Below are 69,140 nucleotides of genomic sequence, written 5' to 3'. Positions count from 1 at the left end.
GGTTTCGCCTGCCAGTCATACATTTTAACGTTTTTAGAAGGTCTCTTTCTCTAAGTCTATAATATAGAACTAAACTATTGTTGTTTGTAAAGTAAATAAGGCTTTAAAAATGTTCAAGAAGCTTCATTTAAAATTAAATTAAAATGCAGAGCCCCCCGGACCGGTGACCAGGACCCGGGCAGTGTGAGTGCCACTGAAAATCAGCTGGCGTTGCCGCCTTCGGCATGCGTGCCATAGGTTGCCTACCCCTGGTTTAAGTATTTGATGTATTGTAATAGGTTTATAAACGTATATTAAAAGTAAATATTAAAAATTTGGCTGTAATGCAAGAGACCTACAGGCCACACCCTGTATGTTAAGCTAAGGCAAAGTTAGCATCTCTAGATCTGAGACCTTTTAGCCAGAAAGGAAAGTTGATCTTCATCTGGTTACCATAATATTAATATTATTTATTATTAATATTATTAATTTAATTAAATTACTAAATTACATTCCCATATTATCCAGATTAATATTATCAATACACCCTAAATCAGGCTACAGGCTGGCGAGCCAGGCAGGAGCTTCGAGGAGCGTGTGACAGGAATTGTCAGGGATTCCAGGCACCCTTAGACCCTGAGAATCTCACCCGAGACATAAGTAAATGGTTAAAGTTACAGAGATTGTGTCTTACTCACTCCTAAAAACACAGAAACCTGATTTCCTGTGGCTACGGCTTGGCAGCGGTCCCAGTATTTCTAGCTCTGTATTGTGGTTTTGACTTTAAGTTTTAACTTATAGGTTTTGAATGTAATCTTGCATGATAAAAAGTAATATTCTAAAGTAATAGTGTTATTATTTAAAGAGCATTGTTATTTAATGTGATACGCGCGTGTAAGGGGCTTTGTTGGAGGTGGAAGTTGTAACGAATGGCACCGATAAGATATTTGCAGTAGCATCGGGCCCGATGACCCACATTAGTGGTGGCGGGGGAGTTGATAAATATATGTATTAATTGTCGCCAAGAGGCCACAATAACTTGTATAATTCTTCAGTCCTCACTACTCTCCCGGGCTGCACCTCTGATCCATCTGCCTCAGTATCCCCAGCTGTTTGGCAGTCCTGACAGAGGGAAAAGACCTCTCGATCAGCTACGAGCCATAGAGGGAAGAGAGGGGAACGTGCCCCCACCCTTCAATCATTTATTTGGGACTTATTGACCTAAGTGTAAAACCGGTTTGGGGTATTATTTCCTGTCGTTTCTGGGAAGGGACGCCTTCAGTTCAGGGCCGGATCTAGGTTTTTTGCCACCCCAAGCTCCAAGAATGGAACCGTCCAAGCAAAAACAAACAAAAAAAGTTCTGAGAGCGGAACTGCCCGGAATGCCGCCCCTGGAATTGTGCTTTGCTGGTGCCTAGAGCCGGTCCCGCTTCAGTTTCAGAGTTCATTATAGTTTATTACATAATCTAGTGAAGTTGTAGAATTGAAATGAGTTCTATGTTACGTGTTAAGGTAAGTGGAGTAAGGGCAAGAGTGGAGTCTGTTGGAGTTGCCCGCAGTCTGGCTTTAGAAAACTTTGCCAGAAAATACATTCAGGAACATGGAGGAGGTTTAGAACAGCTGAGAAATAGCGAGATGATTTCTGAGCATGGTAACCCATGGGGTTTTGTAAGTGAGGTATTTGATGTAGAAACAGAGCCGAAAAAGATCAGGACTAAACTGGTAAAAGGAATAGCTGTTGAATGCCTGCTCGTGGCTTGTAGTTCGCTGGCAAAGAAATTGAATAAAAAATTAGAGTTACTCAGGGAAGCCCAGCAAACTTTGGATGCCAGCTTAAAATCACTGGAGGGCTATAGATCAGACCGTGGTCAGCTGTTGGAAAGAATTAGAGAATTAGAAAAGAGAGAAGATGTGTCAGAGGAGGATAAAGAATCGGTTCCCGTCCCTATTGGCGCGGTGGAACCAACGGAGACAAAAAACTCTGCAGGGCCAGTGACTAGAAGCAGGGCGAGAGAATTAGCTCAGGCTGACACGGTACCTTTAGGAGCGGAGTTGGAGATTGAGTCTGAGGAGGCACGGGGAGACTCAGGACCGGAAGCTGGCGGTGCAGGAGATACCGGCCGTCTGCAGATAGAAAGGAAGTCTCAGGGTGGCACCACCGGAGGGGTTCATCATCGAGGAGGTGACTAGTGATGTAAAGGGTGAGGTGAGCAGAGCAAAGGGGGAGGAAATATCCTCTCCTCTGTTAGTGTCCGCCCCTGACAGTGAAGAGGGAGTGCCTTTAGAGACCGTGATTGTTCAAGGACTAGAACAGGGGTAGGCAACCTATGGCACGCATGCCAAAGGCTGATTTTCAGTGGCACTCACACTGCCAGGGTCCTGGCCACCGGTCCGGGGGGCTCTGCATTTTAATTTAATTTTAAATGAAGCTTCTTAAAGATTTTAAAAACCTTATTTACTTTACATACAATAGGTTAGTTCTATATTATAGACTTTTATAGAAAGAGACCTTCTAAAAACATTAAAATGTATTACTGGCACGTGAAACCTTAAATTAGCGTGAATAAATGAAGACTCGGCACAGCGCTTCTGAAAGGTTGCCGACCCCTGGACTAGAAGATGCGGTGTCACAAGTGACACAAGTAGCTAGTGCTTGTGATGTAGTCATCTCTAGGTTACAACAGAGAGAGCTACAACAACCAAGGAATACAATTCATAGATTCTAGGACTGGAAGGGACCTCGAGAGGTCATCGAGTCCAGTCCCCTGACCTCATGGCAGGTCCAAATACTGTCTAGACCATCCCTGACAGACATTTATCTAACCTAGAAAACAAGAAAAACCCCCACTTCGTCACAAACCTACTCGTAAATATCTCCAGAGATGGAGATTCCACAACCTCCCTAGGCAATTTATTCCAGTGTTTAACCACCCTGACAGTTAGGAACTTTTTCCTAATGTCCAACCTAGACCTCCCTTGCTGCAGTTTAAGCCCATTGCTTCTTGTTCTATCCTCAGAGGCTAAGGTGAACAAGTTTTCTCCCTCCTCCTTATGACACCCTTTTAGATACCTGAAAACTGCTATCATGTCCCCTCTCAGTCTTCTCTTTTCCAAACTAAACAAACCCAATTCTTTCAGCCTTCCTTCATAGGTCATGTTCTCAAGACCTTTAATCATTCTTGTTGCTCTTCTCTGGACCCTCTCCAATTTCTCCACATCTTTCTTGAAATGTGGTGCCCAGATTTTCTGCTCCTCCACCCAATGTTACATTGGCACCATATAGATCAAGAGATCCAGTCCCTTTTGGGTCGACATTTATTAGCATTTGGGCAATCATCCACATTGCCTAGGTCCCTAGAATTCCGTGGACCTTCTACACCCCCTTGGTGTATGCTGGTATCACCTGGTGGACCGGATTAAGGAACCCCAGGGTTAGGCCGAGGTGTCCCTAGGTACCCGCGTTGGCAAAATAACCCTAACCCACGTAGTAACCCTGGACCTTCGAGTGGGCAGGCCCCTCGACAGGGTTATGCGTTTGAATCCCATATACGGGCCCGGGACCGTGTTCCTTTCTTTTCAGATGCCGCACAGAACAATTCACGCCTGCAGAGACCCAAGTCAAAGATGAGGACTCAATTGTAAGGATGTTTAAGCAGACGCGTGAGGCTCAACGACGGGATATCCGGAAACTCTGAGTCCATGTGATTGAGCTGGTGATGGAAGGCCAGGGCCCGGCACCCTCAAACCGTCCGGTGGCCTCCGTTAACTCATTTTCTTCTCTCCGGTGGACAGCCTCCGGAGAGAGAGAAGGAAAACCCGTAGACTATGTGTCTGCATACTTTACAAATTCCTCGGCATGATGCCAACCGGCCCCGAGCGTAGTCATAGCCCCGTTAGGCAGGGATGCCAGCGGGAGACCCACAGTATCTGCAGTGATGGGGGGCTGCCACAGGAATTGTATTATAGATACTGGGGCAGCAATTAGCATTTTCCATGTCAAGGATCCTAAATCCTCTTCTCTGTCATCAGGGCGTACAAAGACACTTGCAACTTTGGCAAGTAATCAGGTTGTTACCACACTTTCTATACCCATTGAAGTACAGATAGGTCACCTAAGAAAGGTTCATACCTTTGCGTTGATGAAATTAGCAGATCCAGAGAATTGTCCATTGGGAACTGCAAACAGGGATGTGTTCTTGATCTGGGTAACCAATTATTGTGTCTTACTGTAGAACAGGCAAAGGATGACTCACCAGTAGTCATACCTGAGTGTGGCCTGGTGTCATAGACTCATAGAATATCAGGGTGGGAAGGGACCTCATGAGGTATCTAGTCCCACCCCCTGCTCAAAGCAGGACCAATCCCCAACTAAATCATCCCAGCCAGGGCTTTGTCAAGCCGGGCCTTAAAAACCTCCAAGGAAGGAGATTCCACCACCTCCCTTGGTAACCCATTCCAGTGCTTCACCACCCTCCTAGTGAAATAGTGTTTCCTAATATCCAACCTAGACCTCCCCCACTGCAACTTGAGACCATTGCTCCTTGTTCTGTCATCTACCACCACTGAGAACAGCCGAGCTCCATCCTCTTTGGATCCCCCCTTCAGGTAGTTGAAAGCAGCTATCAAATCCCCCCTCATTCTTCTCTTCTGGAGACTAAACAATCCCAGTTCCCTCAGCCTCTCCTCGTAAGTCATGTGCTCCAGACCCCTAATCATTTTTGTTGCCCTCCGCTGGACTCTTTCCAATTTTTCCACATCCTTCTTGTAGTGTGGGGCCCAAAACTGGACACAGTACTCCAGATGAGGCCTCACCAATGTGGAATAGAGGGGAACGATCAAGTCCCTCGATCTGCTGGCAATGCCCCTACTTATACAGCCCAAAATCCCATTAGCCTTCTTGGCAACAAGGGCACACTGTTGACTCATATCCAGCTTCTCGTCCACTGTAGCCCCTAGGTCCTTTTCTGCAGAACTGCTGCCTAGCCATTCGGTCCCTAGTCTGTAACAGTGAATGGGATTCTTCCGTCCTAAGTGCAAGACTCTGCACTTGTCCTTCTTGAACCTCATCAGGTTTCTTTTGGCCCAATCCTCTAATTTGTCTCGGTCCCTCTGTATCCGATCCCTACCCTCTAGTGTATCTACCACGCCTCCCAGTTTAGTGTCATCTGCAAACTTGCTGAGAGTGCAGTCCACGCCATCCTCCAGATCATTAATGAAGATATTGAACAAAACCGGCCCCAGGACCGACCCTTGGGGCACTCCGCTTGAAACCGGCTGCCAACTAGACATGGAGCCATTGATCACTACCCGCTGAGCCCGATGATCTAGCCAGCTTTCTATCCACCTTATAGTCCATTCATCCAGCCCATACTTCTTTAACTTGCTGGCAAGAATACTGTGGGAGACCGTATCAAAAGCTTTGCTAAAGTCAAGGAATAACACATCCACTGCTTTCTCCTCATCCACAGACCCAGTTATCTCCTCACAGAAGGCAATCAGGTTAGTCAGGCATGACTTGCCCTTGGTGAGTCCATGCTGACTGTTCCTGATCACTTTCCTCTCCTCCAAATGCTTCAAAATTGATTCCTTGAGGACCTGCTCCATGATTTTTCCAGGGACTGAGGTGAGGCTGACTGGCCTGTAGTTCCCCGGATCCAGTGGAGGACTCTGAACCTGAGGGGTATGATTTGAACAAAACTGTGGCTAATCATGCAGACCAACCTGAGTTACAGGCATTACTTCGCAAGCATGCGAATGCCTTTGCTAAACAGAAGCATGATTGTGGATGCATGGCAGTCACTATTGTTGTGGAAGGAGGAGAGATTTCAGCCCAGAGACAGTATCCTGTCCCAGAACAGGCAAACCCGTACCTAGGAAAGACTATCAAGTCTTTACTGACACAGGGAGTACTACGTAGATGTACTTCCACTGCCAATTCCCCCATTTGGCCTGTGAAGAAACCAGATGGTTCTTGGCGTCTCACAATAGATTACAGACGCCTGAATCAGGTCACACCCACTTGTGTCCCCACAGGGGCCAAAATGCCAAATCTAATCAAGTCCTTTGATCCAGAGGCTGTGTGGTTTAAATGACCTGTGTTTAGTTACACAGACTAAAAAGGAGCATTTAGAAAGACTTGACGAGCTCCTGCAGACCCTAAAGGAAGCAGGGTTAAAGTGCAGTCCGGCCAAGGCCCAGCGAATGGCCAATTGTCTCTCTTTCTTGGGCCTCACCCTGACAATGGGGTGGAACCCCGGCACAACAGAAAGTAGATGCAATCCAAACATTGCCTTTACCACAGGACCCAACGGCTTTAAGATCGTTTCGGGGTTTAACGGGGGACCACAGGGATTTCATCCCCAAGTTTGCTTCTGTTGCAGGTCCCTTGGACCAACGACTAAAGAAAGGTGCCCAGTGAAAATGGTCTGAGCAGACACAGACCAAGTGTCCCAGCTAAAACAGGCCATTGTCAAGGCTCCAGTGTTGATCGCTCCAAATCCCGAGATACCCGATCGTCCAGAGATAGCAGTGAGTGTTAATGCGTCAGCGGCTCTGGCCTCACAAGAAAGGCATGGGGGAAATCAGACCTGTGGCTTATGCCTCACATTTAATGTCATCAGTTGAACTTAAATATGACAATTGTGAAAAGTACCTATTGGCCACCAGTTGGGCCATCCAACCCTTTTCTTGTCTAATTGGCCTCAGCCCGATCATATTATGCTCATCGCACACTCCCCTTCATTCTTACTGTCCAATGGGGTAAAAGACGGGCAAGTCTCAAATACTCACCTAGCCCACTCGGCATTACAGCTGCAAGGGAAGGATATTGCAGTCACACCTATTCGGACACCATCCTTGTTACCAACTGCTCTACTGTATCAAGGGGAGCCACATGTGTGTCCCGATCTTGATCAATTGGATCTAAGGGGGAAGGAAAAACAAAAGCTTTTCCAACCATTGATCCAGGAGACAGATCCGTTAAGAGGTCTCCTTTCTTTGTTGACGGTTCTGGTTATTACCATCAAGGTAAACCTCGTACCGGGTTTAAAACAAATGTGAAGATAATACCATAGTGAAAGTAATCGGAGAGCTTTCCAAACAGAAAGGGAAGGGTCGCTAACAATAGATCCTTTGTACAAAAGAAATGCGCCATTAAAATCTCAGGTGTATGAAGGTCCTTGGACGGCTTTGCAGATTGACTTTGTGGGTCCTCACAGAGGTAACCAATACCTATGAGTGGTTATCGATGCTTTTTCAAAGTGGGGAGAGGCATTTCCTCTTAAAGGCAATACTGCAAAAGCCACTGCCAAGGTCCTAGTAGAGCAAGTCTTCTCTCGCTGGGGGATCCCTGCAAAGGTAGAGTCGGACCAGGGATCATGGGACACTTCTTTAGGGACTGTCTTAAATTAATGGGAGTCCCGCAGAGACTCCACATCCCATACAGACCACAGTCGTCTGGGATGGGGGAACGAACCAATCGGACTATAAAAGTGATGTTGAGGAAACTGGTTGCTGCCAATGGACGTAACTGGGACACTCTCGTGCCTGTCATTTTAATGGCATTGAGAGCGACATCGGCTGCATCTACTGATAAAACACCCTTTGAAGTGCTGACAGGCGGAACGGTGCGATTACCAGAACATTTAATTTGGCACCAGTGGCGCTCAATTAGAGGGAATAAAAATGGATCCCTACCTGCAGAATCTGCCCAAACATTTAAATCAGATCCACTTGCAGGTAGCTGCCAAATTGGGAAAATCCAGACATAAGGCCAAGGCTTACTTTGACAAAAACCAGAGAGAGACTACTTGGGTGGTTGGAGACCAAGTAATGTTGTTATCGTATAAATCACCAGAACAAGGGTTGTGTAACGATGGATCGGACCTTTCTGAATCATCCCTAAACTCAGTTCAGCCGGGTATAAGCTTAGAATAACAGGAGGCAAGCGTAATAAAGACAAAATCTACCATGCTAATCAGTTAAAGCTGTATCGCTCGTTCAAGTCGCAGGAGCAACTTCCTCCTCAGCAGGGCCGGCTCTAGCGTTTTTGCCACCCCAAGCGTGCGCACGCGCGCGCACACACACACACAAGCCGCGATCGCAATCGGTGGCAGCTCTACCACCGCTTCATTCTACGGCGGCAAGTCCTTCGCTCCCACAGGGAGCGACGGCCCTGCCGCCAAATTGCCACCGAACAGCTGGACGTGTCGCCTCCCTCTTCATTGGCCGCCCCAGGCGCCTGCTTGCTACGCTGGTGCCTGGAGCCGGCCCTGCTCCTCAGGACGTAAGTGAACAGCATCCGATGGAATCGCGACAACTGGAGCCCAGCAGATTGCACCCATGAAATGGACATTGAGATTTCTGATTTGCTACACCCTTATCGTTGCTCTAAGGGTAAGACTGAGCCAAAATCGGGACTGAACTGTTACAACTCCATGAAACCAGACAACACAGTCGTGCTCAATTGCCGGAGCAGAATGGGGCACGGGACCTATCCCCTCGGTGTCAGTGACCTGCGCAGAGCCAGGGCAGCATACAGAGGGAACACGCGCACGCTGCCGACTGGTATCAACACGTCAGGGTCACCAATGTCAGACGCTACTGGGGTGGTGCTCTGCTCTGGTCAATGTTGGTATCAGTCGGCTGCGTGCGTGTTCCCTCTGTGTGCTGCCCCGGCTCTGCGCAGATCGCTGGCACAGCAAACCCCGAGAGAACGTCCAATGACCACAGGCTCCGATAAGGTACGAAGGCAGGTTTGTCAAATGAAGCACAGTAATAGTTCCCCACAGACTCTACAAGACATACTACGAATATGTGCCCCGACAATGGACCGGCTCAGTCAGTGGCGGGACTTTCCACTGCCCCCTAGGCCAAAGACGTCCACTGAGGGATGCGTTCTTATACACAGGTACAAACAAGTTACACATCACCCCTGATGTATTGAGGTACAGCCCCTCTACGCATTAGGGTGTTGCCTCTGCCCTGGTACAGGTTGGTTCAAACAAACATGTCCTCTGTCTTTAGGCTGGGTCTGCCTGTTCCTTTTTATCTCTATGGGATGTGTCCGTACCGGGATGTTCTGGTGACATCCTGGGACACGTTCATCTTAGTAGTGCTTATATGTGTGTACGTGCTTTTAGCAGCCTTCCTCTTGGCAACTTCTGGGAGCAGGGCAGGCCTCTGGCTCACAGCTGAACTTTTGCTTTATGTTAGCAAAGTCTTCACCATTTCTTCAGTTCAGGCCTCAGACCGGGCCTCTGATACAAGGGTTTATGTTTCAGGGCCTCATCTTAGTACACCCTAAATCAGGCTACAGCGCTCAACAGCGCTGCTAACAGCTGGGTGAGTCTCTGAAATGCAGCCACCTCTGGGGCGGGGCGGCTGGTTACCCAGGGACCCCTCGCCCGGCGCTGAGATGCAGCCACCTCTGGGGCGGGGCGGCTGGTTACACAGGGACCCCTCGCCCGGTGCTGAGATGCAGGGAGAGGAAGTGAAGATTAATTTTGTGTCCAAGTGAGGTTTGATGGGGGACACGCTGGGGTGGGGAGTGATGGGAAGCTGGGTAAGTGTCGTCAGCCACAGCTCTCCCTGCTGTCCCAGCCCTGGGGGTCCCCCCAGCTCTGCCAGTGCCCCTCACTCCCGACCCGCAGCCCCCTGCTAGCCCAGCCCTGCTCCCCCCAGCTCTGCCGGTGCCCCTCACTCCCGACCCGCAGCCCCCTGCTAGCCCAGCCCTGCTCCCCCCAGCTCTGCCGGTGCCCTCACTCCCAACCCGCAGCCCCTGCCAGCCCAGCCCTGCCCCCCCCCAGCTCTGCCAGTGCCCCTCACTCCCGACCCGCAGCCCCCTGCTAGCCCAGCCCTGGGCTCCCCCCACTTGGAGCAGGCGTCTCCCCTGAGCGGACGCTGCCTGGCCAGGTTGGGGTGTCTCTGGTTTCACCGTGCCAGGAGCTGGTCATTAATATTAAAGGGAACCCAAGGCGGCCTGCGGGGGCGGGGGGAGGGGGGTTTACAGCTAGGCCATGCGAGACGGAAACGTCTGACCCGGGAACTCAACCCGCTGCCCCCCTGAAATATTCATCCCGGCCTCCTAAGGAGGTACAGAGTCTTGGGGGGGGGGCAGGGCCCACGTCCATTCTGGTGCACCCCCCTCCAGCCAGCCCCCCCGTCTCCATCCGTCCCCACCCGTCTCTGTTCTGCCTGGGCGTGGCTGGGGCCCAGCGCCGGTCCCTGCCCTGCCCTACCCCGGGGTTCGAGCCCGGTCACGGTGGGGCAGTTGTGCCTACAATGCCCAGGGGCAGCTGCAGACCTGGGGGCAGGGGGCGGTGGCCTAACATGGGTGGGGCAGCTGTGGGGCAGAGGCGGCTGCCTTGTCCCATTTCTGGGACCTCCCTCCCCCAGCTGCAAGCTGTCCCATCCCCAGGGCTGGGGGGGACGGATGGGGGGGCTCCCCCCTCCCCCCCAGGCTGGAACCGCCCACCCCATTGGTCCCCTTATCATGGACAGACAGGTCAGGCCGGTTCTCCTCCCCCACCCCAGCCCGGGCCCATCCCCCGGCATCTGGCGCCTGCGATCTGACGGAAAAAACTCCTTCCCACCCAGCTCCCCTCACCCTCCCTACCCCCCCACTGAACCCCTGTGCGCCCACCCGCCCCATAGACACCCCTGGATCTGGGCCCGCCCGTCTGGGGTGGGCTGGGGGGGGATACAGATGTGGCCAGACCCATGGGTCTGGACTGGGGGCAGGGAAGGGGTACCAGGCTGGTGGCAAAGGAATGGGGGTACCCCAATCTGTGCCCCTATTCTCCTGGCCTTCCCCTTAGGGTGACACAGCAGGAGAGGGGGCTGGGAAGATGCTGTGACCCCCAATCCCTGCCACCACCCCCCCCCAGTTCGGTTTTGGAGGAGTTGGCGTTTGGCATCTGTCAGCTCCGTCTGCGTCACGTTCTCAGCGCCCGGCTAAAAACAGATCGTGTTAATCTGCTGGGGGGGCGGAGATGGGGGGAGAGTTGCGGGGGGGGGGGCAGGCATGGGGAGGAGGGGGATGCATCAGGTCTTATTAATGTGGGGGGCCAGCCCCCCAGCTAGAAAATCCCGCTGGGGCACATCCGCAGGGGGTGGGGGGTGTACGGAGCTGCCGGGCGTGGGGCATCACATTGCGTTTGACTGGCGTCCGGGCTGGGGCGCATTTATCCCCAGGCATCCTTCGGCCCGGGCTGTCACTGCCCCGGGGCCAGGCATGTTCTGCCTTTTGCCGGACCCTTCTCTTGCCTTCGGTTAAGGGCCGAGCTGGGGGCCCGCGGCTGCTCGACCGGCTTTGTAGCCTCGCGTTTGGGCTTATCTGCAGAACTGGAGACGTTTTCAGATGCGCTGACGCCGGAGCCCCCTGCTGCCGGGCACAGCTGGTGACGAGGGGGAATCGGACCCCCACGGCCCGGCCGTGCGAGGGAGAGCGGAGAACGCACTGACCCCCGAGCCAGGGGCTGTCCCGCATGGCCCCCACGTGGCGTTTATTCCTGGGGGTCGGGGTACCCGCCTGTGACGGGGGGTCCCTGGGGCAGCGCCCTTAACCTGGCCCGACAACACTGGTCCACTTGCATTCGATATTAACGGGGCCAGAGCCCCTGGGAGAAGCCGTCTGCAGCCCAGCAGGGGGGTCCCTCCTGCTCCCCTTTAATTCACTGTTCCTGGGGCCAGACTCCCCCCGCTCCAGAGCCCCCCCAGGCCAGGGGCTCAGTGCTCGTGCTGGAGGTTGGAGATCCCGGGTCAGATCCCAGCTCTGCTCTTAAACAGGGTTTGAATGGGCACCCCCCCGCCTACCCCCGTGACCCCGCTGAGGGGTGGGGGGCCCCCAGTTAGCTCCCCACTCTGTCCTAGGGTGACCAGATGTCCTGATTTTATAGGGACAGTCCCGATTTTTGGGTCTTTTTCTTATAAAGGCTCCTATTACCCCCCACCCCCTGTCCTGATTTTTCACACTTGCTGTCTGGTCACCCTACGTCTGTCCCCTCTGTTGGGGGGGGCGTTAACGCTGCAATGTGTCAGGTCAGAGAAAAGCTACCTGCAGGGGAGAGGGATGGGTGTGGGGCAGGGCAGGAGGATGGCTGTGGGGTGGGGGTGGGGGAGGGTATGGGTGTGGGGGAGGGGAACTCTGCCTGCAGGGGAGGGGGATGGGTGTGGGGCAGGGGACACTCAGATTGTATCAGGTCCCTCTGCCTAGCCCCCTTCCCTGCCCAATTTGGGGGGAAAGTGGAGGGTCACCCTGGGGCCCTAGAAGCAGCTAGATGGAGCAGGAATGGGGGGGAGGCTGAAATTGGGGAGGGACGAGGCCAGCCCCCCCCCCCAAGAAAAGCCCCCGGGGTTTTCCTTAGCAAGGGGTTACATCCTGAAGGTGGGGGGAGGCAACGGGGGGCACAGCCATAGGGGGACAGGCAGAGCGCAGGGACCCGGGGACAGGTGGGGGGCAGCTCCGTCCCTGTGCCCCTCCCCGTGGCACCTGCCTTGCGCCCCCCCCCATGGCAGGGGCTCGGGGGGTGACAATTTCCCCTCCCCCCAGCCTTTGTTCCCAGGGGAAAGCGACGGGGGGGGGGGGAGGGAAGAGGGAGGATCGGGCCCCGCCCGCCCCCTCCCCCCCCACGGGCCCGGGCGCGGGCGCATCCTCAGGGACCCAGGTGTCCGGGTAATGGCGACGGCTCCCTGGTAACAATGGGGGAGGGGCCAGCGGCATCCCCCCACGCCCCCGGGGAAGCGGGGAAGGGGGCAGCAGCCTGCGGGGGCGGGGGGGGGTCTTAGCACGAAGTGGGGATGTGCTAATAGAGCCGAAGACACCCCCTCCCCCAGCAGCCCCCCCAGAGACCTCCTCCCCTTCAGAGACACCCCCCCAGCAGCCCCCCTCCCCTTCAGAGACACCCCCTCCCCCAGCAGCCCCCCCAGAGACCTCCTCCCCTTCAGAGACACCCCCCCAGCAGCCCCCCTCCCCTTCAGAGACACCCCCTCCCCCAGCAGCCCCCCAGAGACCCCCTCCCCTTCAGAAACACCCCCTCCCGCCCAGCCCCCCAGAGACCCCCCTCCCCTTCAGAGATCCCCCTCCCCCAGCAGCCCCCCCAGAGACCCCCTCCCCTTCAGAGATCCCCCTCCCCCAGCAGCCCCCCCAGAAACCCCCCTCCCTTTCAGAGATCCCCCTCCCCCAGCAGCCCCACCAGAGACCCCTCCCCTTCAGAGACACCCCCTCCCCCAGCAGCCCCCCTCTAATCCCCCCATTGACCCCTGTTCCCCCAGGAACCCCCTCCCCACCCATCCTCTCCATCAAACATCCCCCAATACCCCCTCCCCCCACACACACTCTTCCCCTGAGCCGCCCCTCCCCAATCAATCCCCCCCCCCGCCCTGACCCCTAGAGGTCGCGGTGCCCCCCAGGTGGGGGGCGGGGTCCCTACCGGGAGCGGCCGGCGGTGAGTGGCTGGATCCGGGGTCAGGCTCCGCTGCTCGGGCCGGGCTGGGACGGTCCCTCTCCCCGCCCGGCCGCGGCGGCTATAAAGCGGGGCGCTAAGCCCCGCCCCCGCCCCCCCCCCCAGCTGGAGGGGACACGGTGGGGGGGGCGCTGGCATCACATGAGCCCGGCTAATCCCCCCCCCCCCCCGCCCCTCGCGCCTGTGCGTCACCAGCGGGAGAAAGTGACCTGAGAGGTGGGGGGGGGGGGGGAAGGGAGCCCGCAGCCGGCCCACCCCCACACACCTGCGGGGCTGGGCCCCATGAACCACCCCCATAGCGCAGGGTTACAGACACCCCCCCCCGCACCTCAATCTCCCTGCACCCCCCATCACAGCATCCTCCCTGCCCACCCCCACACACCTGGGGGGCTGGGCCCCATGGCCACTCCCCCATAGCACAGGGTTACAGACCCCCCCCTGCACCTCAATCTCCCTGCACCCCCCGTCACAGCAGCCTCCATGCCCACCCCCACACACCTGGGGGGATGGGCCCCATAGACCCCCCATAGCGCAGGGCTACAGACCCCCCCGCACCTCAATCTCCCTGCACCCCCACCATCACAGCATCCTCCCTGCCCACCTCCACACACCTGGGGGGCTGGGCCCCATAGACCCCCCCATAGCACAGGGTTACAGACCACCCCCCTGCACTCCAGTTGGCAACCTGGCCCCTCACAAGGGGGGTTGAGTCAGTGGGACCAGGCCCTTCCCCCTAAATACTCCCCACCCATAACTGTCACCCCCAGACCCCCCCCTGCTCAGACCTGGGCCTGCCCCCCCCCCAGCCTCCCACTCACAAGCCCCAAGTCCTGAGCTTGTCCACCCCCCCCCCACTTCCCCCCAACCTCCATCGCCTGCCTCCCTCCCTCCCCAGACCTGGGCCACTGATAAACCCCTTCCCCCATAACCTCCCTGCCCCATAACCCCCTGCCCCTCCCCTTCCCCCATAACCTCCCTGCCCCATAACCCCCTGCCCCTCCCCTTCCTCCCATAACCTCCCTGCCCCATAACCCCCTGCCCCTCCGCTTCCCCCCATAACGTCCTGCCTCTCCCCTTCCCCCCATAACCTCCCTGCCCCATCACCCCCTGTCCCTCCCCTTCCCCCTATAACTTCCCTGCTCCATAACCCCCTGCCCCTCCCCTTCCCCCATAACCTCCCTGCCCCATAACCCCCGCCTCTCCCCTTCCCCCATAACCTCCCTGCCCCATAACCCCCTGTCCCTCCCCTTCTCCTCATAACCTCCCTGCTCCATAACCCCTTGACCCTCCCCTTCCCCCCCATAACCTCCCTGCCCCATAACCCCCTTCCCCCCTTCCCCCATAACCTCCCTGCCCCATAACCCCCTGCCCCTCCCCTTCCCCCATAACCCTCAGCCCCATAACTCCCATCCCCTCCCCTTCCCCCATAATCTCCCCCCCTAACTCCCACCCGCACTCCTGACAGGCCCCGCCCCCTCCTCCCCGGGACGGGGGGGCGGCGGCGAAGCCTGGACTAGCCCCGGCTCCGGCCCCAACCGCAGCTGACCTCGTGGCGCAACGGTAGCGCGTCTGACTCCAGATCAGAAGGGTGCGTGTTCGAATCACGTCGGGGTCACACCGGCCCTTTTTATTGGGACCCACTTCCCTCCAGACACGCTGCGACAGCCGGTCCTGTGCACTGCTGCGCAACACACACTGCAACACAACACCCCGTGCTACACCCCGATACACTGCAACACAACACCCCATCCTACACACTGCTGCACAACACACACTGCTACACCCCGATACACTGCAACACAACATACGCGGCAACACAACACCCCATCCTACACACTGCTGCACAACACACACTGCTACACCCCGATACACTGCAACACAACATACGCGGCAACACAACACCCCATCCTACACACTGCTGCACAACACACACTGCTACACCCCGATACACTGCAACACAACACACGCTGCAACACCCGGTCCTTTACACTGCTACACAACACACCCACTGCAACACAACACCCCATCCTACACACTGCTGCACAACACACACTGCTACACCCCGATACACTGCAACACAACACACGCTGCAACACCCGGTCCTTTACACTGCTACACAACACACCCACTGCAACACAACACCCCATCCTACACACTGCTGCACAACACACACTGCTACACCCCGATACACTGCAACACAACACACGCTGCAACACCCGGTCCTATACACTGCTACACAATACACACACTGCAATACAACACCCCATCCTACACACTGCTGCACAACACACACTGCTACACCCCGATACACTGCAACACAACACACGCTGCAACACCCGGTCCTATACACTGCTACACAATACACACACTGCAATACAACACCCCATCCTACACACTGCTGCACAACACACACTGCTACACCCCGATACACTGCAACACAACACACGCTGCAACACCCGGTCCTGTACACTGCTACACAACACACACTGCAACACAACACCCTGTCCTACACACTGCAACATACTATCCTACACACTGCAACACAACACCCCGTGCTACACAACACACACTGCTACACAACACCCCGACCTACACACTGCTACACCCCTATACACTGCAACACCCGGTCCTGTACACTGCTACACAACACACACTGCAACACAACACCCCGTCCTACACACTGCTACACAACACACACTGCAACACCCCTATACACTGCAACACAACACCCCATCCTACACACTGCAACACACCATCCTACACACTGCTACACAACACACACTGGCGTAAATACTGCAACACAACACCCACTCCAACACACACACTGCAACTGCAATACACTGTCCTACATACTACAACACATACCACAACACAACACACACACACTGCGTCCTACATACTGCAACACAACGCATGCACACAGTGCAACACTACAGCACAATCCAACACACACCCTGCAACACAACACATACACTGCAACACCCCAACCTACACGCTGCAACACAACACACACTGCAACACTACAGCACAATCCAACACACTGTCTTACATACTGCAGCACAGTCCAACACAACAGTATCCTACACATTGCAACACAAACACTTCAGCACAACAGTGGCCTACATTCTGCAACTTAATCCAACACACACACACTGCAGCACTACAACACAATGCCCTACACATTGCAACACAATCCAACACACACACACACACACACACCAGTGTCCTACTCAATGCAAAAGTCCAACACTCCACAGCACAACTTCCCCCTCCTCCCAAACACACACAAAATGCTGTGCACACTGCAATACAACACACTGCAATATCATTCAACACACCATCACACATGACAACCTTTGGCTCCCATACACACTGCGACACAGTGTACCACAGCACAATATTGTGATATACAAGACAACATTCTAGAGTACAACATCAGGCTGTTGTGTTGCCGTGAATTGCGGTATAGCCTGGTGTGTTGCGTACCAAGATACTGTGCGGTGGCGTTGAATGCACCACCCACTGTGTCTGTGAAATGCAACACAACGCACAACGCGATGCAATGCCCCAGGACAGCGCAATGCACAACAGATGGGGACTGTGAAATGCAACACAATGCCTCACAGCACAACACAATGCAACGCCCCTAGGGCCCAGCAATGCACTACACACATCGGGACTGTGAAATGCAACAACGCAACACACCGGACCTGGTGCTCTGGGGTCAGTGGCTGTCCTACCCATCCCCCACCCCCATTCTCCTGTTGTGTGGGGGGTCCTAACCCCCCCACTCCCCTCCCTTATCTCTGCCTTCCCCATCACGCACCCAGCCCTGGCACCACCACCCCCCACATCACCAGGCCAGGCATGTGCGGCCCCTTAATGAGTGTTTTGTCCCGAGGCCTAATTACCCAGCAACAGGGTCATTAGTGGAGCTGCCAGGGAAGGGGGGGGGGGGCGTGCGGGGACTTCTGGTGCCAGCAGTGGGATTCCTGTGCCCAGCCCCCCCTGGGCTGAGACAAATGCCCCATTCAAAGCCTGGGGGCCCTGAGGGGGGGGTGTGTGAGGTGTGCGGGCTTCCAAGGACAACACACACAGGGTGATCCCACCGGGGCCAAGACCCCCCCCCCCCACCCCTCCTGCCAGCCACATGTAAACACTGCCTGCCTTGGGGGTCCCAGACGGGGACAGGGGGCTGGGTTAGGCAAAGAGCCCACTCCCAGCCTCCCCATCCTAACTCCATAACTCCCCCCGAGCTAGGCCAGGCTCTGGGCCTCCTCCACACGTGGTGGGAGAGGGGGGAATCCGGAGCAAGGCCAGAGGCTGCTGCTGGCGTTTCCTGGGGTGTCAATCCGGATTGACTCCCAATTCAACTCGCAGGGACACCGGTTTGGAGGGGGGCGGTAGAGCCAGAGAGAGCTGCTCCCCCCCCCCCCCACACACACTTATTCCGGCCCCCCCGCGTAGCCAGCAGGCAGCTGGGGCGCCCGGCGCCCAGCCCAGCAGCCCGGCGCCGTGGCTTAGTTGGTTAAAGCGCCTGTCTAGTAAACAGGAGATCCTGGGTTCGAATCCCAGCGGTGCCTGCGGTGGGGGGAGGGGCGCTCCCTTTTCCTGGGGGCGGGGGTCCCCCCCCCAAACCACAGCCCCCTCTCTCCCGCCCACCCCCACCCTTTTGCTGCGGGAGGGAATCCCGGAGGTCACGTAGCTGCAAAGCAAAAGGCCTGTCGCGAGCACACGCAGGTGCGAAGGGGGAGGGAGAGCCCGGTGCATGAAGGGGAAGGGTCCCAGGCGTCCGGTGCATGGGGGGCGGGAGCCCGGTGCATGAAGGGAGAAGGGACCCAGGCGTCCGGTGCATGGTGAGCAGGAAGCCTGGGCTTAGGGTGACCAGACAGCAACTGTGAAATAACAGGAGGGGGGGGTAATAGGCGCCGAGATAAGAAAAAGTCCCCCCAAAACCGGGACTGTCCCTTTAAAAACGGGACATCTGGTCGCCTTAGCTGGGCCATGAAGGGGAAGGGACCCAGGCGTCCGGTGCATGGTAAGATGAACAGGAGTGAGAGAAGGTGCCCCCCCCCAGCACCTAATCTCCCCTGGCACAGCCCCCTCCCCGCTTTCCCAGGGCTCAGGCACTCAGAGGAAATTTCCATGTTAGTCACCGAGCAGCAGCGCCCGCCCCCCCCCCGCCCAGCCCCTTTGGGGGAGGAGCAGGTGTCTGTGCGCACAGGAATCCCCCCCCTCTTTGTCACTCCCAAATCCTTCATCCCAGCCTGACCTTGGGGGGGGGGGGCTGGGCAGCGCCCGGCACAACAGGACCCATATCACAGCTGGGGGGTTTGGGCAGGGCCCCCCGCTCTCGGTCCGTGGAGGGGAGGGAGTGGGGGGGGGTGGGCAGGGCCCCCCGCTCTCGGTCCGTGGAGGGGAGGGAGTGGGGGGGGGGGCTGGGCAGGGCCTCCCGCTCTCGGTCCGTGGAGGGGAGGGAGTGGGGGGGGGCTGGGCAGGGCCCCCCGCTCTCGGTCCGTGGAGGGGAGGGAGTGGGGGGGGGCTGGGCAGGGCCCCCCGCTCTCGGTCCGTGGAGGGGAGGGAGTGGGGGGGGGCTGGGCAGGGCCTCCCGCTCTCGGTCCGTGGAGGGGAGGGAGTGGGAGGGGGGCTGGGCAGGGCCCCCCGCTCTCGGTCCGTGGAGGGGAGGGAGTGGGGGGGGGGGCTGGGCAGGGCCTCCCGCTCTCGGTCCGTGGAGGGGAGGGAGTGGGGGGGGGGGCTGGTTTGCAGCCCTGGGGCTGCGGAGGTATAAAAAGTCCCTGGAGCCGGGAGGTGCCCAATAAACTCTCCGAGCTTTTATTGAGAGCAGGACCCGGCCCCCCCTCACCCCCCGGCGGGGGCTGCTACAGGCCACGCAGCAGCGGGACAAGGTGGGGGCCCGGCCGGGGGGGTGCAGCCCGAGCCAGGTGACCCCGAGCCAGCCGGACAGGGGGAGGGGCCTGCGTGGGGGGCGCAGGACCCCGAGACGAGGCTGAACTGGCAGAACCCTGTGGACTGGGCACAGGGGGGTCCCCTGCTGATGCTAAACTGGCAGGGGGTGTAGTGGAGAAGGGGACCTAGACCGCGCTGAGCCGGCAGGAGGCCGGGGGGGTCCGGCGGGGGGGCCCGGCCGGGGGTCCCGGCCGGGGGTCCCTAGGCCACGCTGAGCCGGCAGGAGGCCGGGGGGGGGGGGCCGGCGGGGGGGCCCGGCCGGGGGTCCCTAGGCCACGCTGAGCCGGCAGGAGGCCGGGGGGGGGCCGGCGGGGGGGCCCGGCCGGGGATCCCTAGGCCACGCTGAGCCGGCAGGAGGCCGGGGGGGGGCCGGCGGGGGGGCCCGGCCGGGGATCCCTAGGCCACGCTGAGCCGGCAGGAGGTCGGGGTGGGGCCGGCGGGGGGGCCGGCGGGGGGGCCCGGCCGGGGGTCCCTAGGCCACGCTGAGCCGGCAGGAGGCCGGGGGGGGGCCGGCGGGGGGGCCCGGCCGGGGGTCCCTGGACCACGCTGAGCCGGCAGGAGGCCGGGGGGGGGCCGGCGGGGGGGCCCGGCCGGGGGGCCCGGCCGGGGGTCCCTGGACCACGCTGAGCCGGCAGGAGGCCGGGGGGGGGCCGGCGGGGGGGCCCGGCCGGGGGTCCCTAGGCCACGCTGAGCCGGCAGGAGGCTGGCACCCCACAGCTGACTTTGTGGCGGTCGAAGAGCTGGCACAGCTGCTCCACGTAGAGCCCGTGGTAGTGAGCGACCTCGGCCTGGGTGGGGTGGGGGCGGCGCGGCACCAGGATGGGGCTCCCCACTGTGGAGAGAGAGAGAGAGGAGGGGAGGTTAGCGGGGGGCTGGGATCCCCCCCCCCGCCCGGCTCAGGGCCCGGGACCGCCCCCTCCCCGGTCTCCTCACCCACGACGGTGACGGGCGAGGGCGAGGGCAGCGGCCCACGCCCCCAGAAGAGGCAGGGCGCGAAGCCCGTCAGGTCCTTGAAGCGGAGCTGCAGGCGCCGCAGCCGGCTGCCCGGCGGGAAGACGAGCTGCCGGAAGAGCTCGTTCTCCCCGAAGGAATAGACGGGCACCAGGGCGGACCTGCCACAAGATGGGGGAGGGGTTAGAGCCGGGGAGCAGCTCCGGCCTGGCGCCCGACCCGGTGCCCCCCCAGCAACGCAGCACCCGGCCCCTGCCCCAGCTCCCCCGCCCCGGGCACCAGTGTCTGCCCACCCAGTGCCCCCACCCAGCCCTTCTCAACGCACCCACCCAACGCACCGGCCTGGACCCGGACACTGTGCCCTCCCAGCAACGCAGCACCCGTCCCCTGCCCCAGCTCCCCCGCCCCGGGCACCAGTGTCTGCCCACCCAGTGCCCCCACCCAGCCCTTCTCAACGCACCCACCCAACGCACCGGCCTGGACCCGGACACTGTGCCCTCCCAGCAACGTAGCACCCGTCCCCTGCCCCAGCTCCCCCGCCCCGGGCACCAGTGTCTGCCCACCCAGTGCCCCCACCCAGCCCTTCTCAACGCACCCACCCAATGCACCGGCCTGGCCCCCGACCCGGTGCCCCCCCAGCAACGCAGCACCCGTCCCATGCCCCAGCTCCCCCGCCCCGGGCACCAGTGTCTGCCCACCCAGCCCTTCTCAACGCACCCACCCCATGCACCGGCCTGGAGCCCGACACGGTGTCTCCCAGCAACGCAGCACCCGTCCCATGCCCCAGCTCACCACCCCAGTGCCCCCCGCACCCAATGCACCGGCCTGGCTTCCGACCCTAATGCACCAGCCCCATATCTCCGGGTGCCCAACCAGGACCCACCCAGCGCCCGTCCCCTACCCCAGTTCCCCCACCCCCACCGCTCCAGCCTGCCCCCCCGGTACCCACCCGTGCTGCAGCGCCAGGCGCACGAAGCCGGTGCGGCGTCGCAGGGTGACGCGGTGCTGCCCGGGGGCGCAGTCCAGCGACTCGGCCGCGCCCCCCACCACGATCACCACCGCGTTGCCAGGCCGGGCAAGCAGGAAATCCAGGCTGGGGCGGCTCACGGGGCACATCCCTGTGTGTGTGTGGGAAGATAGTGAGCTGGGGGGGGGGGGGGGGGGCTGAAACAGCAACCTCCCCCCATCCTGGGTCAAACACCCCCTTTGCCCCAGGGAACAAGCCGGCAGCTCCCCCAGGTCCACCCCAGGGAGCAATTAACCCCTCCCAGAGCATGGGGAACCAAAGGGGAGTGGGACACGTACCACCCCCCGGGCACAGCAGTGCCCCCCAAATAAAATCTTTATAGCTGGGAGGGGCAGAGCCCAGAAGGCCAACTGCCCCCCCCGGGATGAGAGACCCCCCTATAGGGATGGGAGACACACACACACACACCCCCTATACACATGGCCGTGGAGGGGGGGCAGCTACAAGCTTCTCCCCCCAGGTCCTCCTCCCCAGAGCCCATGTCCCAGGGTGGGGGGATGCCATGTTCACCCCCTTTGTCCCTGCCCCCCCCCAGAGCGCACCATGTGCCGGGGGCTGTCCCTTCCTCCCCCCCCCCCCCCAAGCCCACCATGCCCCATGGGGAGGGGAGTGTCTCTGTGACCCGCATCCCTGCCGCCCCCCCCAGAGCCCACCATGTCCCGGGGGTGGGGTGTCTGTGCCCCCCATCCCTGCCGCCCCCCCAGAACCCCCCCAGGGTGGTGGTGTCTGTGCCCCCCATCCCTGCCCGACCCAGAGCCCCCCATGCCCGGGGGTCCCGGCCCCTCACCGAAGCCCATCATGTACTCGCGGTAGAGGGGCAGGCGGAAGAGTCCAGCCAGCAGCGCCAGGCTGGGCCGTAGGCCGGGGAAGAGCTGGGAGAAGCCGGGGCCCTCGGTGCAGAAGGCGGCCGCGGCCCCCGCGCACATGATGCCGTGGGGGTGGGAGCCCAGCACGTAGCTCCGGTCGGGGGGCAGAGCCACCGTCTTCACCAGCTGCAGGGGGCAGAGGGGGCAGAATCAGTGGGGGGCAGGCAGAGGGGGGGAAAGGTCAGAGAGGGACATGGGGGTCAGGAAGGGGCCAGGGGTCATTGTGGGGCAGCGGTCAGTGGGGGGCAGGCAGAGATTGGGGACAGCAGAGGTCAGAGGGGGGCAGGGGGTCATTGTGGGGCAGAGGTTGGGGCAGCGGCAGAGGTCAGTGGGGGGTAGGGGGTTAGGAAGGGGCCGGGGGTCATTGTGGGGCAGAGGTCGGGGAGCGGCGGCAGAGGTCAGTGGGGAGGGGGCAGAGGTTAGAGAGGGACATGGGGGTCTGGAAGGGGCTGGGGGTCATTGTGGGGCAGAGGTCGGGGGTGGCGGCAGAAGTCAGTGGGGAGGGGGCAGAGGTTAGAGAGGGACATGGGGGTCTGGAAGGGGCCAGGGGTCATTGTGGGGCAGAGGTCGGGGGTGGCGGCAGAAGTCAGTGGGGAGGGGGCAGAGGTTAGAGAGGGACATGGGGGTCTGGAAGGGGCCAGGGGTCATTGTGGGGCAGAGGGATCAGCGGAGTCAGCGTGGGGGCCGGAGGGGATAAAAGGGGGTGCTGAGGGGGGCAAAGGAGTCACTGTGGGAGCAGGGGCTCATGAAGCGGTTGGTGTGGGACAGAGGGGGGGAGCAGGGGGGCAGCCCCGGGAGCAGGGAATGGGTGGAGAGAGAGACAGACAATTTGGACAGACAAACATAAGCCGGAAGGGGCAGGGGAGGGTCGGACAGACAGGCAGTCAGGGGGGGTTGAATATTCAGACTCTGGTATGACCCCCCCCAAACATACCCACCCTGTCCCGGCCCCACTGCTCCAACCCCCCTTCCTATCTCCACTGCCCCCCACTTCCCCCACCCCCCTGCCCCATTCCTCATCCCCCTGAGCTGGGCAGATGCCCTCTTGACCCCTCTGACCCTCCCCGTTACCTTGACAGGGTAATAATCAGTCAAATGCTGCCAGACTCGCCAGCGTCGCATCCAGTCTGAGCGCCGTCCGCCTGCGGGGAGAGATATGGGGGGTGGGGAATGGGGCCTGTCCCCTCTAGGGGGCGGCGGCTCCCACCCGGCCCCAGAGCGGGGGCTGGCTGGCTCAGGGGGGCGGGGAATGGGGCAGGGACCTGTCCCCTCTAGGGGGCGGCGGCTCCCACCCGGCCCCAGAGCGGGGGCTGGCTGGCTCAGGGGGGCGGGGAATGGGGCAGGGACCTGTCCCCTCTAGGGGGCGCCGGCTCCCACCCGGCCCCAGGGCAGGGACTGGCTGGCTCAGGGGGGCGGGGAATGGGGCAGGGGCCTGTCCCCTCTAGGGGGCGCCGGCTCCCACCCGGCCCCAGGGCAGGGGCTAGCTGGCTCAGGGGGGCGGGGAATGGGGCAGGGGCCTGTCCCCTCTAGGGGGCGCCGGCTCCCACCCGGCCCCAGGGCGGGGGCTAGCTGGCTCAGGGGGGCAGGGAATGGGGCTGGGGCCTGTCCCCTCTAGGGGGCGCCGGCTCCCACCCAGCCCCAGGGCAGGGACTGGCTGGCTCAGGGGGGTGGGGAATGGGGCAGGGGCCTGTCCCCTCTAGGGGGCGCCGGCTCCCACCCGGCCCCAGGGCAGGGACTGGCTGGCTCAGGGGGGCGGGGAATGGGGCAGGGGCCTGTCCCCTCTAGGGGGCGCCGGCTCCCACCCGGCCCCAGGGCAGGGACTGGCTGGCTCAGGGGGGCGGGGAATGGGGCAGGGACCTGTCCCCTCTAGGGGGCGCCGGCTCCCACCCGGCCGCAGGGCAGGGACTGGCTGGCTCAGGGGGGCAGGGAATGGGGCTGGGGCCTGTCCCCTCTAGGGGGCGCCGGCTCCCACCCAGCCCCAGGGCAGGGACTGGCTGGCTCAGGGGGGCGGGGAATGGGGCAGGGGCCTGTCCCCTCTAGGGGGCGCCGGCTCCCACCCGGCCCCAGGGCAGGGACTGGCTGGCTCAGGGGGGCGGGGAATGGGGCAGGGGCCTGTCCCCTCTAGGGGGCGCCGGCTCCCACCCGGCCCCAGGGCAGGGGCTAGCTGGCTCAGGGGGGCAGGGAATGGGGCAGGGGCCTGTCCCCTCTAGGGGGCGCCGGCTCCCACCCGGCCCCAGGGCGGGGACTGGCTGGTTCGGGGGGGGCGGGGAATGGGGCAGGGGCCTGTCCCCTCTAGGGGGCGCCGGCTCCCACCCGGCCCCAGGGCGGGGACTGGCTGGCTCAGGGGGGCGGGGAATGGGGCAGGGACCTGTCCCCTCTAGGGGGCGGCGGCTCCCACCCGGCCCCAGGACAGGGACTGGCTGGCTCAGGGGGGCGGGGAATGGGGCAGGGACCTGTCCCCTCTAGGGGGCGCCGGCTCCCACCCGGCCCCAGGGCAGGGACTGGCTGGTTCGGGGGGGGCGGGGAATGGGGCAGGGACCTGTCCCCTCTAGGGGGCGCCGGCTCCCGCCCGGCCCCAGGGCAGGGACTGGCTGGCTCAGGGGGGCGGGGAATGGGGCAGGGGCCTGTCCCCTCTAGGGGGCGCCGGCTCCCGCCCGGCCCCAGGGCAGGGACTGGCTGGCTCAGGGGGGATGGGGGGCACGGGGTCGGGGGTCAGGGACACTCACCTCTCTCTGGGGTGTCGCGGTCGAGCACCCACCACACGAAGTACAGCACAGAGACGGCCCAGAGGCGGGTGAAGAGCAGGTAGAACAGCAGGGACGTGAAGAAGGCACCTGTCGGGGGAGGACAGAGCTGAGGGCCGGCGCCACACTGAGGTGTCCAGCGAAGAGATGGTAGAACAAATGGATCAATTACACAGCGATCCGTCGCCAGGCCCAGATGGGATCAGCCCAGATCTGCAGGAACTCAGGACATTGCAGAGTATGTCACCTGTCCCCTAACTCAGCCGCTGGGCCAGATGACTGGAGGAGAGCTAACCTGACGCCAATTTTTAAAGAGGGCTCTAGAGGTGATCCCGGCAATTACAGGCTGGTAAGTCTGACGTCAGTACCGGCAAACTGGTTGAAACTCTAGTAAAGAACAGAATTGTCAGACACAGAGATGAACATAATTTGTTGGGGAAGAGTCAACATGGATTTTGTAAAGGGAAATCATGCCTCACCAATCTACTAGAATTCTTGGAGAGGGTCAACAGGCATGTGGACAAGGGGGATTCAGTGGATATGGTGCACTTAGATTTTCAGAAAGCCTTTGACAAGGTCCCCCACCAAAGGCACTTAAGCAAAGTCAACTGCCATGGGATAAGAGGGAAAGTCCCCTCCTGGATCAGTTAGTGGGTAACGGATAGGAAAAACAGGGTAGGAATAAATGGTCAGTTTTCAGAATGGAGAGAGGTAAATCGTGGTGTCCCCCAGGGGTCTGTACTGGGCCCAGTTCTATTCAATTTATTCATAAACGATCTGGAAAAAGGGGTAAACAGTGAGGTGGCAAAATTTGCAGATGATACAAAACTACTCAAGATAGTTAAGTCCCAGGCAGACTGCGAAGAGCTACAAAAGGATCTCACAAACCTGGGTGACTGGGCAACAAAATGGCAGATGAAATTCAATGTTAATAAATGCAAAGCAATGCACATGGGAAAATATAATCCCAACTAGACATATAAAATGATGGGGCCTAAATTAGCTGTTACATCTCACGAAAGATCTTGGAGTCACTGTGGAGAGTTCTCTGCAAACATCCACTCAGTGTGCAGCGGCAGCCAAAAAAGTGAACAGAACGTTGGGAATCATTAAGAAAGGGATAGATAATAGGACAGAAAATATTATCCCTGGTACGCCCACATCTTGAATACTGTGTGCAGATGCGGTCGCCCCATTGCAAAAAGGATCTAGTGGGACTGGCAAAGGTTCAGAGAAAGGCAGCACAGGTGATCCAGGGTACAGAACGGCTCCCGTACGAGGAGAGACTAAAAAGACAGGGGCTGTTCAGCTTGGAAAAGAGACGCCTAAGGGGGGATACGATCGAGGTCTATAAAACGAGGGCTGGGGTGTGGAAAGCAAACAGGGAAGTGTTATTTACCCCTTCACACAACACAAGATCCCAGGGGTTGCCCGACGAAATTAACAGGCAGCAGGTTTAATACCAACAAGAGGAACTGCTTTGTTAACCTGCGGAACTCCTTGCCAGGGGATGGTGTAAAGGCCTATCTGGCAGCATCCACCTCCCCCAATGCAGGAGTCAGCCCCCCCCCCCTCCCCTGGCCCTCTCGGCCTCACTTACCGAAGAAGAGGAAGGTCATAACCCACTGAAAAACGCTCAGCAGCTCAAGGTGCTTCTTCAGGGCACCTGTCATCCTGCTGGGGGGAGCCCGGCTCCACGAAGCCCCCGGCTGCGAGGAGAGAACAGAGTCCGGGCCCGGCCGGCCACCTCTTCATCCAGGGACCCCTCGCCCGGTTCTGAAATGCTGCCACCTGCGGGGTGGGAGAGCTGGTTATACAGGGACCCCTCTCCCAGTGCCGAGATGCGCCCACCTCTGGGGCAGGGTGGCCGGTGACCCGGGGACCCCTGGCCCGGCGCTGAGATGCGGCCACCTCTGGGGCGGGGTGACCGGGGACCCCTCGCCCGGCACTGAGATGCAGCCACCTCTGGGGCGGGGCGACCAGTGACCCAGGGACCCCTCTCCCGGCGCTGAGATGTGGCCACCTCTGGGGTGGGGCACGGGGCTGGTTATATGGTCCTGGCTCTGAGACAGGGCATGGGGGCTGTTTACCTTACAAACACCCCACCCCAATGCATGAGGACACGTGAGCCCCGGGGGAAGGGGGGGGGGAGGGAGACATACACATGGGGAGGTGTGGGAGATGGATGGACGGATGGGAGGGCTGACCAAGCTGGGGGGGGGGGGGGGGGAGGGGGGATGTGTAGGGACACAGGAGTTCTGGCTCCCACAACACCCTGTGGAGGGGAGAGGAACTGACCCCCGACCCCGCACAGATTCACCCCAGCCCCTGCCCTCCCCCCGAGCCTGGCCCCTGCCCCCAGCAGCAGGGGGGCTCTCACCACCAGCTCCACGCCCTGGGGGCCTGCTCCCTGCTCCGGATCCTCGATCCCACTCACGACGATGCACTTTGGCCCCAGGAGCGACATGAGACTCCGGCGGGGCAGGAGAGTAAGCAAGGGCGGGGGGCAGGGAGAGACTCAGAGCCAGGGCCTGGCGCGGATCGGACGCCTGGGTTCTCTCCCGGGCTCCGGGAGAGGAGTGAGGGCTGGTGGGTTAGAGCAGGGGGGGCTGGGAGCCAGGACTCCTGGGTTCTCTCCCCAGCTCTGGGAGGGGGGGGGGGCTGGTGGGTTAGAGCAGGGGGGGGGCTGGGAGCCAGGACTCCTGGGTTCTCTCCCCGGCTCTGGGAGGGGAGTGGGGGCTGATGGGTTAGAGCAGGGGGGGCTGGGAGCCAGGACTCCTGCTAGATTTAGGCACCTCCCTTCCTCCCCTCTGCACCTCATTTTCTCAGTGTTTAACGAGCTGCTACCAGCTGCCTTCACTCGGCCCAGGGAGCCCCTCCATGCCCAGCCCTAATCTAAGGCCCAGAGCTGGGTGGGGGATGATCCGGGCAGAGTCCAGGCCCCTCCTAGACCCACTGCACCCCCACCCCAGGGGGGGCCCTGCACCCCAGCTGCAGGGGGCACCCCACTCCCTCACCCAGCCTCAGGCAGGAGCCCCATTGCTAGGAGGAGCTGGCACCCACGGGTGGCAGTCCAGCCCCCCTCAGCTGCAGGGAGGGGCAGGCCCTCTCCCCACTTGCAGCTGGCTAGGTAAAGAACCTCGAACAAGCAGGGGTGGGGAGCTGGGATATTTTGCCCAGCAGCTGTGTTTCTGGCATCAGCCACTAGGAGGCGCACGTCCCCCCTTCGAGCCAGCCAGGACGCCAGGGTAGATGGGCCCCTCAGGCGAGGATTTCCGTGGTGGTACCCTAAAGCGCTGGGGGGCAGCCCCCTGGACATGGTGTCCCACTCCGGGCGTCCCCTCCCGCACAGCATCGAGTAGGGAACATCTCCAGACCGGGGCTGCTGGCTGGGGGAAACAGACGACTCGGGAGGGACGGGGGGGCAGGATACGACCCAGGGCTGTAACACGAGGCCTGTCGTTTCCTCCTTCCCATAACACCTGATCCGGCGGCACCCGCCAGCGGTTTAACACAAACCAGAGGAAGCCGTGGTTGGCCACACAACTAGCCTGTGGGACGCCCTGCCAGGGGATGGTGTGACCGAGGTCAAACCCCACCGAGATCAGTGCCTGGAGGGCAGGTCCATTGAGGGCAGCCCCACGTGCCGGGGGTCTCTCTGTCAGGCCAAGACACCCAGGGGCTCTCCACCGTTTCCCCTGTTCTCTACAATCCCCCTGGGGCTGTGGGACCAGCCGGCGTCAGAGACCGGACAGGGGGCAAGACGGACTTGGGGCTAACCTAGGATGGCAGCTCGTATTCATAAGGAAGTGGATGTAATGCAGTTAGAACATAGGGGGTTAGAAGAGAACCCAGGAGTCCTGGCTCCCAGCCCCCCCTGCTCTAACCCACCAGCCCCCACTCCCCTCCCAGAGTCGGGAGAGAACCCAGGAGTCCTGGCTCCCAGCAGCCCCCACTCCCCTCCCAGAGCTGGGGAGAGAACCCAGGAGTCCTGGCTCCCAGCCCCCCCTGCTCTAACCCACCAGCCCCCACTCCCCTCCCAGAGCCGGGGAAGAGAACCCAGGAGTCCTGGCTCCCAAGCTGGTGTCCCCAGCCCCTGTGCCATGCTGCCTCGGTTTCTCAATGCCCGGCCTGTCTGCTGGTGCCCTTTGCCCAGCCCTGGGCCGAGTTTGCAGAAAGATAAATGTTTAAACCGGCTCCTGCTCTGGGGCCGGCTGGTTACAGCGGGGCCCTGGGACCATCCAGCCCCCACCGCCTTTGAGTGCCTCAGGGCAAGAGGCTGGCTCTTCACCCAGGACTCCTGGGTTCTCTCCCGGGCTCGGGGAGGGGGAGTGGGGATGGTGGGTTAGAGCGGGGGGCTGGGAGCCAGGACTCCTGGGTTCTCTCCCCGGCTCTGCCCCCGAGCTGCTGTGTGACCTGAGGCAGGGGTGGAGGCAGCGCTCCGCTCCCTACACAAACCCCAGCAGCCCAGCAACCCCTGCCCCGGTGCCGCCCCGTCCCCCACACACAGGACAGCAGCCGATTGCACAGGAAGGTGGTTTATTGCAAGCCCCGTGGGACTGGAGTTACAGTCTGGCCCAGGCCCACTTCAAACAGTAACAGGGGGGGGGGGTGGGCAGATGCTGCCCAGACAGCCCTGGGACCCATGGCCACAGTTGCACAACCGCTACCCTCTTGCAGCGAGGCGAATCCAGGGGGGGGCAGGTGTCTGCAGGAGAAAGGGCAGTCACTGCCCCACGCCCCCTGACTCAGAGCGAGGCTGGCTGGAAGCACACCCCACAGCCCCTAGCCAGCCCCACACCCCTGCTGGGGGGCTGGGGTACCCTGAGATGGGGCAGCCAGATCCTGGGTCAAGAAGTGGGGGGGGCAGGGAGTGGCCAAGTCTGGCCCAGGGAGTTGGGGTTCCTTCAAGTTCCCCCTCTAGGGCCCCCCTCCCCATTGAAGGGGGAACCAAAAAAGCCCCTGAGGGCTCCCCATGGGGGGGCCCCCAATAAGAACTGCCCCCCCCAGCAGAGCAGCCCCCCCCACCGCTCCCCCACAGGGCCTGATCCCCACCCCCCGTATCAGAGTCCCAGCATGCTGCGGCAGGCTCTGGGGGGCAGCGCCCCTAGATAAGGTTGAGGTGCTTCTCTGGGGGGACCCCATACTTGGTCTTGTTCTCCTCGAAGAGCGCGATGAGCTGCTCCAGGTAGGTGGCGTGGAGCCAGTCGATGGCCTCGCGGGATGGGCAGGGCGTCTGGGGCACCAGGATGGGCGCCCCCACTAGGGGAAAAGACGGGGTTAGCGCCAGATCCACCCGTCACCCCCCACCCCACCGACGCGCCGTTAAAGTCTGGCTCCATATGGGGCAATAGCCCTGATCCCCTGGGGCGGGCATGGGGGGGGACTGGGTCAGAGAACAGCTGGCAACGTCCCCGCCGCGCCAGGCACTGCAGACAGACACCCCCCAGCCGCCAGCTCCCCCCACAGCCCAGCTGGGGTCTCTTCCCGCTCCCTGCCCCCATCACCGCCCCCACCCCCGGCAAACAGCTTCCCGCTACAGCCGTTCAGCAAAGGATGTGTCGACTTTGGCACCCCAAAGCTGCTGCAGGGAGAGAATCCAGGAGTCCTGGCTCCCAGCCCCCCCCCCAAAGCTGCTGCAGGGAGAGAATCCAGGAGTCCTGGCTCCCAGCCCCCCCGCTCTAACCACCAGCCCCACTCCCCTCCCAGAACCGGGGAGAGAACCCAGGGGTCCTGGCTCCCAGCCCCCTACCGTACCCACCAGCCCCACTCCCCTCCCAGAGCCGGGGAGAGAACCCAGGCGTCCTGGCTCCCAGCCCCCTGCTCTAACCCCCCCAGCCCCCACTCCCCTCCCAGAGCCGGGGAGGGAACCCAGGCGTCCTGGCTCCCAGCCCCCTACCGTACCCACCAGCCCCACACCCCTCCCAGAGCCGGGGAGAGAACCCAGGTGTCCTGGCTCCCAGCCCCCTGCTCTAACCCCCCAGCCCCCACTGCCCTCCCAGAGCCAGGGAGGGAACCCAGGCGTCCTGGCTCCCAGCCCCGGCCCCGGCTCACCCACGGTGTGGATGGGGCTGCGGAAGGGCAGCAGGCCGAAGCTGTACTGGAAGACCCCGCGGGCATGGAACAGGGGGCAGCGCCAGCCCCATGAGCTTCTGCAGCCGCTCCTGCACGGCCCGCACCAGCGACCCCCGGGGGTTCGGCACCTGGTGAAACAGCTCGTTCTCCCCGAAGGAGAACACCGGCACCAGGGCGGGCGCTGCGGGGAGAGGGGCGGGTCAGGGGGAGCCTCCCGGAGCTGTGGCCCCCACCCCCCATGTCCTGGCCCCCCCTGCACCACCTGCTGCTCTCCCCTGGACACCTCCCCCAGAGACCCCCTGCTCCATAATGTACCCCTCCTCCAGCCACTGCCCCCCTGGTCTGTGCCCTGCCCAACACCCCCTCTCCAATGCCCCCCACCCCTCCAGCCACTGCCCCCCAATCTGTGCCCTGCCCGACGCCCCCTCTCCAACACCCCCCACTCCTCCAGCCACTGCCTCCCCGCCGATCTGTGCCCTGCCCAACACCCCCTCTCCACAACACCCCCCACTCCTCCAGCCACTGCCCCCCAATCTGTGCCCTGCCCAACACCGCCAACTTCTCCAGCCACTGCCCCCCTCGTCTGTGCCCTGCCCGACACCCCCTCTCCACAACACCCCCCACTCCTCCAGCCACTGCCCCCCAATCTGTGCCTGCCCGACACCCCCCAACTTCTCCAGCCACTGCCCCCCCTCGTCTGTGCCCTGCCCGACACCCCCTCTCCACAACACCCCCCACTCCTCCAGCCACTGCCCCCCAATCTGTGCCCTGCCCGACACCCCCAACTTCTCCAGCCACTGCCCCCCTCGTCTGTGCCCTGCCCGACACCCCCTCTCCACAACACCCCCCACTCCTCCAGCCACTGCCCCCCAATCTGTGCCCTGCCCGACACCCCCCACTCCTCCAGCCACTGCCTCCCCCCCGATCTGTGCCTGGCCCAAGACGCCCTCTCCAATGCCCCCCACTCCTCCAGCCACTGCCCCACAGTTCCACCCCCCCCAATCTGTGCCCCTCCTGACACCACCCCCTCCACCCTGCTCCCCCAGCCCCCCCACACCTCCCCTCTACATCCAGCCCTCAGGATTCCCACAGCCCCACCTGCCCCCAAATCCTCCCCTGCTGCACTCCCTCCACTTTGTAACCCCCTCCCCAGCCCCCCAAAATCCCCAACCCCCCATACCATAATCCCACACACAAGTCAATTCCATTTCCCCCCCCAGGAGTCCCCCCCCCCGAACCTGAGCCATTCCAGCTCCCTTCCCCCGCTGCCCCCCCCCCCCCAGCTCACTGACCCGTGCTGCAGGGCTGCCTTGATGAACCCCTTGCGGCTGAGGATCTGGAGGGTCAGTGCCCCGGGCCGGGCCTCCAGCGACTCAGGGGGGCCCCCCACTGCGATCACAGCCACCTGCCCCCCACCCTCCTGGCCCAGCAGGTAGGAGACACTGGCCTTGTCCGAGGAGACCAGACCTGGAGAGCGAGAACAGGACAGTCACTGCGCTGCCTGGGCAGAGAACCCAAGAGTCCTGGCTGCCCCAGCCCCCAACTAGACCCCACTCCCCTCCCAGAGCCAGGGAGAGAACCCAGGAGTCCTGGCTCCCAGCCGCCCCCCCCCCCCCCCCCCGCTCTAACCCACCAGCCCCCACTCCCCTCCCAGAGCCGGGGAGAGAACCCAGGAGTCCTGGCTCCCAGCCCCCTTGCTCTGACCCACCAGCCCCCATTCCCCTCCCAGAGCCAGGGAGAGAACCCAGGAGTCCTGGCTCCCAGCCCCCTGCTCTGACCCACCAGCCCCCACTCCCCTCCCAGAGCCAGGGAGAGAACCCAGGAGTCCTGGCTCCCAGCCCCCCCTGCACTAACCCACCAGCCCCCACTCCCCTCCCAGTGCAGGGAGAGAACCCAGGAGTCCTGGCTCCCAGCCCCCCCTGCTCTAACCTACCAGACCCCACTGCCCTCCCAGAGCCGGGGAGAGAACCCAGGAGTCCTGGCTCCAGCCCCCCCTGCTCTAACCCACCAGCCCCCACTCCCCTCCCAGAGCCGGGGAGAGAACCCAGGAGTCCTGGCTCCCGGCCCCCCCCTGCTCTAACCCTCCAGCACCCACTCCCCTCCCAGCGCCAGGGAGAGAAGCCAGGAGTCCTGGCTCCCAGCCCCCCCTGCTCTAACCCACCAGCCCCCCCTCCCCTCCCAGAGCCGGGGAGAGAACCCAGGAGTCCTGGCTCCCAGCCCCCCCTGCTCTAACCCACCAGCCCCCACTCCCCTCCCAGAGCCGGGGAGAGAACCCAGGCATCTGGGCCGCGCTCACCCCCACTCATGATGTAGTCGCGGAAGAGGGGCAGGCGGAACCAGAAGGGTAGCATGAGCAGGTGTGGGGTGAGCCCTGGGAACAGCTCCCCGAACCCTGTGGCCTCGGTGCAGAAGTTCCCGAAGGCGCCGGCCACCAGCACCCCGTGGGGGTGGAACCCGAAGAGGTAATTGCGGGAGGGGTCCAGGGGCGCCGTCTTCACCAGCTGCGGAGAGAGGGGAGGGCTGAGAGGGGCCCCCCCCCGACACGGGGCAGCAGGAGCGTGGCAGGGGATACCGGGGGTGCCAAGACACCGCAGGGGTGGGGTACACTGCACGATACAGCACCCCCCTCCCCAAAGGCTACCGGGGGGACGCACTACGGGTCCCAGGGGGGCAGTCCCCCCACCCGAGGGCCACCGGGGGGGACATGATACGGGGCCCAGGGGGGGAGCCCCCCCACCCAAGGGCCACCGGGGGGGGACACGATACGGGGCCCAGGGGGGGGAGCCCCCCCACCCAAGGGCCACCGGGGGGGACACGATACGGGGCCCAGGGGGGGAGCCCCCCCACCCAAGGGCCACCGGGGGGGACACGATACGGGGCCCAGGGGGGGAGCCCCCCCACCCAAGGGCCACCGGGGGGGGACACGATACGGGGCCCAGGGGGGGAGCCCCGGGTCTCACCGTGATGGGGAAATAGTCCCGGAAGTGCCGCCAGACAGGCCAGTTGCGGACCCAGGGCGAGCGGCGCCCCCCGCGGGCCGGGGTCTCCCGGTCCAGGTAGAGCCAGGCGGCGTAGAGCAGGGCCGGCAGCCAGAGATCCCCCAGCAGCGCCAGCAGGAACAGGGCCAGGCAGCACTGGGCTGGGGGGGGGAAAGAGAGAGGGGAGTTAGGGACCAGCCCCCCCCAGTGCACCCAACCCCCCCCACCACAGGGCTGCTCCCCCCTGCACCCCCCTCTCCCCAAATGCACCCCCAACTCCGGGCTGCTCAACCCCATACATCCCCCCCATTGCACCAGCCCCACTCCCCCCCAGGCACCCCCAACTCCAGGCTGCTCCACCCCATACATCCCCCCCATGTACCCCCCCATTGCCCACCAATGCACCAGCCCCACTTCTCCCCAGGGCTGCTCCCCGCCCCCCCCATGTACCCACCTCCCATCACACCAGGCCCAGTCCCCCCCAGGCACCCCCAACTCCGGGCTGCTCCACCCCATACATCCCCCCCATTGCCCACCAATGCACCAGCCCCACTTCTCCCCAGGGCTGCTCCCCCCCCCATGTACCCACCTCCCATCACACCAGGCCCAGTCCCTCCCAGGGCTCCTGCCCCCCATACACCCCCAACTCCGGGCAGCTCCACCCCATACATCCCCCCCATTGCCCACCAATGCACCAGCCCCACTCCCGCCATGCACCCCACAACTGGTGCTTACTTCCCCCCCACCCCCAAAAATGCCCTCTCTCAAACTGGCCCTGAGTCAGGCCGGGGGAAGGAGGGGGCACATACCGGCCCCCAGGGGTGGGTGTGGGGCAGGGGGCACCGCTCCCCCCACTCCAGCAGGTGGGGGCGCTTTGCAGCGGGTGGGGGGGCCATGTCTCAGCACCCCCCCTGCCCCTGTTAACACCCCCGCCCCCCACAGCGCTCCGAGCAGGGAGCCTGCTTGGGAGACACCCCACAGCGGGCAGGGTGGGGGAGCAGGGGAAACACCCCCCCACTCCGTATGGGGGGGGAAGGCTCAACTCCCAGCATTTCAGTATGTGGGGGGGGCTCCCCCCCCCCCACTCCAGAGAAGGGACCCAGGCGTCCGGGAAGGGCAGGGGAGCTGATGTTTAGAGGGGACGCCATCCCCCTGCAGAGCCTCCCCTAGAGGGACCCCCCCGAGCATCGCCCCCCCGCAGCCCCCCAGCGCCCCTCACCCAGCGCCAGGAAGGAGAAGACCCACTGCAGGACCGCGGCGGTCTGCAGCCGGCGCCGCAGCGGGAGGCGCAGCGGGGCGAAGCGGATCGGCATGGCCGGGCCGAGCTGGGCGAGACCGGGACCGGACTGGGAGCGACGGGAGGTGGGTGGGAGTGTGGGGGTCAGCCTGGGGCATTTATCCCATTGCACCGGCCCCGCCCCCCTGAACTGACCCCGCCCCCTGCACCGACCCCTCCCGAACGGCCCCTCTCCCCCCCTGCGCCGGCCCCTCCCCTCTGCAATGACCACGCCCCTCCCTGCGCCGGCCCCGCCCCCTAATCTGGTCCCGCCCCTTGCACCACCCCCTCCCCTCTCCTCCCTGAATTTGCACCGCCCCCTGCACCGCCCCCTCCCCTCTCCTCCCTGTACCGCCCCCTTCCCTCTGCACTGACCCCGCCCCTCCCTGCGCCGGCCCTGCCCCCTGAACCACCCCCTCCCCCCTCCTGCCTGCACTGGCCCCTCCCTGCTGCACTGAACCCACCCCTCCTGAACCGCCCCCTCCCCTCTCCTCCCTGGACCTGCCCCTCCCCTCTGCACTGTCCCCTCCCTGAGTGACCAGACTGGTTCCCCCCCGCCCCGCCCCGTGCCCAAATGATGCCCGAGGGCAAGGGTGGGGTGGGGCAGGGGGTACTATAGGTGGGTCACTCCTGGGTCCGGGACCAGTCGCTATTTTCCCTGGAGTGGGGGCTGATGCTGATCAAACCGCCGTGACCCCGGGTTCAAACCCACCCGGAGAAGCTGGAGGCCGGGTCCGAAACTCAGCACAGGGCAGGGCCCTGGGCCGCCCGCAGAAGGGAACCCAAAGGCCCGGCCGCGCCCCGGGGGTCAGGTGGGCGCGGGCATCCTGGCCAACATCACTGGGGCCAGGGGGGCTAGGCCCAGCCGAAGCTCCAGGCCGCAGACCCCTGCTGGGGCCTCCGCGCCTCTGGCCCAAGGGAACTTTCTGTGATCAGAGGAAAGCTCGTCTGGGCTGGAGACGAAACCTTCTCTGAGGGCCGGTCGGCGCCTGCGGGACGAACTCGCCCAGGAGCGAGGACCCTCCTGCACACGGCACCGTTCTCTGCCCGGCCGTCTCTCCCATGAATGCCCCCCTCCGGGTACATCCATATTCCCAAACCGCTCCCCCCCCACACCCCACTGTGCCCAAGCGGGAATGTCCTTAACGCTGTCTCTGAGTTCTGTGCGCGTGCCTCAGTTTCCCCACGCATCACTCCTGTATCTAGGGGGCGGGATCGGTGCAGGGCAGGGGTGACGGCGACGGGCTAATGGGGCGCAGAGACCGGCCCACACACTGTAGCCCGGCACCCCATGGCCGGGGCCGTCCCCCGCAAGGAGCCGGACGGAGGGGCTGGGAACGAAGCGCCCAGGGGACCGGTTTGCCAAGGAGAGAGACGAAGCCCAGAGGTGGGAGGGGGACTGGGGCGGGGCTGAGGCTGGGCTGCTGGTTTGGGACTTGGGGGGCAGAGGCCGGGACTCTGGGTCCCCCCCAGACGGACGTTGCTGCAGGTCCCTGCTCCCGGTGCTAACGACCTCTGTCCTATGCCCACGGCTCATAACCCGGCTGCGTCCCGGCTACCTGCGGGGGGGGGGGCAAGGGCCCTTTGGGGGTGTCAGAGGAGTCCCCAGGGGCCCCACCCAGGGGGACTCGCTGTGGGGAGCTCACAGGGGGCTGAGCGCTCCCAGGTCGGACACGGGGCGGGGGGTGGAGGGGAGGGGCAGTGGGGAGGGGCAGTAAATGCAGGGGGAATTCAGACCCCTGGAGCGGGACCAGGCTGCCCCCCTTCCAATCAAGAGGGCAGTTTTCAAACCCCTCGTGTGTGTGTGTGTGTGTGTGTGAGAGAGAGAGAGAGAGAGAGAGAGACAGGCCTGGGTCTGTGTGTGTGTGTGAGAGAGAGAGAGACAGGTCTCTGTGTGTGTGTGTGTGTGTGTGTGTGTGTGTGTGTGTGTGTGTGTGTGTGTGTAGCGCAGTGGGAGGGGGGCCCAGGGCGTGGGGGTGTCAGGGGTGGGTGGGGGTGCAGACAGTGTGTAAGTTGCGTGACGCACACCGCTGCAGTACACACCCACACAATCCGAGGGTCAGACAGGCTTTATTGGGGTGAGGGGCAGGCCAGGCGCTGCCCCCGGCCGGACAGACAGACGGACAGACAGACACATCCCCGCGGCCCTGGGGGAGGGGAACAATCTCCCCAAGATGGGGGGTCCCAGCTTCCAGCCTGGTCTGGGCCCCACAGGCCTTGGGCCTCACCCCCCACATCGGGCTGGGGAGTGTGGAGAAAACACCTGGAGGGAGACACCCCCAAACCTCCCCCAGGCTCTGCCCCCCCAAACCTCCCAATGCAGGACCCCCCCCCCCAGTCCCTCATTGGCTCTGAGTCCCCCATGTCCAACCCAGCTCCAACTCAGAGACCACCCCCCATTTGCCCTCGATCCAGCTCTGCCTCCCACCCGTGGCCTGCCCTTCCCCTCTCCAGCCCCCTGCCCCTCCCCTGGGGGTCCGGGCTCCCCCCGTCCCTAGCGGACCCGGACGGCTGAGTAGAGGGTCTCGTCCGTAGGGGCCCCGCGGGGCTCCGGCTGCCTCAGGGCAGTGCCAGGCTCGGCGAACGCCAGGGCGGCGTAGAGCAAGCCAGGGTCCTGGGGCTTCGGGGGGCGCTGGGGCGGGGGGACATCCTGCCCTGGAACGAGAGATGGGGGGGTGAGCCAGCAGGGTATGGCTGGGGGGGGGGACAGAGGGGAGCTGGGGGTGAGCGAAGGCATGGGGGCTGGAGGGAGGGAGGGGATGGAAGGGGTTGGATGGATGGAGGAGGCTGGGGGATGGATGGGGTGGAGGGGGACGGGATGGGGAGGGGGACAGGGGATGGATGGGGTGAGGTGGGAGGGGGTTGGATGGGATGGAGGGGGACAGGGATGGGGAGTGAGTGAGGGGGAGGGGGATGGAAGGAGGGAGAGGGGAGGGCAGGGGGGACGGGGGTCGATGGATAGAAGGAGTGGGGTGGGGTGGAGTCAGGTAGGAGGGGGACAGTTAGATAGATGGAGGGGGATGGATAGGGGGGACAGGCAGAGGGGACGGGCAGAGGAGATGGGGAGGGACAGGCAGAGGCAGAGGGGACGGGGTGGACGGAGGGGGACGGGGATGGAGGGGGATGGATGGAGGGGGATGGGGCAGATGGAGGGGGATGGATGGAAGGGGACAGGCAGAGGGGACGGGGACGGGATGGACGGAGGGGGACGGGGGGGATGGGGGGGATGGGGAGGGACGGACAGAGGGGACGGGGTGGATGGAGTCAGAGGGGTGGGATGGAGGCGGACAGGCAGAGGGGACAGGGATGGGATGGATGGAGGGGGACGGGGAGGGATGGGCAGAGGGGATGGGGCAGATAGAGGGGGAGGGACAGGCACAGGGGACGGGTCGGATGGAGGGGGATGGTCAGAAGGGATGGGGCGGAAAGAGGGGGAGGGACAGGCAGAGGGGACGGGGTGGATGGAGGGGGGGAGGGACAGGCAGAGGGGATAGGGCAGATGGATGGGGACGGGGTGGATGGAGGGGGATGAGCAGAGGGGATGGGGCAGATAGAGGGGGGGACGAGCAGAGGGGACGTGGCGGATGAAGGGGGGGAGGGACGGGAGGAGGGGGGGAGTGCTCTTCAGGGCCGCCCCGGGGGCTCTCACCTCCCGCCCCGATCTCCATGTACTCGCCTCCGCCCTCAGCCTGCGACTGGCCGCGCTCCCTCCTGCAAGACAGACCCGCGGACAGTCACTGGTGGGGGCCCCAGGGCTGGGTGGGCCCCTGCCCCCTCCCCCCCCGGCACCGGCTGGCAGCTGGGGGGACGAGTGGGGAGCCGCTGGGGCTGGTGCCGCTAGGCCGCAGGCCTGATGCCAGCGGGATGGGCACAGCTGCTGAGGACTGGGGCAATCCCCTGCTTGGGGGCTGGAGGCTGCTGCCTCACCTGGGGCACAGGCAATGGGGGGTTGTAAAGCAGGGGGTGCAGGGCTCAGAGGGGCTAATTCAGCCCCCCAAGAGGGAATATGGGCCCCCTGCAAAAGACCCCCTGCACCGCCTATTTTTATCTGGGGCCCCAGGCCAGGGGCTGGAGGTTCCAGCTGTCCAAAGACCCCTAAGTATGGGGTCCCACAGCTCTGAATCCGGCCCCTCCGCAGCCCCCTTGGGTTATGGGGGCAGCGGGGAGCAGAAAAGGGCAACTCACCGGGCCGGGGGGTCCTTCTGCCGACAGCCTGAAAGGAAGGGAGAGGAGTTAATAGCCCCCAGGTACACCCCACAGGGGGGCAATGCCGGGGGGCAGAGCGTGGGGGGCTCAGGGAGATGGGGGGTGTCTGGGGATAGATAGATAGATAGATAGATAGATAGATAGATAGATGGGGTGGGTGGGGATAGATAGATAGATAGATAGATAGATAGATAGATAGATAAATTAGATAGATACAGGGGGTGGATGGGGATAGATAGATAGATAGATAGATAGATAGATAGATAGATAGATAGATAGATAGATGAGGATGGATGGATGGACAGTCACTCTTTGAATCCCATGATGCCGCAGCGGGAGCAGTGCATTCTGGTTAGGATCACACTTTACTGCCCGTGTCACACGCCCAGCAGGATACACACATGTACCGGACAGGCCTGGTGCAGCATTTGGCTCCTCCCCCCGCTCCCATCCCTGTGCCGCCCGGGGAATTTCCCACAATGCCTTGCGCGGGTACCCGGCAGCTCCCTTGGGGCGGACTGATGAGGGGCTGGATGCCCCGGTGGTGCGTGTCCATCCCCCCCCCCCCCCCCCCCCAGCCGCTCCCCCAGGGGTGCTGGTACCTGTTCTCTTCCGGGCTCCGTACACAGCCAGCCCGATGATCCCGGCCAGCAGGACGGCCCCCGCCAGCACCCCCCCAATCACCGGGGCTGCCCCCAGCCTGGCTGGCCGCTGCGTCGTGGCTGTGGCTGGGATCGTCGCCTGCGCCGTGCAGGGGGCGTTCGTCGTCAAGGCTTGGGCTGGGAGAGCGAGATCAAGGGGGCCGTTAGGTCAAGGCATGGCCCCTTGCCCACGTGTGTGCACAGCCAGGGGGACACACTCATACACACGCTCTGGCTCTCGCATGTTCAGCGCACACCCCAGGTGTGTGAGCGTGCGCAGCATGTCTGTGGACACCGCGCCCTCCCTCAGAGACGCCGCGCCAAGGCTGCACGCGCGCTCGCACACACGCTCACACGCTTGTGCTTCCCACATCCAGACACCCTCAGCCACGCTCACACCCGCAACCCTGCACAGGCAGACACACGCGCATTTTGGAACATGCATGTTTGCACACTCACATTCACGTGCGCACATCCTTGCACACTCACCAACGCTGCAGCTCTGACACATTCCCACACTCTCATTTACACAAACATGTTCATGCATGTGCATCCTTGAACACTCACTGATGCACAACTGACACACATTCTGGCACGCACATTCACTCACCGACATGCCCGGCTGCTGCGGGATGGGGCCACGAACCCACCCAGAAGAGGGGACGCCCGGGCGGATGGGGCCAGGACACAGTCGGGGATGGGAAGGGATCTTGGTGGGGGTGCCCCTGAGCTCCTGCCATGGGTTCGGGGTGCAGCACTCAGGGAGCCGGGAACGCACAGAGGGTCTCAGGGCTGCGGGTGGGTGGGGGATTCGCCAGGGCACGGGAGGGTGCAAAACTGGGGATAGGAGCAGGTGACATGGGGGAAGCCAGGGTATGGGGGCACCTGTCACCGCGAGGTGGATTCCAGGGTAACCGCGCCATTGCTCCCATGTGCGGTCGTTCTTCTGCACCATGACGTGGCAGACGTACTCGCTGGCGTCCGACTCCTGCAGCCGGTTGATGCAGATCGAGGCCGTTCGGGTCCTCCGCGGGTCCCCGACCAGGACGATGCGGCCCCCATAATCCGGGTGGGTGAACCCCTCGGTGTGATTGTAGATAAACTTGCCATAGAATCCCAGTCTCCAGTAAACCCGGAGGTCCCGCAGCGGCTCGATCTCGCGGGGGTAGGTGAAGGGGCAGGGCAGGGTGACGGAGCCCCCGGTCGGCGCCGACAGGGACTTGTTCTGGGTTATCGTGTACCGGGGATCCTGGGCAGACGCTGCAAAGACCCCCAGAGACACAATCCCGTCACCGCAGCCGGCCCCGGGGTCCCACCCACAGCCAGCGGGGCGCAGAGGGGACCCCCCCGACCCGGGCAATAGGGAAGGCAGATTTATTATTAGTTGTTGGTATCGTATCGTGCCTGGGGACCGCCACTGGGTGCCCATCATGCCAGGCATCACCCCAGGAACCAGGTCACATCCTCATCACAGCACTTCCTCCCGAGCAGCCGGTGCTGGGCCCTGTCCCGGATCAGAGCCAGGCCTAGCTCCCCCTGCTGCCGGGGCACAAGAAGCCGGGGTAGACGGGCCCCTGGGGAAGGCGGGAGGCCGGGGAAGATGGGCCCCTGGGGAAGGCGGGAGCCCGGGGGAGATGGGCCCCAGGGAAGCCGGGAGGCCGGGGGAGATGGGCCCCTGGGGAAGGCGGGAGGCCGGGGAAGATGGGCCCCTGGGGAAGGCGGGAGGCCGGGGAAGATGGGCCCCAGGGGAAGCCAGGAGGCTGGGGGTGATGGGCCCCAGGGGAGGCCGGGGGAGATGGGCCCCTGCCCTGGGGATTCGGCACCGGCGAAACACACCCACCTCCAAGCAGGATACCCGCCAGGAGCAGCAGGGCTGGGTGTCCCGGTGGCAGCAGCATCTCTGGGGCGCGCGGGGCTGGGCGTCTGGCTCCCCGGAGCTCCGGCCACCCCGCCCAGCACCCCCTGACCAGGGCGGGGGCCGGACGCAAGCTGGAAAACAGGACGCGGGAGCCGGTTGCAAAACCACGAGGAGGAAACCGAGGGAGGCGGGTGGGGGGGGGGGGAAGAAATTGGGCAATTGGGCCCAGAGCAGACCAGTGTTACAGTCACTTCCCTTCCACCGCCAGCCCTGTGGTTGGAGCTTCCCAGCCACCCCTGGCCCCCGCATCCGGGGGGGGGGTGCCGGGCACTGGGGTGCAGGCGTCAGGTGTCATTCGGGGGACGGGGGCTGCAGGGGGCATGGAGCGTGCAGGGGGGGCTGGAGGACATGGGGGGATCCATGGGGCCTGCATAATTGGGTGGGGGGGCTGCAGGGGGGGCATGGGAACTCAGGGGGGGAGGGATGCTGGAGCTGTGGGAGAGGGGACCGGGGGGGGGGGGGAAGGGATGCTGGAGCTGTGGGAGAGGGGACCGGGGGTGGTGGGGGGGAAGGGATGCTGGAGCTGTGGGGGAGGGGACCAGGGGGGCGGGGGGAAGGGACGCTGGAGCTGTGAGGGGTGAACCGGGGGGGGTTGGGTGCCACGCTGCACTATAATTAGCTGCCCCAGTTCCCCTTTTCCCACGTCCCAGCAGCTCAATCGGACCCGCAGAGGAACCAGCGTCTCTGAGCCGGGTACCCCCCCCCGGATGGGGGAGGGGGGAGGGGGTCTGGGGGCCCCAGCAAGTCTGGGGTGGGGCTCAGCAGTGACACCAGGGTCCTGGCCACCTCCCGGGAACCAGCGCCCGGCACACGGGCCGCCCCAGGGTCACTAGCGCGTGTGCACTGGTGTGAAAGCAAACCTCACTGGGCAGCAGGCCCCAGTAACTAGGCTGTGATGGTGAGCCGGCCCTCACCCCCCCCTGCCCCCAGCAGGTTCCGCCAACACCCCCCCCCCCGGACGCAGCCAGCCCCAGCCCCTGCCCCCAGTTGGCCCCTTACCAGCCCCTCCTCCTCTAACCACCAGACCCCGCTCCCCTCCCAGAGCTGGGGAGAGAACCCAGGAGTCCTGATCCGTGGTCCCCCTTCCTCCTCCCTGCAGTGTCTCATTGGCCCAGGGCAGGGGGGACAGATTTCACACAGGAAGGACCAAGGTGTCACCAGCCTCCTCAAATAAGCGGGGGGGGGAGCAGAGCCAGTGGGGCCGGAGTCGCCTTCGCTGGGCCATGCGGCGGGAGCTGCTGCTGCTGCCCCTGGTGGGGGGTGAGCCCTGGGGCGTGACACAGGGGTGCACAGAACTGGGGCGTGGCCCCCTTGTCACTGGCGAGACTCAAACAGCAGGTGGCGATGGGGGCACAGGGAGGGGCTGCTCTAGGGCAGGGTGAATGGGGCAGGGGAACAGGGAGGGCCTGGGCGGGGCGGGGTGAATGGGACGGGGGCATGGGAGGGCTGGCTGGGGCAGGGGGAATGGGGCTGGGCTGGCTTTTGCAGTGTGGGTGCTGGGGGGCTGGAAGGGGGCTGGAGGCTGGGAGGCGTTTGTGACCCGCTGGCTGTGGGTGGGACCCCAGGGTTGGCCACGGTGACGGGATTGTGTCTCTGGGGGTCTTTGCAGCGGCTGCCCAGGATCTCCGGTACCAGATAACCCAGCCCGTGTCCCTGTCGGCGCCGGCCGGGAGCTCCGTCACCCTGCCCTGCGCCTTCACCTACCCCCGCGAGATCGAGCCACTGCGGGACGTCCAGGTTTACTGGACACGGGGGGGATTCCATGGCGAGTTTATCTACAATCACACCGAGGGGTTCACCCACCCGGATTATGGGGGCCGCATCGTCCTGGTCAGGGACCCGCTGGGGAACCGAACGGCCTCAATCTGCATCAACCGGCTGCGGGAGTCGGACGCCATCGTGTACGTCTGCCAAGTTAGGGTGCAGAAGAATGATGGCCAATGGGAGCAGTGGCGCGGTGTCCCTGGGACCAACCTCATGGTGACAGGTGAGAGGGGATGAACCGTGGGGGGCCCCAGGATACCGCAGGGTGGAGAGAGAGAGAGAGAGAGAGAGCTGTTACTAGGCACAGATCCCCCACATCCAGGAGCAAGGCGGGAGTCTCGCATATCTGGGGGGCAGTGGGAAGAAGCAGGGTCCCTGTACCGATGCTGCCTCTGGTGGGACACAACCAAGAGTATCAATCCAGGACAAATCGCTCAGAGCAGGGCAGACCCCGCCCAAGGCAGGGGTCCTTTGCACACCCAGGCACCAAACCAGCCAGACAGAGAGGACTTCGGTCTCACCCCACTGGCGAACCACAAGTCACACCAGCAATTCCCTCAGACACTCCAGTTTCCCAGTATCCACACCAGTGCCACTCGTTATGGGGATGAATGGTTATGAAAACCAATACCCCAGTAAAAGGAAAAAGGTTCTCCCGATTCCAAAGGACCAAGCCCCAGACCCAGGTCAATAGACAAATCAGAGCTTACCCACAAATCACGCTGTTGGCAATGCTTTAGAATCTAAAATCGAAAGGTTTATTCATAAAAGGAAGAAATATCGCTGAGAGCTAGAATTGGTTACATGGAATCAGTTACGTACAGTGATGGCAAAGTTCTTGGTTCAGGCTTGTAGCCGGGATGGAATAAACTGCAGGTGCAAATCAAGTCTCTGGAACATCCCCAGCTGGGAGGGGCCATTCAGTCCTTTGTTCAGAGCTTCCGTTTGTAGCAAAGTCCCTCCAGAGGTGAGACGCAGGATTGACGCCAGGATGGAGGAGCTGCAGCAGCTTTTTATAGGCTCTTGCCCTGTGGCCTCTGCTTCCTTTGACCCAAAGACAAGCCGCCCAGCACATGGCACCACAGAAAAACCTCAGAGTTTGGTCCATAGGCAGGTCCCTGCCTTGCTGAGTCACAAGGCGTATTTGCCGTCTCTCAGTGGGTCAGTTGTGTAGTGATGGTCCTTAATGGGCCATCAAGCAGGCTAGGCAGAGCTGATGCCAAACTGTCTGGGGTGTGTCACGGAGTTAAGATGGTTAAGAGCCCCCATCTGGACCTTGGCCACCCTCTGAACAGGTGTCTCTGTCCCCAGCAGCTCGGCATCAGCCCCTTGCATTTGACGCCGCCACGTCAGAGGAGAGTGGCCAGTATACACAGTAAAACGCCGCCCAAATAGATCCAGCTGCAGCTTTCTAAGGGCCTGCACCATGGCCGGGCATTTCTTCTCTGAGGCCGCACAGTTCTGCTCCCGGGGCAGCAGTTTCTTGCTCAGGTACCCGGTGGGGTGTCTCCCGCCCTTAGCATCAGCTTGCATTAGCACCGTGCCCAGCCCTGCGTCTGAGGCGTCGGTGAACACTGCAAAAGGCTTGGCAAAGTCTGGGTTTACCAGATTTACCGGGTCCTGGATTAGAGTCTCCGTCAGTATATAGAGAGCTCTCTGGCACTGCTCGGTATATAGAGAGCTCTCTGGCACTGCTCGGTCCAGACCACCTCGTCTGGCTTACCCCTCTCACATAGCTCAGGGATGGGGGCAGCTAGGGGGCTAACGTGGGGTACAAACCTCCGGTAGCACCCCGCCATCCTGATAAAGGCCTGGACTTGTTTCTTGGTCTGGGGAATGGGCCAATCTCTGATCATCTCCACCTTGCACTTCTCGGCTTTTACCGTCAGTCCTGCCTCCTTGAGGCAGCCCAGCACCCTCTTCACCTGGGACACATGTTCCTCCCCGGTCTGGCTAAAGACACACATGTCATCGATGTACGCCAGGGCCAAGTCCTCTATCCCCCTCAGCTTGTCTAGAATCTCCCCAGGCCTAGGCGTGGGGTGGGCATCGGACACGGTGATGGCTTTACACTTCCGATAGTCCCCACAAAACCAGATCATCCCGTCTTCCTTGGGGACCAGCCCCACGGGTGAGGCCCATGGGCTGTTGAACGGCTGGATCACATCTAAAGTCAGCATGTCCTTGACCTCTCTCTCCAGGTTCTGGGCTGCTTTCCCAGTGACTCTGAATGGGGAACACCTGATGGGGAGATTGGCTCTCACCTCAGGGAAGAGATCCACCAGGGGGTCCTCCCCCTTCTCCTCCCAATCCTCCCCTTCCAGGTCCAGGGGTCCCCTCACTTTCCTCCCATACAGCAGCTCGAAAGGGAAGAACCCTGTGGATTCCTGGGGCACCACCAGCTGCCTCCCGATTCCCCACAGTTCTACTTCCCCTTGGGGAGCCCATTCCTGGTACAGGAATCCCTTCTCCCACAGGACTCTGTCCCTGCAGCCTTCCCCAAGGGGGTTTGCAGCGCTGTGGCCAGCAAGTTCCCTCAGCTTCTTCAAGGAGGGATCCCTCTGCAGCTCGGTCTGGAATTCAGCTGATGGGAAGGGAGTGGGACCTGCTCCCTCTCGCTGGGTGGGCCTGGGGTCACAGCCCCCCTGAGCCCGGTCCCTGGTAGCTCCCTCCCTGCTGTGTAATCACTTCCCAGCAGCACGTGTGGACCAGGCAAACCTGGTTGGCAGCCGACCTGCCCTGCGCCTTCACCTACCCCCGCGAGATCGAGCCGCTGCAGGACGTCCGGGTTTACTGGAGACGGGGGGGGGGGTACCATGGCGAGTTTATCTACAATCACACCGAGGGGTTCACCCACCCGGATTACGGGGGCCACATCGTCCTGGTCGGGGACCCGCGGGGGAGCCGAACGGCCTCGATCCGCATCGACCGGCTGTGGGAGTCGGACGCCAGCGAGTACGTCTGCCAAGTCAGGGTGCAGAAGAACGACAGCGAATGGGAGCAATGGCGCGGTGTCCCTGGGACCAACCTCACGGTGACAGGTGAGAGGGGATGAACCGTGGGGGGCGCCGGGATACCGCAGGGGGAGAGAGAGAGAGAGAGCTGTTACCGGGCACAGATCCCCCAGATCTAGGGGCAAGGGAGGGTCCCCCATATCTGGGGAGGCAGTTGGGAGAAGAAGGGTCCCCCCCATATCCATGGGGCAGTGGAGGAATCAGGGGGATAGACAGAGAGAGAGATGCTACCAGGCACAGATCCCCCACAATTAGGGGTAAGGGGGGGTTCCCATATCCATGGGGCAGTGGGGGGAAGCAGGGTCCCCTCATATCCAGGGGACAGTGGGGGAAGCAGGGTCCCCCCATATCCAGGGGACAGTGGGGGAAGCAGGGTCTCACATACCTTGGGGGCCGTAAAGGGGAGCAGGGACCCTCCATATCTGGATAGCTGGGGCAAAGGGGTCACTGCACCCTTCGAACAGGGGAGCAGATGGGTTTGGGGGGACAGAGTTTGCCAGGGGAGCCCAGACTCACCTGCTGTCCCCTGCTCCCTCCCCAGAGCGGGAAGCTCCCAGCCCCACAGACAGCACGTGGCACCCAGAAATGGTCACAACTGGTGCAGCGGGTGAGGGGAGAACCTGCCCCCGGCGCATCGACACCGTTCACCTCGTCCTTGTCGGCCTCTTCCTGGTGCTTTCCAAGGCCGGCGTCTCCGTCGTGGTCTTTGCCCTGGGCTGGCGGCTGGCTGGGATCACGGCCCAGAGAGCGTCACCAGGCGGGTGTCCGGAAGTGACTCACCGTCGGTGTCAGGATTTGAACTCACCTCCCTGGTGCTGCGCTCTCCGCCAGACATCCCCGGGGAATGACACCGTCCAGCAGCAGTAGAATGGCTGTAATCCTCCAGCGAAACACCCACTAGCCAGAGCAGAGAGGGATGGATAGTGTGCATGGGGGGGTAGGGGGGAGTGTGGGGATAGATAGATAGATAGATAGATAGATAGATAGATAGATAGATAGATAGATAGATAGATAGATAGATAGAGGAGGTGTGTGACTTTGCACTCTATATGATTTTATGAAAGTATGCTGATGAGTGTGAATATAATGTAACTGGAATATGCTTCATGCAAAAGGTCTCTTGGAAGGTATTATTACAAAGCTTATAATCTACTGATGGCTCCCAGCAACTAAGACAATTGGTTGTAAATGGCTCTGTTTACTTGCAAGCCTTCCTGTGAGTCAGGCCAGGAAGAGTGAAGGCTTGGGGGGGTCTCACAGGACTTGTGACCATGTCACCTGGTACTGGAATCCATCTTAAACCTGGGGCTTTTCCATTTAGAAGGAGGGGTGGGGACCCAGAGAGACAAAAGATTCCTGCCTTGTGCCAAAGCTATAAAAGGGGGTGGAACAGGACAAAGGGGGCTGCAGTCATGAGAAATCCCCTAGCTACCACCTGAGCTGGAACAAGGATTGTACCAGGGGAAAGGATTGGGCCCAGACTAGGAAGGCGTCTAGTCTGTGAAAGAAGCTTATTGAAACATCTCTGAGGGTGAGATTTTATCTGTATTCAGTTTCCTACTATATTGGGCTTAGACTTGCATGTTTTTGTTTTATTTTTCTTGGTAACTTACTTTGTTCTGTCTGTTATTACTTGGAACCACTTAAATCCTAATTTTTATATTTAATAAAATCACTTTTGCTTATTAATTAAACCGGAGTAAGTAATTAATTCCTGGGGGAGCAAACAACTGTGCATATCTCTCTATCAGTGATATGGAGGGCAGACAATTTATGAGTTTACCCTGTATAAGCTTTATACAGAATAAAACGGACTTATTTGGGGTTTGGATCCCATTGGGAGATGGGTGTCCAGGTGCTACAGACCGGAGCACTTCTGAAGCTGTTTTCAGTTAAGTCTGCAGCTTTGGGGGGACGTGGTACAGACCCTGGGTCTGTGTTTGCAGCAGGTTAGCGTGTCTGGCTCAGCAAGGCAGGGTACTGAAGTCCCAAGCTGCCAGGGAAAACGGGCTCAGAGGTAGTCTCAGCACATCAGGTGGCAGCTCCCAAGGGGGTTTCTGTGACTCAACCCATCACAGTGGTGTAGTCAGCAGGATCTGTCCAGAGCTGATTGCTTTGAGACACTGCCCACCAGCAAACCCTGGATTTAAAAGACAAAGAAATTTAAGCCCAGAGACAAGTACAAAAGCCCAGAAGCAAGAACTGGCTGTAATGGATTGGAAGAGGTGCACAGAGACATGTATCCTGGAGCTGGAAGTTGGGGTCCTGGTGACTGCTGTGGTGGGAACAGACCCCAAGGACTCTGTAGTTGGAAGCAAACCCAACCTGAGTGAAAGGGGGCGGGATTTTCCTGGCCAGTGAAGGGTCTGTCATAGCTGGTAGCTGTGAGCCCACAGCTAGATCAGGGTCTCCTTCCTTTTTGGGGGACACAGGAGTGTCTGCCCCAGAGGGGAGCCCAAAGATGAATTTTAGGTATACTGCCTCCACCATGGACAGCGTCCAAGTCTCTGGCAGTAAGTTCAGGAGGAGGGTGTGACATTGCGCTCTATATGATTTTATGAAAATATGCTAATGAGTGAATATAATGTAACTGGAATATGCTTCATCCAAAAGGTCTCTTGTAAGGTATCAGGAACAGTCAGCATGGATTCACCAAGGGGAAGTCGTGCCTGACTAACCCTAATTGCCTTCTATGATGAGATAACTGGCTCTGTGGATGAGGGGAAAGCAGTGGATGTGTTATTCCTTGACTTTAGCAAAGCTTTTGATACGGTCTCCCACAGTATTTTTGCTGCCAAGTTAAAGAAGTATGGGCTGGATGAATGGACTGTAAGGTGGATAGAAAGCTGGCTAGATCATCGGGCTCAATGAGTAGTGATCAATGGCTCCATGTCTAGTTGGCAGCCAGTTTCAAGCGGAGTGCCCCAAGGGTCGGTCCTGGGGCCGGTTTTGTTTAATGTCTTTATTAATGATCTGGAGGATGGTGTGGACTGCACTCTCAGCAAGTTTGCCGATGACACTAAACTAGGAGGCGTGGTAGATACACTAGAGGGTAGGGATCGGATACAGAGTGACCTAGACAAATTAGAGGATGGGCCAAAAGAAACCTGATGAGGTTCAACAAGGACAAGTGCAGAGTCCTGCACTTAGGACGGAAGAATCCCAAGCACAGCTACAGACTAGGGACCGAGTGGCTAGGTAGCAGTTCTGCAGAAAAGGACCTAGGGATTACAGTGGACGAGAAGCTGGATATGAGTCAACAGTGTGCTCTTGTTGCCAAGAAGGCTAACGGCATTTTGGGCTGTATAAGAAGGGGCATTGCCAGCAGATCGAGGGACGTGATCGTTCCCCTTTATTCGACATTGGTGAGGCCTCATCTGGAGTACTGTGTCCAGTTTTGGGCCCCACACTACAAGAAGGATGTGGAAAAATTGGAAAGAGTCCAGCGGAGGGCAACAAAAATGATTAGGGGTCTGGAGCGCATGACTTAAGAGGAGAGGCTGAGGGAACTGGGATTGTTTAGTCTCCAGAAGAGAAGAATGAGGGGGATTTGATAGCAGCCTTCAACTACCTGAAGGGGGGTTCCAAAGAGGATGGAACTCGGCTTTCTCAATGGTGGCAAATGACAGAACAAGGAGCAATGGTCTCAAGTTGCAGTGGGGGAGGTCTAGGTTGGATATTAGGAAACACTATTTCACTAGGAGGGTGGTGAAGCACTGGAATGCGTTACCTAGGGAGGTGGTGGAGTCTCCTTCCTTGGAGGTTTTTAAGGCCCGGCTTGACAAAGCCCTGGCTGGGATGATTTAGTTGGGAATTGGTCCTGCTTTGAGCAGGGGGTTGGGCTAGATGATCTCCTGAGGTCCCTTCCAACCCTGATATTCTATGATTCTATGATTCTATCATTACAAAGTTTATAATCTACTCAGTGTGGTAATCCTATTTGTATAAATGTATCACTTGTGTATCTGAAACTAGAAATATGAAACATAACTGTGAGGTCCTATTGTAATTATGCAAAGTGTGGGCCATTAATGGTGGTTTGGAATCTTAATGGCTCCCAGCAACTAAGACAATTGGTTGTAAATGGCTCTGTTTACTTGCAAGCCTTCCTGTGAGTCAGGCCGGGAAGAATGGAGGCTTGGGGGTCTCACAGGACATGTGACCATGTCACCTGGTACTGGAATCCATCTTAAACCTGGGGCTTTTCCATTTAGAAGGAGGGATGGGGATCCAGAGGGACAAAAGATTCCCGCCCAGCACCAAAGCCATATAACGGGGTGGAACAGAATAAAGGAGGTTCCAGTCATGAGAAATCCCCTAGCTACCACCTGAGCTGGAACAAGGGCTGTACCAGGGGAAAGGACTGGGCCCGGACTAGGAAGGAGTCTAGTCTGTGAAAGAAGCTTATTGGAACAGCTCTGAGGGTGAGATTTACCAGTATTCAGTTTCCTACTGTATTAGGCTTAGACATGCATGTTTTTGTTTTATTTTGCTTGGTAACTTACTTTGTTCTGTCTGTTATTACTTGGAACCACTTAAATCCTACTTTTTATACTTAATAAAATCACTTTTTACTTATTAATTAACCCAGAATAAGTATTAATACCTAGGGGAGCAAACAGCTGTGCATATCTCTCTATCAGTGTTATAGAGGGCGAACAATTTATGAGTTTACCCTGTATAAGCTTTATACATAGTAAAACGGATTTGTTTGGGGTTTGGATCCCATTGGGAGCTGGGTGTCAGTCCCAAGGGGGTTTCTGTGACCCAACCTGTCACAGGATAGATAGATAGATAGATGGGGTGGATGGGGATAGATAGATAGATAGATAGATAGATAGATAGATAGATAGATAGATAGATAGATAGATAGATAGATAGATAGATAGATAGAGGGGGTGGATGGGATGGACAGACAGACAGCTACTCTCTCTGTGTCCCATGATCCCTTTGCAGAAGCCCTGCATTCAGTGACACGAGTGTAACACGCCTCATGCCCACCCGTCTGACCGAAGCCGTCGCCTCCCACTTGGTCCAGCTCCGCCTCCCACCTCCCGCTCCCGCAGTGCTTGGGAATCTCCCACAATGCACTGCAGCGGCACTGGTACCCGGGGTATCCCGCGGCTCCCTGCGCCCACCAGCAATGAATGCGGCAGCGGGAGGGGGGTGCAGTGAGGCAGCGTCAGTCCCTGCACTGCTGCTGTTACCAAATTAAGCACCCGCCCCCCCCCAGCTGAGAGAGCAAATCAAGCAGCCTGTTTATCTGTAGGACCTACAGGAAGGGGAGGGGCTCGCTGAGACCGGTTTTCCCCCTGAGGGGCGGGGCCCAGGGGAAGGGGCGGGCGGGCAGGCAGCAGACAGAGAGAGAGAGACACTGAGCGACGGACGCACAGTCAGGGCCGGAGCTGTGAGGAACCGCGGTGCTGGTGACGTGCCCATGGGGTGAAATAGGCCACCACCACAGGATGCCACACAACATCCGCTCCCCCACCCCCTTTATCAGCACCATCCTCGTGTCCCGGGGCCAGGGCAGGAAACCACCGCTGCTGAGGCCCTGCTCTGAAACGGACCCAGGTGTTCGGGGGGGAGGGGCACCTGTCACCGCCCCCACGGCCCTCCCAGGACCTGGGCAAGATCATCCCCTGCGGGCGAGGGCCCGAGATGGCCCAGAACGCCCCGGCCGTCACAGAGGGGTGTGGAATCGGTTTCTTAGAGTGTCGCATGAGAGCATGAAAGTGCGACTCTGGCATGGCACCGGGAGGCGACAGCTCCGGGGGTGGCACCGGGGGGGGAACGGCTCTGGGGGTGGCATTGGGAGGGGACGGCTCTGGGGGTGGCACCGGGGGGGACGGCTCCGGGGGTGGCACCGGGGGGGGGAACAGCTCTGGGGGTGGCACCGGGGGGGACGGCTCCGGGGGTGGCACCGGGGGGGGAACGGCTCTGGGGGTGGCATTGGGAGGGGACGGCTCTGGGGGTGGCACCGGGGGGGACGGCTCTGGGGGTGGCACCGGGGGGGACGGCTCTGGGGGTGGCTCTGGGGGTGGCACCGGGAGGGGACGGCTCTCACGGTCTCTATCCATCAGTGAGCCAGACCACGAGGGGTCTCCCCCTTCCTCCAGGATTGGCCATGTGGCTCCATCGCCTCCTTAGGCTGGAGCTCGGGGCCTGCAGCCCCCCCTGCTGCCCTCCGTGAGCTCCGGTCCCTGGGGGGGACTCGCCCGCTCCACAGGGATTAACGCCCCTCACCCGGCGTTCGCAGTGACGCTCACACGCCGCTGTCAGAACAGCGGAGTTTATTCGTCACCCGGCCCCCGGCACAGGCCCTGGTGAGCGTAGAGAACAGACAGGTTCAGCCCAGCCCATCCAGGTTACCCAGAGCCCGGCCAGGCAGTGCCCCCGGCTCCCGCTGGGCCCTTCGGTCTCCTTCCCACCTGGCTCCGCCTCCGTTCTTGGCTCTCCGGCTGGGCCCACCCGGCCGGCTCCCTGCGGGCGGGGGCCGTTCATAGTGGCTCGGTACTAGGTACGAAATGTCCCGGTAACTGGTGTCACGGAGTCCCCGGGCGATGCTCTGGAACTGCTCCCTACGAAGCCAGTCAGGACTCTGGGGAGCCTCCTCTCCCTCGGAGCAGACTGTCTCCAGGGCAAGAAACTCACACGGCTTCACCTTCCTGGGTCTGACCTCGAAGCATTCAGCATCTGCCCCTCTGTGCGCTTCCCACAGCGAGTCCGCCCGGGCGGGGTCCTGGGGCAGCCAGAGGGCCCTGCCCCCCAACTCCGCAGTCAGACATGACTCTCAGCCAGCCCGGAGAACAGGAGGTTTGTTCATAGACAGGAACACGGCGTAGAACAGAGCTCGTTAGCACAGAAATCAGTGACTTTCAGCCAAGTCCATCTTGGGGAGTCGTGGGCCAGACGCCCTGGACTCCCCCTCTTCCAGTCCCCCCAAGCAGACTGCCAGCCTCCAGCAACCTGACCTCTGACACCCCCTCATGCCCCTCCTCCTTCTCTGTGTCTCGCTTCCCCAGGCCAAAGGTGTCACCTGGTCGCACCCCCCTCCTGGGTCTCAGGTTACACAGCTGCAAACAGCTGGGCAGCCTCACCTGCCCCGAGGGCCTCAGCAACATCACACCCCCAATTCCCACCACCGAAGTATTGGGGCAGCACACAGGGAAACTGAGGCACACACAGCATTAGTATGGGACAGTAAGATTCACATGCAACATAACAAGATGAATAAAAGCCCACTTCATCACATCTCTCCCCCCTCCGAGACCAAACTGAGCGGGGTCACTTTAGCCAGTGGCCTGGGGAAGTTCCGGCCCCCCTCTCCGGGACAAAGCATCGGCTATAACGTTGGCACTCCCCTTAACGTGGACCACGTCCATGTCGTAATCCGGATGCTGGAGACTCCACCTCAGGAGCTTGGCATTGGCCCCTTTCATCTGGTGTAGCCACGTCGGGGCGAATGGTCAATGTACACGGTGAAGCGCTGCCCAAATAGATACGGCTGCAGTTTTTTAAGGGCCCACCCCATGGTCAGGCATTGCTTCTCTATGGCCGCATAGTTCTGCTCCCGGGGCAGCAGCTTCCAGCTCAGGTACACAATGGGGTGTCTCCCCCGCTTTCCGTCAACCTGCGTTAGCACCACACCCAGCCCTGTGTCTGAGGCGTCGGTGAACACCATAAAGGGCTTGTCAAAGTCCAGGTTTACCAGCACCGGGCCCTTGACCAGATCCTCCTCCAGCGCGCAGAGAGCCCTCTGGCACTGCTCGGTCCAGACCACCTTGTCCAGCTTTCCCTTTCGACACAGCTCCGTGATGGGGGCGGCTATGGAGCTAAAGTGGGGCACAAAGCTCCGGTAGTTCCCCGCCATCCCAATGAAAGCCTGGACCTGCTTCTTAGTCTGGGGAGCGGGCCAGTCTCTGATCACCTCCACCTGGGCCGGCTCTGGCTTAGGCAGCCACTCCCCACTTTGTGGCCCAGGTACGACACCTCTGACATCTGCCCCTTGCACTTCCCAGCTTTTATAGTCAGACCTGCGTCCCGGAGCCGGTCCAGCCCTTGTTTAACCTGGGACACGTGGTCCTCCCAGGTCTGGCTAAAAACGCAGATATCATCAATATACGCCAGGGCAAAACTCTCCATCCCCTTGAGTAACTGATCCACCGGGCGCTGGAAGGTAGCAGGTGCCCCCTTTACGCCGAAAGGTAGGACCAGGGACCCGTATAACCCCAGAGGGGTGATAAAAGTAGATTTCAGTCGGGCATCTGGATCCAAAGGTACTTGCCAGTAGCCCCTGGTGAGATCCATAGTAGTGAGATAACGAGCCCCTCCCCCCCCCCCCCCCCAGTTTGTCTAGGAGCTCGTCAGGCCTAGGCACAGGGTAGGCATCGAACTTGGTGATGGCATTAAGCCTCCGGTAATCCACACAAAACCAGATTGACCCGTCCTTCTTGGGGACCAACACCACAGGAGAGACCCAAGGGCTGGCAGACGGCTGGATCACCCCTAAGACCAGCATGTCTCCGACCTCTCTCTCCAGTTTCTGGGCTGTTTTCCCTGTGACCCAGAACAGGGAGCATCTTATGTGGACTCCTGTCTCCACCTGGTGGAAAGCCAGGTTAGTGAGCCCAGGCCGGCTGGAGAACAGCTGCCGGTATGAATGCAGCACGGCTCTGATCTCTGCCTGCTGGGCCGGGGTTAGCTGGTCTGAGAGGGGGGATCGATTCCAGCGAAGGGCCGGCCCCTGTCTCAGGGAGAAGTCCCTCCCTCCTCCTCCTCCCACTGCCCACACACAGCCAGCACCAACTTCTCCCTGTCCCAGTACAGCTTCATCATGTTGACGTGATACACCCAGTGGCTGTGAGCCCGGTTGGACAGATCCACCACATAGTTCACCTTGTTTACCTGTCTGATGACCGTGAAGGGGCGGTCCCAGGCCGCTTGCAGCTTGTTCTTCCTCACGGGGATGAGGAGCATCACCTGGTCCCCGGTAGCATATGAGCGGGCACGCGCTGAGCGGTCGTACCAGACCTTCTGCTCCAGTGGTTTGAGCATTGGCCTGCTAAACCCAGGGTTGTGAATTCAATCCTTGAGGAGGCCACTTAGGGATCTGGGGCAAAATTAGTACTTGGTCCTGCTAGTGAAGGCAGCGGGCTGGACTCAATGACCTTTCGGGGTCCCTTCCAGTTCTATGAGATAGGTATATCTCCCTGGGCCCTGGCTAAATTCTCCCCGGCCAAGCCCATGAGCTCAGCGAGCTTTTCCCGGGAAAAACAGGACATACTCCACCACTGATTCCCCATCGGGAGAGGCCTTCCCCTCCCATTCGTCCCTCACCAAGTCCAGGGGTCCCCTTACTCTCCTCCCGTACAGCAACTCGAAGGGAGAAAACCCGGTTGATTCCTGGGGCACTTCCCAGTACGCGAACAGCAGGTGGGGTAAATACTTGTCCCAGTCCTGCGGGTGCTGGTCCATAAAGGTTTTCAGCATCCTCTTTAGTGTCCCATTGAACCTCTCCACCAGCCCGTTGGACTGAGGGTGATACACTGAGGCCCAGGTGTGTCGGACCCCACACTTCTCCCACAAGCACTGGAGCAGAGTTGACGTGACATTGGAGCCCTGGTCTGAAAGGACCTCCTTGGGGAACCCCACTCTGCTGAAAACGTTCAGCAGCGCGTCTGCCACAGCGTCTGCCTTGATAGAAGACAAGGCCACTGTGACGGGATGGATCACAGAAACCCCCTTGGGAACTGCCAGCTGATGTGCTGAGACTACCTCTGAGCCCATTTTCCCTGGCAGCTTGGGACTTCAGTACCCTGCCTGGTTTGAGCCAGACACACTAGCCTGATACAAACACAGACCCAGGTCTGAACCACGTCCCCCAAAAGCTGCAGACTTAACTGAAAACAGCTTCAGAAGTGCTCCTGTCTCCAACACTCAGGTACCCAGCTCCCAATGGGGTCCAAACCCCAAATAAATCCGTTTTACCCTGTATCTGTATAAAGCTTATACAGGGTAAACTCATAAATTGTTCACCCTCTATAACACTGATAGAGAGATATGCACAGCTGTTTGCTCCCCCAGGTATTAATACATACTCTGAGTTAATTAATATGTAAAAAGTGATTTTATTAAATACAAAAAGTAGGACTTAAGTGGTTCCAAGTAACAGGAGACAGAACAAAGTGAATTACCAAGCAAAATAAAATAAAACACTCAAGTCTAAGCCTAATACAGTAAGAAAACTGAATACAGATACAATCTTGCCCTCAGACAGTGCCATAACGAGGGCGAGGTGAGTGAGGCACTTGCCTCAGGTATGCAGAGCCTAGGGGCGCGACATCTGTTCTCTCGGCTGCTGCTGCCTCTATGGCAACCAGAGACGCTGGCCGGCAGAGAGCTGAGGGCGAGCGAGCAGCTGGCTGCTGAAGTCAGGAAGGGGAGGGGTAGGACACCTGCTTCTGAGACATAGAGCCCTCCCCTCCCCCGGCACTCACCTGGAGGAGACGCTGAGGGGGCTTCCAGTGGGAGACAGGATCATCGGCACCTCACTCCTCACCTGAGCAGCTGCTGGGGCTTCGGTGAGTGTTTGACCCTGTGAGCCGCACACACACACCCCAGCCACCACTCCTGCAAACTGGACCGGGGCAGCCCCATCCCCCACCCCCAGTGAGGCTATGGCGAGGGGCAGCAGAGGAGGAAGGAAGCCACATGTGATGGCAGTCCCCTCCCCCCCAGCACCCACCATCCCCTCCCAGAGCCCACACCCCCTCTCTGGCCCCCAAACTCTGTCCCAGAGCCTGCACCCCCGACTCCATCCCAGAGCCCAACCTCTCAACCGTCCTACACCCCAATCCCCTGCCCCAACCCAGGCCCTGCACCCCAGACCTCCTCCCCCCACCCAAACTCCCTCGCAGAGCCTTAGGCAGGTGGGGGGCAGAGTTGGGGGGCGGGCTCTGAGTGTTCTGGGCACCACCAAAATTTTGACAAACCTGCTGCCCCTGATACTTGGAGGGGGGGTGAGGAGGCAAGTCAGTGGATGGAGGGGGGCATCCATTTTCAGTATTTTAATTTTTGGTACTGCATTGATTGACTGCTGTGTGCATTAATATAGTGACCCCCTGGGTCTTTGAATGAGGCTTTATACTTGGTGGGGGGTGACGAGGCAAGCGGCGAGTCGGTGGCTGGAGTGGGGCAAATCTCATAAGAACATAAGAACATAAGAAAGGCCGTACTGGGTCAGACCAAAGGTCGATCTAGCCCAGTATCTGTCTACCGACAGTGGCCAATGCCAGGTGCCCCAGAGGGAGTGAACCTAACAGGCAATGATCAAGTGATCTCTCTCCTGCCATCCATCTCCATCCTCTGACGAACAGAGGCTAGGGACACCATTCTTACCCATCCTGGCTAATAGCCATTTATGGACTTAGCCACCATGAATTTATCCAGTCCCCTTTTAAACATTGTTATAGTCCTAGCCTTCACAACCTCCTCAGGTAAGGAGTTCCACAAGTTGACTGTGCGCTGCGTGAAGAAGAACTTCCTTTTATTTGTTTTAAACCTGCTGCCTATTAATTTCTTTTGGTGACCCCTAGTTCTTGTATTATGGGAATAAGTAAATAACTTTTCCTTATCCACTTTCTCAACATCACTCATGATTTTATATACCTCTATCATGTCCCCCCTTAGTCTTCTCTTTTCCAAACTGAAGAGTCCTAGCCTCTTTAATCTTTCCTCATATGGGACCCTCTCTAAACCCTTAATCATTTTAGTTGCTCTTTTCTGAACCTTTTCTAGTGCTAGAATATCTTTTTTGAGGTGAGAGACCACATCTGTACACAGTATTCGAGATGTGGGCGAACCATGGATTTATATAAGGGCAATAATATATTCTCAGTCTTATTCTCTATCCCCTTTTTAATGATTCCTAACATCCTGTTTGCTTTTTTGACCGCCTCTGCACACTGCGTGGACATCTTTAGAGAACTATCCACGATGACGCCAAGATCTTTTTCCTGACTCGTTGTAGCTAAATTAGGCCCCATCATGTTGTATGTATAGTTGGGGTTATTTTTTCCAATGTGCATTACTTTACATTTATCCACATTAAATTTCATTTGCCATTTTGTTGCCCAATCACTTAGTTTTGTGAGATCTTTTTGAAGTTCTTCACAATCTGCTTTGGTCTTAACTAACTTGAGTAGTTTAGTATCATCTGCAAACTTTGCCACCTCACTGTTTACCCCTTTCTCCAGATCATTTATGAATAAATTGAATAGGATAGGTCCTAGGACTGACCCTTGGGGAACACCACTAGTTACCCCTCTCCATTCTGAGAATTTACCATTAATTCCTACCCTTTGTTCCCTGTCCTTTAACCAGTTCTCAATCCATGAAAGGACCTTCCCTTTTATCCCATGACAGCTTAATTTACGTAAGAGCCTTTGGTGAGGGACCTTGTCAAAGGCTTTCTGGAAATCTAAGTACACTATGTCCACCGGATCCCCCTTGTCCACATGTTTGTTGACCCCTTCAAAGAACTCTAATAGATTAGTAAGACACGATTTCCCTTTACAGAAACCATGTTGACTATTGCTCAAGAGTTTATGTTTTTCTATGTGTCTGACAATTTTGTTCTTTACTATTGTTTCAACTAATTTGCCCGGTACCGACGTTAGACTTACCGGTCTGTAATTGCCGGGATCACCCCTAGAGCCCTTTTTAAATATTGGCGTTACATTAGCTAACTTCCAGTCATTGGGTACCGAAGCCGATTTAAAGGACAGGTTACAAACCTTAGTTAATAGTTCCGCAACTTCACATTTGAGTTCTTTCAGAACTCTTGGGTGAATGCCATCTGGTCCCGGTGACTTGTTACTGTTAAGTTTATCAATTAATTCCAAAACCTCCTCTAGTGATACTTCAATCTGTGACAGTTCCTCAGATTTGTCACCTACAAAAGCCGGCTCAGGTTTGGGAATCTCCCTAACATCCTCAGCCGTGAAGACTGAAGCAAAGAATCCATTTAGTTTCTCCGCAATGACTTTATCATCTTTAAGCGCTCCTTTTGTATCTCGATCATCAAGGGGCCCCACTGGTTGTTTAGCAGGCTTCCTGCTTCCGATGTACTTAAAAAACATTTTGTTATTACCTTTGGAGTTTTTGGCTAGCCGTTCTTCAAACTCCTCTTTGGCTTTTCTTATTACACTCTTGCACTTAAGTTGGCAGTGTTTGTGCTCCTTTCTATTTGCCTCACTAGGATTTGACTTCCACTTTTTAAAGGAAGTCTTTTTATCTCTCACTGCTTCTTTTACATGGTTGTTAAGCCACGGTGGCTCTTTTTTAGTTCTTTTACTGTTTTTCTTAATTTGGGGTATACATTGAAGTTGAGCCTCTATTATGGTGTCTTTAAAAAGGGCCCACGCAGCTTGCAGGGATTTCACTTTAGTCACTGAACCTTTTAACTTTTGTCTAACTAACCCCCTCATTTTTGTATAGTTCCCCCTTTTGAAATTAAAGGCCACAGTGTTGGGCAGTTGAGGTGTTCTTCCCACCACAGGGATGTTGAATGCTATTGTATTATGGTCACTATTTCCAAGCGGTCCCGCTATAGTTACCTCTTGGACCAGCTCCTGCGCTCCACTCAGGATTAAATCTAGAGTCGCCTCTCCCCTTGTGGGTTCCCGTACCAGCTGCTCCATGAAGCAGTCATTTAAAGTATCGAGAAATTTTATCTCTGCATTTTGTCCTGAAGTGAAATATTCCCAGTCAATATGGGGATAATTGAAATCCCCCACTATTATTGGGTTCTTAATTTTGATAGCCTCTCTAATTTCCCTTAGCATTTCATCATCACTATTACTGTCCTGGTCAGGTGGTCGATAATAGATCCCTAATGTTATATTTTTACTAGAGCATGAAATTTCTATCCATAGAGACTCTATGGAACCTGTGGATTCGCTTAAGATTTTTACTTCATTTGAATCTACACTTTCTTTAACATATAGTGCCACTCCCCCCCCCTGCACGGCCTGTTCTGTCCTTCCGATATATTTTGTACCCCGGAATGATTGTGTCCCATTGATTGCTCTCAGTCCACCAGGTTTCTGTGATGCCTATTATATCTATATCCTCCTTTATCACAAGGCACTCTAGTTCACCCGTCTTATTATTTAGACTTCTGGCATTTGTGTACAAGCACTTTAAAAACTTGTCCCTGTTTATTAGCCTGTCTTTTTCTGATGTGCCAGATTCTTTTTTATGTGGCTGTTTATCATCTGATCCGGCCCTTACATTATACTTTTCAGTCCTCTGCTCCTGACTAGAACCTGGAGATTCTCTATCATCAGACTCTCCCCTAAGGGAAGTCTGTGTCCGATCCACACGCTCCTCTGCAGCAGTCGGCTTTCCCCCATCTCCTAGTTTAAAAACTGCTCTACAACCTTTTTAATGTTTAGTGCCAGCAGTCTGGTTCCACTTTGGTTTAGGTGGAGCCCATCTCTCCTGTATAGGCTCCTCCCATCCCAGAAGTTTCCCCAGTTCCTAATGAACGTGAACCCCTCCTCTCTACACCATCGTCTCATCCACGCATTGAGACTCTGAAGCTCTGCCTGCCTACCTGGCCCTGCGCGTGGAACTGGGAGCATTTCTGAAAATGCCACCATAGAGGTCCTGGATTTCAGTCTCTTCCCTAGCAGCCTAAATTTGGCTTCCAGGACATCTCTCCTACCCTTCCCTATGTCATTGGTACCTACATGTACCACGACCACCGGCTCCTCCCCAGCACTACACATAAGTCTATCTAGATGCCTCGAGAGATCCGCAACCTTCGCACCAGGCAGGCAAGATTCAAAATCTGGGACTGTGTCTGTTGGTCCTTTTACCTGCTTTTCTCTGGGTTGGGGGTTGTCCCAATGCTGTAAAGAGGGTGTTCCCAAAGGAAGGTGCTTGCTTCTAACCTCCAAGGCCGTCAGTATGTCTGCTCTTCTCTAGTCAGCCCACTTGACAAGTTTGATTGTCCTTGGTCTGGCTCCCAGCCCCTCTCCAAGGATTGCAGCTGTCTGGAGGTGCCTGCCTTCCATGCCTTCCTCATTCACACCTCATTCATTCAACAGGGCAATTGATTACAAAGGGGGGGGGGTCTTATTCTACTTCTAGCAAAAAGACATTTTTCTTTTACCTTAATTATACTACCTTAGGGACCTGCTATAACATATTACCAAGGTTCAATACAAAGTTATACAAAAATGCATAATGCAGAGATTTATCTACAACTGCATTGATTGACTGCTGTGTGCAGTAATATAGTGACCCCTGGGTCTTTGAATGAGGCTTTATACTGGGGGGGGGGGGCGAGTGGTGAGTTGGGGGTGAGCGGGTGGGCAAGTGGTGGGTGGGCAAAGAGGCGAGCAGTGAGCCAGCAAGGGTTCTAGGGGCGGGCATGGGGGTTTCTGGCAGGGGAGGGAGAAGGTGAAAGGAGGTGAGTGGTGGGTGAACATAAGAACATAAGAAAGGCCGTACTGGGTCAGACCAAAGGTCGATCTAGCCCAGTATCTGTCTACCGACAGTGGCCAATGCCAGGTGCCCCAGAGGGAGTGAACCTAACAGGCAATGATCAAGTGATCTCTCTCCTGCCATCCATCTCCATCCTCTGACGAACAGAGGCTAGGGACACCATTCTTACCCATCCTGGCTAATAGCCATTTATGGACTTAGCCACCATGAATTTATCCAGTCCCCTTTTAAACATTGTTATAGTGGGGTGGGGGACTGACTAGGAGGGACACAGCAAGCCAGCAGGGGCTAGGGGGTGAAGAGGGGTGTGATGGTGGGGCCGAGTGGGGAGGGGGCGTGTCATATTTTACTGCTGTGATCTGGTCACCCTATGTGTGCTGTTTCTCCCCCCCCCCAAAAAAAAAAAACCCTTCCTTTTCGGCTGTGATGTTATTGACATAATCTGGGACCGTAGAGAACGTGGTTGCAACCAAAGTCCTGTAGTGGCACCAAATCTTGTATAAAGGGGGTCAAATGAGGTGTCTAAGACAAGGTTATGGTTTGCTGGTTATGGTTATGCTGTCTGTATGTGTGTATCAATTTTGTACTTGAAGTTATGAAGGTTGGCTCTATACTGTCTGTATGGCAAACTTATGCTCTGCTTTAAGTTGGTGTCAGCTCTGCCTAGCCTGCTTGATGGCCTATTAAGGACCATCAGATATACAAAAAGGAAGATTACTGACCAAATCAGAGTGTGAATGTTGTAGTCCTCTATGAGTTTACTGTACGCGTGGCTTTAGCCAGTATCCACCTTGAATGGAATGGGACTCAGCATGAAGTTATAGCTGGTCTAAGGAAGTTATTGCCTAAGGATCTTTTGATTGGGGAAAATGTTAAAGCTTCATTCAGTCCAGGTAGCCAGAGCCAGTCACAGGACAGGAATGATCTTCAACCTGTGTCTGTTATGGGCAATGATTTGCCTGGGGAGGGTTTCTCCAAAGGTTTGTCTGAGGAGAAGAGCTGTTTGACTGTGAATGAAGTTTCTGAATGTCTGTTTAGTGTCTCAGAAGTGAATCTGGAATTCGATCAAGCACAGAAAGATCCCATTGGTCAGGACAATGTTTCTCGGGAGCAGATTAAAGTGGCTGGTCAGGTGGAAGCCCTACCTGAGGAAGGAAAGGGGAGATCTTCGATGGGTGATGGATTGTTGGCTAGTACAGCTTGTAAAAGTGAACCTGGACAGGGTAACTGTGATTTGCTGGCAGTAGCTCAGTGTAGTGAGAAGAGCAGCAGTTTATCTGTTGGGAGTGGCGACGTGCCTGGTACGGAAAGTTTGGATGAGCCCAACAGCCTGGTGAGCTGATGGCTTTATCTAGTCAGCAGTTTGGGAAGGCCAGGAGAGTGGAAGATGTCTGACCCCCCGGCTGGGTCCCAAAGCCATACAGGCGTTCAGCCAAATGGATGGTGTTGAGACGGGGGACTAGGACCTGTTCAAAGAGGCTTTGCTGCTGAAGTTTGAACTGACCCCCGAGGCGTACAGGAAACGATTCCGGGGTGCGCGCAAGGCCTCAGGTGTCTCTTACAAGGAGGTCACCAACTTGCTGGGGGAATATCTCCGCAAGTGGGGGAAGGGCACCAGGGCCACTACCGCAGAGGACGTGTATAACCTGGTGGGGTTGGAGCAGCTGTATGACATCTGCCCTCCGGACCTTAAGATGTGGCTAGTGGACCGGAAGCCCAAAGATCTGCGCAGTGCGGGGCGCTGGCAAATGAGTTCGTGGACAGCAGATCGGGGGCAGGAGGGAGACCCACATCGGGGACTCAGAAGAGGAGTCACCCCGAGACCCCTCCAAGGTGGGACTTGAGGGACCTGAAATGTAATTACTGTGGCCAAAAGGGGCACAAGGGGGCACAGTGCCTGAAGATGAAGGAAATGGCGGCCAAGCAGAACCCGCAGGGTGTCAACTGGGTGGAAGCCCACCGAGAGGGGGCACCGCCGGTCCAGGGGGGTGCAGCCGAGAGGGCTGTGCCAGGGGGAGGGAAAGTGCCAATGTTATAGCCGCTGCTGTATCACGGGGCAGGGGCCCTGAACTTCCCCAGGTCACTGGCTAAGTGACCCTGCTCCGTTCAGCCTCGAAGGGGGGAGAGATGTGACAAAGTGGGGGATTTTCTTGTTTGTTTTCTTGTTTTCGGTGGGGTTTCAATGGTATGCAAGCAGAGGGCGTGGGACTCAGTGTCCCTGGGTGTTACTGGTTTAACGAGGTGAGGGGAGAGGGAGTTTGTTGTTACAGAGGACCGGAGAGGGAACTTGGGACCCCAGCCGATGGCGTGGAGGATGGATACCCCCAGCGACCGGTGACCTGGCGACCTGGCGACCCGGAGGCCCAGCTGAGGAGACGCAGCCGGTTCTGGCCAGTGGGCGGACAATGGGCTGCAGAGTGAGGACCCAGTGACCTAACGAGCCGGTTCCAGCCAGAGGACAGAAGCGAGGAGAGGAGGCCCCGGTGTACGACCCTGTTTCCCTGGAGAGAAGACAATGGACAGAGGTGGGGCTTGGGGCCGGGGATCTCAGATGCCCAGTTGGGAGCAGGGGGGCTCTGGGCTGGAGAGGGGGAGCAGACAGAGCCCACCTGGATGCAGGGAGACGGGGATGTGCTTGGACGATGCGGCTCTGGCGGGACCCAACTGAGAGTGCCAATTCAGGATGAATTGCTAAAACAGGGCAGTTACAGCCCAAGGCTGGGGTTTTTCCGCCTCTAAGGCAAACCAAGCCAGCCAGACTAAGAGGACTTCGGTCTCACCCCACTGGCTAACCACAAGTCACACAAGCAATTCCCTTAGACACTCCAGTTTCCCAGTATCACCACCAGTGCCACTCGTTATGGGGACGAATGGTTATGAAAACCAATACCCCAATAAAAGGAAAAAGGTTCTCCTGATCCCATAGGACCAAGCCCCAGACCTAGGTCAATATACATATCAGATCTTACCCACAAATCACGCTGTTGCCAATCCTTTAGAATCTAAAATCTAAAGGTTTATTCATAAAAGGAAAAAGATCTAGATGAGAGCTAGAATTGGTTAAATGGAATCAATGACATCCAGTAATGGCAAAATTCTTGGTTCAGGCTTGCAGCCGGGATGGAATAAACTGCAGGTTCAAATCAAGTCTCTGGAACACCCCCAGCTGGGAGGGGCCATTCAGTCCTTTGTTCAGAGCTTCAGTTGTAGCAAAGTCCCTCCAGAGGTGAGACGCAGGATTGAAGACAAGATGGAGATGAGGCATCAGCCTTATATAGTCTCTTCCAGGTGTAAGAACACCTCTTTGTCCTTACTGTGGAGAATTACAGCAAAAGGGAGTCTGGAGTCACCTGGGCCAGTCCCTGGGTGCCTTGCTGAGTCACAAGGCGTATCTGCCTTCTCTCAATGGGTCAGTTTTGTAGCTGATGGTCCTTAATGGGCCATCAAGCAGGCTAGGCAGAGCTAACACCAGCTTGGCTGGGGTGTCTCCCAGAAGCATAGCATAAGTTTGCAATACAGACAGTCTAGAGCCAATATTCATAACTTCAAGTACAAAACTGATACACACATATAGACAGCATAATCATAACCAGCAAACCATCACCTTGTCTTAGACACCCCATTTGACCCCCTTTATACAAGATTTGGTGCCACTACAGGACCTTGGTTGCAACAATGATCTATATAGTCCCAGCTTATATCAATAACGTCACACCCCCAATGCAAAATGGATGCAGGAAAGGATGACACAAACATCACTGACTGCATCCCAAGAGCTCCCCATCCTTGGGTCTGTCTCACTACAGCTAGTATTGGGTTAGAAGCCATATTAGAGTATAACAGAAATGGTTTATCAAAGTCATGTTCAATAACATGATAGAATCTCTTTACAAACTCAATGTAAAACTTAGTTAGAACAATAGTAGATTGGATCTGCTCTTGCAACATGGTTCCTGTATGTTTCATGTGATCTTGCCAAGAGCTAAAGAAAACAGCTATTTTATTCATACAAGCTCTGGCAAATGTTTGGAACTCAATCAACATCAAGTTAATGTAGACATTAAGGTTGTTCATAGTACAGGAATCTTGGCATTTAGCCATGGAAGCAATATGGTAGTGTGCCTCAGTTTCCCTTTTCATACAGCACATTAGGTCTGGAATGTCCTTTCCCCTGTGAAAAGTTCCAAGACTGTTTACAGGCATCAACTGTGAAACATCAGTATAACAAGGCCTTTTAACAGAAAGTGTGTTCTCATGTATTCCTTTTAACATGTTCAAGGGATTCTCCAAAAGATTAGGCACATTGTACATTTTTACAGTTTGTGGTAATAGCAACATGTTAGTTACAAAAATTACCATTAGCAATAACAACAAATTCATTGCAAGTTCCGTTTACAATCATGTTTGTCATGCCACACCTTTGGCTCAATACCATTGGAGTTTGGGCATTTTAGGGTTAACCTGTGGCTTCCCTTTGCAAAATTCAGTTTTCTCTTTCCTCCTTGTCCTGCAGGATCAAACCCTGATTTCTCTTGCTTAACAGAATTCACTGGCTGATGAGGTGGGCTCTCTGTGCTAACAGCTATTAGCAAGTCCTTCCTCTCCCAGCTAGGCAAGTAATTTGCATTACCACAGACAGGAGCCAGTCCACCAGTTTTCATATTCGTAACTGCTATCATTGCCAAGGCTGGACTCTGTCTTACAGAGATACCACACAAATCTAAATAGTCTGAGGGTGAGAGTTTGTTTGCTCTCCCCTGCATCCTCAAGCTTTCAGCCATAAAACTGTTCTGCTCTGAAACACCAGTAACCAAATCTGTCCTCAGACCCTGAAGCACAGACTGCTCACTTAAAGAATCAGAATGGAGACAGTCCTGTCCCAACACCATTGTCTTCCCAACAAGCTGGCCAAACACAGCCACTTGGGTATAGGGCTGCTCAACTTTCTTAACAGTTCTTACTCCATCTGAGACCTTTTCAAAGCTACCCACACTGGATCTTTCAAAAGGACAGTCAGTGGATCCATTCACAACAGACAATTTCTGGCTGTTAGGAACTGAAACTTCCTTGATTAAATCACTCTCACACCCTTCAGTTGCAGGGAACTGCTTGCACAGATTTCCATGAGGATTCCTTTCCCCAGGAGCTTTTCTAAGCAACAAATCACCCCTCACAGAAATTCTGCCCTTACCCTCTTCACCTAGGGCTTGCTCTAAAGGAACACTTCCCTGAGCAACAACGGACTCTGTCTGGGTCTTACTTATATTCATGATTCCCTTTGGCCCAATAGGCTGATTTTTACACAATTCCCTTTCCGGCAAACTTATAGACTTCCTAGATAAAAGGTTAGAAACATTTTCCTTCCCTTTGCCACACACACTTCAGGAATCCTTTCCTTCTTGCTACAAGTTTCCACACCATCAGAAGGTAACACAACCAAATCACCTTCATGCTCTCCTTGTGCCCTGGCTAGGATATCACCCTGATCAGACAGAGTTGCTACACCCTTTTCCAGCCACACATTAGCAACAGGTAAAATACAAGCACCAGAATTGTCTGGTCTCTGGGATTTTGCTAAGACACTAAGGCTTTGTCTTCACTACCCACCGATCCGGCGGGTAGCAATCGGTTTATCGGGGATCGGCTTACCGCGTCTAGTGAAGACGCGGTAAAATCGATCCCTGATCGCTCTGCCGTCGACTCCGGAAATCCACCTCGGCAGGAGGCAGCAGCGGAGTCGGCGGCAGCGCGGCAGCGGTCGACTTTCCCGCGTCCTCACCGCCAGGTAAGCCGACCTAAAATACGCAACTTCAGCTACGGTATTCACGTAGCTGAAGTTGCGTATCTTAGGTCGGACCCCCGCTGCAGTGTAGACCTAGCCTAACTGGATGCAACCTAGTTACAGTGCCATTCTCCCCAGCAGACACAAACTTAGGCCCATTCCCTTCCTGGGCTTTAGTTGAATCCAGAACCAACTCTGAGACAACTGCACTATTCTCAACCATCACAGGCTGAAAGGCACCTTCCGTCTGCTCCACAGACAAAGAAGAGCTGGAGACACATTCTCCTTCACCAGACACACAGCTCGGGATCTCATTTCCCTTGTCCCAGCACACAGGGCTGTTCACAGACCATGGCTTGGAGGCTGGGGTAGCTTCCTCCATAGGCAAGTCAATACCCCTGACAGACACAGGCACATTTCCTTCACTGTCACAATTCTCCACACAGGAAACAGGTAAGGGATAGGGACACTCATCTTCCACTCTCCTGGCCTTCCCAAACTGCTGACTAGATAAAGCCATCAGCTCACAAGGCTGCCTGGGCTCATTCAGAATTTCCTTGTTCTCCTCTCCTTTTGCTTGACCTAATTCCAGAGTCACTTCTGAGACATTAGAGAGACATTCAGAAACTTCATTCACAGCCAAACAGCTACTTTCCAAAGACAAACTTTTGGAAAAACCTTTCATAGACACAACCTTAGGATCAATCCTCTCCTGTGCCTGGTTTGTGTTAACTTGACTGAACATAGCTTTAATATCATTCCCAATCATAAGATCCTTAGGGATTGTGTCTTTTACTCCCACAACCATGGTGCCCTCAAATTCCTTCCATCTCAGGTGGATTTTAGCCAAAGGCACCCTGACAAAATACTCAGATTAATGCTACAACAGTTACATCTTCACCTGGCAAATAATCTTCCTCCCTGACAAGACTTGCTTTAACCAAAGTGATATCTGCTGTGGTGTCCCTCCATG

General features: G+C 58.9%; 4 protein-coding genes and 2 non-coding genes across 6 annotated transcripts; 3 read left to right on the top strand and 3 right to left on the bottom strand.

Annotated features, from left to right (window-relative positions):
• Nucleotides 1-14,985: 14,985 nt before the first annotated feature.
• On the top strand, nt 14,986-15,057 carry TRNAW-CCA (transfer RNA tryptophan (anticodon CCA)). Its single transcript has one exon. It is a non-coding gene; the product is annotated as a tRNA-Trp (tRNA).
• A 2,894-nt stretch (nt 15,058-17,951) lies between these two features.
• TRNAT-AGU (transfer RNA threonine (anticodon AGU)) lies at nt 17,952-18,025 on the top strand. The gene has a single exon. It is a non-coding gene; the product is annotated as a tRNA-Thr (tRNA).
• Nucleotides 18,026-20,086: 2,061 nt separating this feature from the next.
• On the bottom strand, nt 20,087-26,670 carry MOGAT3 (monoacylglycerol O-acyltransferase 3). Its single transcript, XM_065417344.1, has 7 exons — nt 26,598-26,670; nt 24,980-25,087; nt 23,325-23,395; nt 22,175-22,379; nt 21,310-21,478; nt 20,343-20,521; nt 20,087-20,241 (listed from the first exon to the last, which is right to left on the bottom strand). Exons 1-7 carry the CDS (start codon nt 26,668-26,670, stop codon nt 20,087-20,089), a joined length of 960 nt encoding a protein of 319 aa, XP_065273416.1.
• Nucleotides 26,671-30,104: 3,434 nt separating this feature from the next.
• Nucleotides 30,105-35,363, bottom strand: LOC135889161 (2-acylglycerol O-acyltransferase 2-like). Its single transcript, XM_065416973.1, is given in 7 exon segments — nt 30,105-30,259; nt 31,052-31,127; nt 31,129-31,253; nt 32,357-32,539; nt 33,369-33,573; nt 34,033-34,211; nt 35,270-35,363. Coding segments are annotated over 7 exon segments (1,017 nt in total).
• Nucleotides 35,364-37,668: 2,305 nt separating this feature from the next.
• On the bottom strand, nt 37,669-42,071 carry LOC135889163 (paired immunoglobulin-like type 2 receptor beta). The gene is made up of 5 exons (XM_065416975.1): nt 42,014-42,071; nt 41,059-41,433; nt 40,135-40,311; nt 39,512-39,539; nt 37,669-37,981 (listed from the first exon to the last, which is right to left on the bottom strand). The coding sequence occupies exons 1-5, from the start codon at nt 42,069-42,071 to the stop codon at nt 37,669-37,671; spliced, it is 951 nt and encodes a 316-aa protein (XP_065273047.1).
• Nucleotides 42,072-43,314: 1,243 nt separating this feature from the next.
• Nucleotides 43,315-47,717, top strand: LOC135889166 (paired immunoglobulin-like type 2 receptor beta). Its single transcript, XM_065416979.1, is given in 5 exon segments — nt 43,315-43,351; nt 43,701-43,912; nt 46,731-46,896; nt 47,420-47,590; nt 47,593-47,717. Coding segments are annotated over 5 exon segments (711 nt in total).
• The last annotated feature ends 21,423 nt before the right edge of the window (nt 47,718-69,140 follow it).

This window comes from Emys orbicularis, chromosome 15 (assembly GCF_028017835.1).
Source record: "Emys orbicularis isolate rEmyOrb1 chromosome 15, rEmyOrb1.hap1, whole genome shotgun sequence".
Taxonomy (NCBI): Eukaryota; Metazoa; Chordata; order Testudines; family Emydidae; genus Emys; species Emys orbicularis.
Note: the sequence above shows the minus strand (reverse complement) of the source record. Positions and strands in the feature narration are given on the sequence as shown.

Coding starts and splice junctions, on each gene's coding strand:
- MOGAT3 (XM_065417344.1), bottom strand. CDS start 26,670: ATGACAGGTGCCCTGAAGAAGCACCTTGAGCTGCTGAGCGTTTTTCAG. Junction 25,088..26,597: donor TATGACCTTCCTCTTCTTCG/GTAAGTGAGGCC, acceptor CTCCCCCGACAG/GTGCCTTCTTCACGTCCCTG. Junction 22,380..23,324: donor CTGATTATTACCCTGTCAAG/GTAACGGGGAGG, acceptor TGCCCCCTGCAG/CTGGTGAAGACGGTGGCTCT.
- LOC135889163 (XM_065416975.1), bottom strand. CDS start 42,071: ATGCTGCTGCCACCGGGACACCCAGCCCTGCTGCTCCTGGCGGGTATC. Junction 41,434..42,013: donor GGCGGGTATCCTGCTTGGAG/GTGGGTGTGTTT, acceptor GGGTCTTTGCAG/CGTCTGCCCAGGATCCCCGG. Junction 40,312..41,058: donor AATCCACCTCGCGGTGACAG/GTGCCCCCATAC, acceptor TCGCTCTCCCAG/CCCAAGCCTTGACGACGAAC.